The sequence below is a fragment of the Pyrus communis genome, chromosome 6, assembly GCF_963583255.1.
Source record: "Pyrus communis chromosome 6, drPyrComm1.1, whole genome shotgun sequence".
Taxonomy (NCBI): Eukaryota; Viridiplantae; Streptophyta; class Magnoliopsida; order Rosales; family Rosaceae; genus Pyrus; species Pyrus communis.
In genome coordinates, this window is record NC_084808.1 from 17,187,506 (window position 1) to 17,247,268 (window position 59,763).

Consider the following 59,763-nt stretch of genomic DNA (forward strand, 5'->3'; position numbering starts at 1 on the left):
TCCGAGTCTTCTGACTTGTGTGCTTCCCAAGTCCTCAATATATTCCTTTAGGCAATTTTTACTCGGGGTGAATCCAATTAGGAAAAAAGAAATTTGCACAAATATTACTTGACTTCTGTGTGTGCTTTTATCATAAGTTTCCAGATTTCTGTTAAGATAAAATAGTGAACTAATTAACCTAATATGCATATATCAGCTATAAAAAAAAATAAAAAAAATTCAAGATGGGTCCACGATCATTCTGATCCAAAAGTGGCATTGTCACTGCTTGTATTAGAGAGACTATACAAATGTAGTATGAAAAATGTGTTAAGAGTAAATATATGCCAGTAATTTAGATTTGATTTTGTATGAGAATCTATCATAGATCATAAATATCTGTGAATTAAGAAAGTTACGAAAAAAGTTTCATACTTCTACACATAAAACTTCTCTTTACATGTCTTCTTAAATTGCTCCAGATTTGGTTAACACAAAGATCAACAACTTTCCTATAATGCACCATGCACGTATCATTATAAAATCCAGACCACAATCTGAATTTTCAACATTCAACCTTCTCTCATCGCAATGACAGGAAAAAAGAAGTCTTCAAATCTCAATGCTAATAACATCAAGACCACATCCTACCACAATTTCATGCCAACGAAAGCCGAAGAGGATGAGGCAAGGGCCAACAATCGCGAGCATCAAGTAAGAAGAACTCGTGTGCAGATCAGAGAGCTTTCACCGCAGCCAATAATAATAGAATCAAGCGATCCGCAAAATCTAAGAATGCCATCACAAACAAAGGATTTTCTTCCTTCTTAGAAGTTGAAGAGTATGAGTATTGGTCTTTTCCCTGTTCAGCTAGTGGAGTTGGAATTTTATTTTTACTTTTATAGAATTTGAGTTTCATGGATATTGGAATGTTTTCTAGTTATTGAATAAAAGTACTGTTTTATGTTATGTGTTTATTTAATAATGAAACTTGATAAGAATTATCAATAAAAAGAAGTGAGTTTTTATTGACACTCTTAAAAAAATTATCCTATATATATTCTTATTACTTAATGAGAGGAGTGCTAGTTGATAATGTATTAGTGTTCTCTTAGAATTCTTAATTAGGGGAGTGCATTTTGACTATATTGAGTTGCGAATAACACCACCAAAAAGAATTATCCTATACATATACGCTAATATATTACTTACATAAATTGTTGGGAAACATTGTTTGTATAATGGCGTGTCCTTTTTTTTCCCTAAGTCTTGAAAGATGTTTGACAAGGTACTTATAACTTGATTGGTCAAGCGCATCAAGTAATAAGTAGGTAAGGGCCAACAATTGCAAACCTCTTAACTTTTTGATCCAACATACAAAGTTACGTTGAAGTGTCTTTTAACATGACTTTGTATTATTAAATTGAAATATTGTTATAGCGGTGAACTCGTTCTATAGAGGTAGCTTTCCTTGAGCCCAACAAAAGCCATTCAAACTCTTAGTCTCATCCTCACTTGTATAGTTTGTTGTTTAGTGAGATAATTGTAACTTAATTGGTCAGGAGTATAACCATTGCACCGTAGATATTGAGTATGATCTCCCCTTCTTGTTCGAATAATAAAAAAAGTCCCATAAGAAGTATGTAATAGTTGTATATAAATTGTTAGCTTTGTTATTCAATAAATTATAAGAAAAACTAATAAAAATGACTTGAAAATTTTGAGTTTTAAAGATAAAGACAAAATAAAAGGTAAAGTGAATAGTACTAGAATTAACTTTTTAATTAAAATAAACAGTATCGAAAACTTTTTGTTAAAATTCCCTAAATTATATGCCCCATTATACATGTTATTAAAAGTAAAAGTAAATGTAAGCAGTCGTGGATTCTCTTGGCAGAATTGAGTCTTCCTCATTAAATCACTGGGTCAATTCCTTAAATCATTCTTCTCCTTTTTCAGTGTAATTTGAGACAGTAATATTGTTTCTAATAATAATAAAAAAAAGTAAAAGTGATTAGCCTATTGTGAGGTTAAACTTACTTTCTATTCTTAGTGTAAATAATATCGTTTGTCAAAAAAAAAAAAAGTATTTTTTTTCCTATGATTATTTTAATTAAATTTATTTAATTATTTCAGTGTTATGGGATAAATCAAGATTATATCGCAAACTTGCCGATTAATCTGAGAACTAATAATTTTATATACAACAATATTTCACCTTAAAAACTAAACATTAAAACATATCAAATTTGCTATTAACTAGTTTTGAACCTAAGATCTCTCAAATTACAAGTGAAGAAAAATATTACTATGTTAAAGCACTAGTGGCATAACTATAAGAATGTAAAATGATATATATTTTATTAGGTCACATTTAGATAACTAAACGTCTTTCGATTTTGCAAGATGATCTTTTAGTAATAACTTAAAAGATGCTTGGTTCAAGTTACTAAAAATATTATAGAGCGAGCTTAGACAAGTAGTTTCTGTATGTGAGGGATATTAGGTTTGGGATAATAAAAATTCATATTTCAATGTTTTGATCCAATAAATAATGTCACGTTGAAGTCTTTTTCAACATAACATTATGTTATTAAATCGGAATGATACTATACTCGAACTCTTAGTCTCACCCTCACTTGTATAGTGTATTGTTTTAGTTGTTAAATACGTACCCTCATACGTGCAACTAATTCATTAACAAAAAAAATACTACTCTTACCACATTTGGACTAATAGAGGCGGGGTGCACTTGTATTTGCAGGCCCTAACTGTATTAGAGGTGGTACAAATATGACATGAACATTGTGACAAGTGTAAATATTTGCGAACAATTTAAATTCATTTTTGTATGAGAATCCTTCACAGATCATAAATATCTGGAGAATGCGAAAGTAACGAAAAGTTTTATACATTTACACACAAAACTTCCCTTTACATGTCTTCTTGAAATTGCTCCAGATTTGGTTAACATAAAGATTAACAACTTTTTTATAATGCACCATGCATCGTTATAAAATCCATCCCACGATCTGGATTTTCAACATTCAACCTTCTCTCGTCGCAATGACAGGAAATATGAAGAACCCTAATAACATCAAGACCACATCCTACTACAATTTCTTGCCAACGAAAGCTGAAGAGGATGAGGCAAGGGCCAACAATATCGAGGATCAAGTAAGAAGAACTCGTGTGAAAATCAGAGAGCTTTCACCGCAGCCAATAATATTATAATCAAGCGATCCGCATAACCAAAGAACGCCATCACTAACAAATGACCTTCTTCCTTCTCAGAAGTTGAAGAGTATGAGCGTTGGTCTTTTCCATGTTCAGCTAGGTATTTTTAGTTTTATAGAATTTGAGTTTCATGGATATTGGAACGTTTTCTGTTATATGAATAAAAGCACTATTTTATGTTATGTGTTTATATGTAATTAATGAAACCAGGCAATAATTATCAATAAAAAGAAGAGAGTTATTATTGTCACTCTTAAAAAAAAAAGGGTAAATTATCAATTTAGTTTTTGAATAATCACTGAAGTGAAAATTAAGTCCATAAACTATTTTTTTTCTTCAGAAAAATCAGTCCTTCAATTATAAAGATCGGCCAATTACATCACTAATATTATATTCAATTTTCCATTAATTTGAGTCACATTACTTGCATGTGATACAAATTGGAAGGTAGATTGATAATTTTTATAAAGAAATAGTGTATGAAGTTAACTTTGGAGGGTAAATTAAATGTTAGATTCGCAACATATATGAAATGTTATGGGTTTATATGCAAGAAAATGACGGTACACTTTAAAGTTTATCAAGTGGCTTCAATTGGCTAAATTAGCACTTCACCCTATAGAAAATTATCATATATGCTTATTACTTAATGTGAGGAGTGCTAGTTGACATCATAATTTCTTAGTATTCGAATCTCTTCGAATTCTTAATAAGAGGAGTGCAATTTCACTATTTTGAGTTGCCATAACACCACCCAAAAAGAATTATCTTATATACAGTAATTAGATAAATTTTTGGGAGAAATTGTTTGTATGATGGTGTGTTCTTTTTCTTTCCTCATTCCTGGAAGATGTTTGACGAGTTACTTGTAACTTAATTGGTCACGGATATCAAATTATCAGCAGGCAAGGGCCAACAATAGCGAACATGTTTTGATCCAATATACAAAGTCATGTTGAAGTGTCTTTCAACATGACATTGTACTATAAATTGAGATGTTATTATAGCAGTGGATTCGTTCTATATTGGCAGCATTCCTTGAGCCCAACGAAAGCCATCCGAACTGTTAGTCTCATCCTCACTTGTACAGTGTATTGTTTTTATTGTTAAATATGTACCAAGTAATGCTATTTTTACCATCTAAATATTCAATTCCGTCACTTAGTACTTTGATCTAGTGACATTCCTCCTCACTTGTAAGTGATAGTTCTTAAGTTTGATTTTCGCCAATTACGAATTTGAACCATATTATTGCTAGTTCATTATGAGGTTAAGCTCAACCCTCACTCTTAATGTAGCACCTGAGACCAATAGTCACATTAATTTAATTTGTCTTAATAGTTTTTTTTTTTGGAAGATGATGAAACCTTATTGTTCACGTTTACTATCCTTGCTATTGCCACCTTTTCCCTCTCCTCTCTCCACCGTCATCTTGCTCTTCCGGCAACTGATGGTGCATTATTCTTTTTTGTCTCTAAATTCAAGTTTTCAATTGCAAAGCGTTTAATTACGCCTTCTAGCCAAAGTTTGGATTTCTTTGCGTTTTTAATCTCATCGGCATTGAAGATACATATATAGGAAAAAAATATGAGAAGTGTTATTGGTACTCCAAAAATCTCATTATACACTCCTCGCAAGTGTATTTTTCTTTCTAAATATATAAAGTTTGAAGTGTAGAATGTGAAATTTGGAGTGCCAATAACAATTCCCAAAAATATTGTATACAACATTTCTCTTCTACTTCTGGAATTTTACTAAAGGAAGAAGATTGATTACAAATACCAATCATAGACAACAACTCTTTTTTTCAATCCTTCGTGGAATTGTAGTTTGTAACATTTTCTAATCCTCAAGGAATTAATTTTTTATAATTCTCAAGGAATGAAAATTTTCCTGACATATTGCAAAAGCTTTTGGCTTGGACTTTCAGCTATCATATGTTTGATCGCCAAAAACCATATCAGGTGGAGTCTGCGACCACGATGACAAGGAAGGATTAAAATTATTGAGATTTAAGCATAAAAGGAAAAAAAAAAAAAAAAAGATGTATTAGAACTCGTGTAGTCCTCTCGAAATTGTAGCCGCCTTTGTAATTTGGTTTTTTTCTTTTTTTTCATTAATAAAATAATGTTCAGTGTATTTTTCATTTGTTCGTCCATTTTGAGTACTCTAATTTTCAACTAAGAGGACACGCATTTAACACAACAAACTCTCTCAAAGATACATGCTATCAAACTTTCTCAACATCTTCCTTTGTAATATCGAACTATTTTGTTGAGAATATCAATCTCATATCGAGGAAACGAATGACCTTGCATGTACTTATAATCAATTGAACTACTTCTATCAATTGATTTTACCTTGGAATCCCAACTTTCTTCACATCCATATTACCTTCAACTGAATTTCAAAAATTATTATGCGGTGCAAATCTTGAAGATTATTGATTCTGATGGACTTTTGCTTGCTCCAATATTCATATTGGCGCGATATCCTATGGTCGAATTCTCCTTTTTAAGGAGGGTAGAATCGTCATTATAGTTTGATATTTCGTTGATAACATCTTACTTAGCAAGACCATCCCTAACTCTAAGTGGGAGATGTTATTATTTGGCAGAATCATCATTTAGGGGCAAACATAACCACTATTAAGATAATCAATTGACATTAAAAACTGAACTAGAAGCCCAAAATACAAGTTATTTGAGTCCAAAAAGGCCCATATGAGAGGCCTAACAAAAGTGGTCGAGTATCCTATGATATGTGGAGTATTAGGTATTTTTATCCTTTATTTTGGGGAAAATTTGAAATAGGTCTAATTTTTAGTATTTTTTACTTTTGAAATAAGTCTAATTTTTAGTTACTTTAGACCCATATCAAAACCCCCCCCCCCCCCTTTTTTTTTTATCATCACCGAGGGAGGAAGTTTTTATTTTAGGAACTAATGAAAAAAAGTTTGAAAGTTTTGAGTTTTAATCAAAATGACAAAAATGTGTTGTAAGTGAATAGTATCAGAAGTTATTTTTTTAGAGTAAAAATGTCATTTTCGTTAAAAGTGAATTGGGAGTGTTTCGTTAAATTTTTATTTTATTTTTAATAACCGATATTATATACATTAAGAGATGGACTAAGCTTCATAATAAACGAGCAATAATGTGGTTCAAGTTCGTCTTTGACGAGAATCGAATGTAAGATCTCTTAGTTACCAGTGAAGGAGAATGTCACTAAACCGTACCATAGTACTAAGTGGCAACTAAGGGAGGACGGTTGAGATATCTAAACAATTATGTTTATTTAAAAATATTTACGTTTATATACTTGCGGTCCAATGAGTCATTGCTATATTAAGCGTAGTATTGGTCTGATGCGCAGTTTTCTTATTGTGTTCCGAGTCTTCTGACTTCTGTTTGTGCTTCCCAAGTCCTCAATGTATTCCTTTAGGCTATTTTTACTTGGGGTGAATCCAATTAGGAAAAAAGAAATTTGCACAAATATTACTTGACTTCTGTGTGTGCTTTTATCATAAGTTTCCAGATTTCTGTTAAGATAAAATAATGAACTAATTAACCTAATATGCATATATCAGCTATAAAAAAAATTCAAGACGGGTCCACGATCATTCTGATCCAAAAGTGGCATTGTCACTGCTTGTATTAGAAAGACTGTACAAATGTAGTATGAAAAATGTGTTAAGAGTAAATATATGTCAGTAATTTAGATTTGATTTTGTACGAGAATCTATCATAGATCATAAATATCTGTGAATTAAGAAAGTTACGAAAAAAGTTTCATACTTCTACACATAAAACTTCCCTTTACATGTCTTCTTAAATTGCTCCAGATTTGGTTAACATAAAGATCAACAACTTTCTTATAATGCACCATGCACGTATCATTATAAAATCCAGACCACAATCTGAATTTTCAACATTCAACCTTCTCTCATCGCAATGACAGGAAAAAAGAAGTCTTCAAATCTCAATGCTAATAACATCAAGACCACATCCTACCACAATTTCATGCCAACGAAAACCGAAGAGGATGAGGCAAGGGCCAACAATCGCGAGCATCAAGTAAGAAGAACTCGTGTCCAGATCAGAGAGCTTTCACCGCAGCCAATAATAATAGAATCAAGCGATCCGCAAAATCTAAGAATGCCATCACAAACAAAGGATTTTCTTCCTTCTTAGAAGTTGAAGAGTATGAGTGTTGGTCTTTTCCCTGTTCAGCTAGTGGAGTTGGAATTTTATTTTTACTTTTATATAATTTGAGAGTTTCATGGATATTGGAATGTTTTTTAGTTTTTGAATAAAATTACTGTTTTATGTTATGTGTTTATTTAATAATGAAACTTGATAAGAATTATCAATAAAAAAAGAAGTGATTTTTTATTGACACTTTACTTATAAATAAACACATAACTTTTTTTGGAAGTTGATGAAACCTTATTGCTCATCGGCATTGAAGATACATACATAGAAAAAAAAATACGGAAAGTGTTATTGGCACTCCAAAAATCTCATTTTACACTCCTCACAAGTGTATTTTTCTTTCTAAATATATAAATTTTGGAGTGTAGAATGTGAAATTTGGAGTGCCAATAACAATTTCTAAAAATATTGTATACAACATTTCTCTTCTACTTCTGGAATTTTACTAAAGGAAGAAGATTGATTACAAATACCAATCATAGACAACAACTCTTTTTTTCAATCCTTCGTGGAATTGTAGTTTGTAACATTTTCTAATCCTCAAGGAATGAAAATTTTCCTGACATATTGCAAAAGCTTTTGGCTTGGACTTTCAGCTATCATATGTTTGATCGCCAAAAACCATATCGGGTGGAGTCTGCGACCACGATGACAAGGAAGGATTAAAATTATTGAGATTTAAGCATAAAAGGAAAAAAAAAAAAATTACAACTGCATTGTACACCTAAGTTGCCACATATGATGACACTTTAAATGTGATATAATAAGATGGTAAAAATAATAATATTATATGTAACTCATTTTATTTTTATTTAACAAACATTTTGCACGAAATAATTAAAATTATTAATATGAACAAACTTATGAATCAATCCTATCAAATTTAAATCTCAAAAACTAAATTGAGAAGTTACGATAATCATAAGATTTATTTGGACCGAAAAAGTCGGAATTTTTCTGTTTTGATTTGTTATCTTGTTGTTGCCACCTTTCCAGTATCCGTATATGTACCTCTTACATTTTCTTTTCCTTAAATTTTGAAACAGTCCCTCCCTCCTCCAAAGCCGTAGATTAGGCAAACCCGCGCATCTCTCTCGCTTCTCCCCCTTTCTCTCTCTCTCTCTCTCTAAAATTCTCTCCACTCGCTTCTGCCTTCTGGGCTGTGGCTGCCTGTTCTAGTTTTTGGTTAATCCTCTCCGAAATATCATCTGCAAAGGAAAAACCAAACAAAAACAATAGAACAACCCATTAGCCCCAAACCTCCCAAAACACTCCAAAAACGTTGTCTTTCTGTATTGTTAAATTTCTGATCCTTTTACTTTTTTTTTCTCCAACGAACGACTTTGTCTTTCTTCGATTCTCTAGTGTGTTCAAGGTCAACCTTTTCATCTGTCTCTATAAATTATTCATCTTTTGGGGTCGATTGGGACTTTTTGCATGCGTGAAATTCTTCTGGTGCTTGTCCGTGGGTTTGATTTGTACCTGAAGACTTTGTTTGTTTGAATTTTTTCTATCCAGCTGTGGAAATTGAGTCGTTTTCTTAGAGTTTATTGCCATTCTTTTGTTTGATTAATTTTTTGGAAAAAAAAAAAAAAAAGAGTGTTTGGTGACGAGGTACTTCGGATTTTGAAGATTGTTTTGTTTGTTTTAATTTATGTGGAATATAAAAGAAAGGGAGCTGGTGTTGATTTTTCTCATTGGTGCATAGTTACCAACATTGGAGGCAATTGGGTTGTTGTGATTGAGTTTCAACTGGATCAGATATTTCTATTTCGTTTGTTGAATTTAAGGATATCTGTGCCGGGGAAATCGATTTGTTAACCCGAGAAGGCTTTTTGAATTTATCTGTTTTGAGCATTTGTCATTGATGGGATTCATCCAAATCTGGCAAACAAGATGACGGCGAAAAATTTTAAGCTTTGTTGATCATGTCTCTCTAAGACAGCAGTTTAACACAGATTTGTTTCCGGGATTTGCTTGTTTTCTTTTTATTGTTTTTGGTTGTTTCGATTACCGTTTGGCAGTTGGTGTTCCGTGTTTTGGTTGTTCTGCATTGATTGTTAGTAATGGATTCAAGGACAAGTGAGAATGTTGAAGTTGCAGATGTACCAAACATGGTGGATCACCAGAAAGGTAATATGAATTCAAAACTTAGGAGTGCAGGGAGTATGAGTTTCAAAGAGGTGGAACCAAAAATTAATGGTACAGGAAGTATTAGTAGCAAAGAGATGATCTTCCGAGCAGATAAAATTGATTTGAAGAACTTAGATATACAGCTTGAGAAACATTTGAGCCGGGTTTGGTCTAGAAACATTGAGAGTACCAGGCCTAAGGAAGAATGGGAGATTGATTTAGCTAAATTGGAAATAAGATATATTGTAGCTCGAGGGACCTATGGTACCGTATTCAGGGGCACCTATGATGATCAAGATGTTGCAGGTTATCACTAATAATCCATTTCCATTGTAATTTTGATTTGTTCGGTCTCGTAGGATATTGTATTTTGATTTTGATTGCAATTGAGTTGCCAACTTCTTGTTGAATGCATATTCTCTATGTATCTTGGATGTTAATTTGGGATCTCGTCACTAGTTTCATTTTGGATTCGAATATAACGATAATGATGTAATATTAGCATTTGAATAATGGTGTGTTATGTTAAAGCACTAATTTGGAATATATCTCGTTTTTCGGCATAACTGATTGCATGTTCCATGTTCACATTTGAGGCGTGATATATAAGTGTTATATATTATTCATGGTATCTCGTAGATATTCACCTTATCTGTTCTTGACGTAGTGATGTACTAGAAGGTTGTGATTGACGACCATTCATAATTCTGATATGACTGCAGCAACTCTCAAATATTATGAATTGAATTTACAGTTTTTGGCTTCTGTTACTGAAAGTACCATTGTATGTATAGTTAATTCTTTACTGATGTTTATCGGATTTTCTTTCTAGATGTGAATATGTGCATAAATCGTGTTGTTTCACTCTGTTTCCACTAAATATTTATCAGTCATATAAGTAGGTGTTGAACCTCATATCTGTTATCTTGGATGATTCCGACAATGTAAACTTAGGGGTACAACTTCGTATTTGAATGATCTCAACTGGTAATAGTTTATAATGAATGTGTTAATTAGTATAATGTTAGACAAGCCCTTGAATATAGTAGTTCAAAAGAAAAAGAAAACTTGTGGATGCCAGTAAATTAATAATGGATATATTATTTTGGTTATTTAAAAACGGGTAGGATGGAAGAGCTTAATTTGTGTAGAGCTAAATGTCATACTTTTGGGATTTTCTATTCTGGCATGAGAACTTTCTGTATAGTTCTAAAATCTGCAAAGTATTGTGTCTATGAACTATTGATATTGGGATTTGTTTGGTGTTGTCTTTATCTGGAATTCAGTGGAGTTTCAGTCATTTTTCATGGTGGTCTCCTAGCATTATGAATGAATATTGGCATTTTGACATTATAACAACATGCGATTTAAATTTGGACTAGTAAACTGATGGCAAATAAGAGCAACAAAATTATTTGCCTTTTTGTTTGCATGCATACCGAATTCTAATTGCAACCACATGCTATATATTATAGTGAAGCTGTTGGACTGGGGGGAGGATGGCTATGCCACAGGTGCTGAAACTGCTGCTCTGCGGGCATCATTTCAAAAAGAAGTTGCTGTCTGGCACAAGCTTGACCATCCTAATGTTACCAAAGTACAAACCCGCCTTTCTTTTTATCTTGTATCCAGTTTTGAAATCTGCATTTTAATATTAAAGAAATTGTCGGCTGTGGAGTGATTATTTTCATCTTGTGCTGGTGATCTTGATAGTTATTTTAGTAAATGATTCGGTAAAATAGTAGTGTCCTAGTTCCTTAATGTGGTTCTTTGTTTGTCATAATCCTTTGGGTTTTAACGATACTCCCCTCTCCTCCCTCCCTTCTTTTATCACAGTTCATTGGAGCTTCAATGGGAACTTCAGATCTTAAAATTCCTACAAAAGGCTCTTCAAGTGATGGTGTAGATTCACATCCTGCTAGAGCGTGTTGTGTTGTTGTGGAATATCTCGCTGGTGGGACACTAAAGCAATTCTTGATAAGAAACAGGCAAAAGAAACTTGCCTTTAAGGTTGTGATCCAACTTGCTTTGGACCTCTCTAGAGGGTGAGTTCGATTGTTCTCTACATTTCTGTGCTATATACTTTTCTAGTAAAATTCTTATTGATCTGGGTTTTTAACCATTCCCATTGCAGTCTTAGCTATCTGCATTCTCAAAAGATCGTACACCGTGATGTCAAAACAGAGAATATGCTACTTGATACTCGCATAAACCTTAAAATAGCTGATTTTGGTGTTGCTCGTGTTGAAGCTCAAAATCCAAGAGACATGACTGGTGAAACTGGTACCCTTGGATACATGGCTCCAGAGGTATTACTCCTAGTTAATATCTTCATATGTTTTTTTACTCTTAAAAGCTAACTCTTTGTTGTGCTCTATGAACTTGGAATATAAGAACAAAAAGAAAAGAGAAATACGACTAACCTCACTACAACACCAATAATTATGCTTCGTTTTTAAATGTATCTCTTTGTTTGCTAATGCACTTCAAAAATGGATGGAAATAACATGCGGCCTTCATGCATGAGCAAGCATGCGCTCTTCATGTGAGAAAAGCCTAAACCACCTGCCAAAACCTTACCCACATATTTTCTAAAGCGACCAAACTGCCATAAGCCTGTTGTGGGCAAATGCAAAGGTAACCAGGCTCAAGAAAATGGTATGGAGAAAAGCTCTGACATGGTCTTAACATCCGTATTGAAATGTTGGGGATTGCTTGTTGTAGCTCGTATTCACAGCGTTGAAGATAGTATTACAAGGCCACCTTCCTTTTACTTTTGCCCGGAGTAATCACCACTTATTTGTACTCACTCCTACTCCATCACACCTTATGACCCCTTACTCTTAACCCACCAAATTTGCAATTGAAGGCGATGAAGACGGAGACTCAAATGAGGATGTTTTTTTGAACATCCAAACTTGATTACAAAATCAGTCTTTCCCAATCACCTTCCTTGGCATTCTTGCAATGCCCAGGCATCAAGACTCAACAAGTAATACATTGAGGTCGAGTTTGATAACCTTTTATTGAGCACACTAGCAGCACCACTAAGCATTTAAGAACCAGTCATATGACCTTTTCTTGTTATTAAAGATAAGCTTGACTGATTATGTTGAAACAAGCTTTAGACGAAAGAGAAAGAAAGGGAAGGTGAGAGGGTTTAATTGAAGAGTTGTGGATCATAGGATCATAATTGTGGATCATACTGAAGTCTTTGTTGCTGATGGTACAGGTTGAGGAGTCCAGTTCCTTGCCTGGACCAATACTTGGCACATGAAGGGCCAACCTTTTAAGAAGGGTGTTAGAGAGTTGGATAGAGAGAGAATGCATTATGGCTATGATATCAAGAAAATGGGATGTGTGCTAGTTGAGGGGTATAATGCGAGTTTAGTAAAAAATGGTCTAACTATTAAGTGTAGAATTAGAAGTTATCATTTGAAACAAGCAAGGTTCTAAAAGGCGTCAGTCGGGCGGCGGACATGACCTAGCGCCTAGGCATTTTTTTAATTTTAATTAAATTTATCATATAACATATAAATAAATGTCTACTTCTACTTTAAAAAAAATACATAGTTGTATTAGGATACATAAATTTTGTATTGGGATACATAAATTATGAAATAGAATGACATATAGATTATAAAGTATTAGAACATATTGAAAACATGGGGAACAAACATATAATGAGTGTTCATCTAAGTGTTCAGCAAGTCTCTTACAATTCATTGAAAAAATAAAATGCAAAATGAAAGTTAACTATTTTTTGTCTAAGTGAGAGTCGCGCCCTATGCAGGTTTAGGTAGGCTAGGAGGGCGCTGGGAGGGTCTAGGTGCTTTTTCTTAATTTTCAAACGCCTATAGATTAATAGGGACGGTGGCCAGCCAATGCTAGGCATACATTTTTAGAACAGTGAGAATGAGCCTAAAGTTTATGGGGCTTAATTGCATTGTGTTCCTCCTTGATGAGGTGAAACTATCATTTGTGCTCTTAGTTGCTAAGAATATGTACATAATTTTTTTCCCTTTTTTATGTTGGACTTGAAATGAATGTCAATGAACAAAAATGAACTTATAATATTCTTTCCTCGCTTTACATTCTCATTGCATATCTGAACACGCAATTCAGTATAGTAGCTCATGTGGTAGCATGTAGGGTTTTCAGTGGTAAATCATTAAGCTGACAAGATATTTATGTAGGTTCTGGATGGCAAGCCTTATAATAGAAGATGTGATGTCTATAGCTTTGGCATATGCTTATGGGAAATTTATTGCTGCGACATGCCCTACCCAGATCTTAGCTTTGCTGATGTATCATCTGCAGTTGTTCGGCAGGTCAGTTTGTTCTCTAATAGATATAACTCTTTTACCTCATGTAAATACAAGGACATAGAGTTTGCTTTTCTGTTTGTTGTTTTAGTCTGAATGAACTTTGGTTGTCTTGGTAAAGATTTTAATTTTTGTGTCATGTTGATGATTTGACATCTACTTTTTATGGGCGTTTTATCGTGCATATTTTTTGGTTTTGTTATCAGAACCTACGACCAGAAATCCCCAAATGCTGTCCAAGTTCTTTGGCAAACATCATGCGCAAGTGCTGGGATGGAAATGCAGATAAACGTCCTGAAATGGGTGAGGTGGTGAAAATGTTGGAAGTAATTGATACAAGCAAAGGAGGCGGAATGATACCTGAAGACCGTTCTCCGGGCTGTTTCTGTTTTGCTCCCACTCGCGGGCCATGAGCTTATTACCCCTTATTTGTACCAGCCACCAAAGGAAATTGATTGGGCTGTTTTCTTGCCATAAAGATGATAAAAAGAAGGATGGTAATGTTTTCTCGGATATGCAGTTGCAGATTTTCCTATTAGCGTTGCAAACTTGTTTCTTTATTGAATGAACAAGGTTTATGAACTTTTCATCAATCTCTATTCCAGCTTGTGTTTGTGATGTGGTTCTGTTTTGATATTGGGACGTGCCATATCAAATGGTCCAAGGTGGTTACTGTTGAGAGCTTAAGGTGTTCGTGCATTTGAGAATAAATTGATCGAACTTGGGATCGAACGCGTGCTGTACAAGAAAAAAAAAAAAAGCCGAGGTAATCGTTGCTTAGGAACTAACCAGGATTGACTGGACGGATTATGGAGCTCCTCAAAAGCAAGTTGAACAGTTTATTAAAATGTATTTCGGGTTGGTTTTAAAGGAACTTAAAAAAGTGAGGAAATTTGAAAGATTTCGTTATGTATTTTAATTATTCATAAATTTCACTTTTCCTATTGAGATCTTGCGAGATTTCACTCAAAACTTACATATAATGTATGTGAATCATTGAAAACTTCATCAAACCTCATAGATTTATAAATCTATTAATCTTCAAAATCTCAAGTAAGTGCATTCTGTTTGTTGATTTACTCCTTAGTTGATTTTATTTTGGTCAAATACTTTCATAATTGATTGATAAGGAAGATATGTAGAGAATTTCGAAAACTAACCGTTTTATTTATGCAATTAAGACTTTTGGTCTTGTTTTCAAATTTTAAAGTAAGGTGGTTTGTAGCTCAATTAAAAGTATTTTCACGCTTTGACTCGCGAATAAAGACTATTCATCAATTTTCATCTAGTGTTTTTGACGAAAATGCCCTTATTTTCTTCTTCATATCCCGTTCTTTTTTCTGCTTGGAACAATTAAATTACCAAACTACCCATATTGTCCACGTGTTGACCATCATGGATGGCTCTACTTCGAGTACAAACTCCCCAATTCTGCTTTCATTTCAACCTCCTCATCTTCCCTCTCTCAGAAACCTCGACTTCTCCCTCCTCCTCTTTCCCGTCCAAATCCTCCTTCAAAATCAATCCCTAAACACTATACCTCCTTTGCCACCGGCACCTTCGACGACGGCACTGGCAATCAATTCTTCTCCTTTTCCTACTAGACATAGATATGGTTCGTATGCAAGTAATTTTTTGTGAATTTCTTAACCATTGTCCTAGTTTTTTTGCAAATTTTAAATACTCTGAATTGCTAAGGGCTTGTTTGGTATCTTATTTAATTTTTTTTTATAATTTCTCAAAACATTTCTTCAGAATTTTTTTTGAAAACAATTTTCTTTAAGACTCAAAAACTTGTTTGGTTTGCAATTTAAAAATTCTAAATTTTACAACTTAAACTGGACAAAGAGATCCAAAAAGAGGGGGTCTGAGAGAAAAAGAGGATAGAGGAGGAAAGAAAGTAAGAGATAATTGGAGGAAAGAGAAATAAGTAAGAGGATTGGAGGAGATAGAAAGGAAGAGGAGCCAAAAAAAGAACCGAGACAATTAAGAGAGCGGATTGGAGGAGAGACAAAAAAGGTTAAAAAAAAGAAAGAGAAAGGTGAGAGAGAGAATAAAGGAGACAAAGATTTGGAGTGAGAGAGGAGGAGGGGGAGAAAAGAAAGGAGTGAGTTTAAGTTTAAAAACTCTAAAAACTTACTTTTTTTGTTTTTAGAGAATAGACTATATTTTTGAATTAGTCTTGAGTTCAGTTTTTGAAAATAGTCTTACCAAACAAGTTTTTAAGGCCTATAACTTCAAAATTATTTTTGAGACCTTGGTTGCATGACATTTTGAGGTATATAATTTGCTTTACTATTGTTTTAGTTTCTTCAGTTAGATGGTTAATTTACACCAATGCTTTTGTTTCTGAGGGTGCAGTGTGCAGTGGGCACTACATGTCGTTTTGAGACCTTTTGCATTATGAGAAAGAGAAAGAGGCAGTGTTTTTGTTGCTTTACTTTTGTTTTAGTCAGTAGGTTCAGAAGGACGACGTAGGAATACAGCATACACACTCAAAACATGTGTATCTATCTTTTTTCTTTCTCAATTCTACCAAAATATCGTTAAAAGCGTAGATACATAAACAGTCCAAAAAATGTATGTACCAAGAGAAGAAATGTTGGATTGTCTGCAAAGCATTGGACCAAAGAGAGGAATATAATGTGTAAATACGCTTGGCTATTCAAATACGAACTTTTTTACTTGATTGCTAGAATGGGATTTACAATTAACATTAACCGAGTGTTGACCGGATGGCCTATGCAGGTTCAGTTAGACTTCACTCCCTTTCGTGAGTAACAGTCTAACCAAGTGCATAGGCGTGGGATGGGAGCTCAGCTTTCTCTATGGAATCATCGCTGCCACCCAACAAATGTAAGTGCTGAGCTTCCGATTACTGTTATTGGAGGGAGGTAAAGCTGCTATTTTTCTCTGCAAAGTGTTGTATTTTTTATTTGGGGTTCCATTGTTTTGTGTTTTTTTTTCTCTCTGTTGGGAATATTGGTATTATTGCTAGTTGTTGAATTGGAGTATTGGTAGCTTGAATTTTGCTTCAAATTGTAGTAATTGTCGTTCAAGTTTACATTTTCGTGTGAAATTGGAGAGAGTTTCGATTTTGGACGAGAGTTTAGAATATTTATGAGTGGGTTGTGTTGTGGGGTCTCCATGCTAGCAACTTATCCTACTCTACACTTTCAAAAATTGCAGGGTGGATTCTCTACTCTTGATTTCAAAGCCACAACAGTAGAAAGTATCTAGGAACACAGAAGAAATTTATCCTCTCAAACACAAAGTAAATTGGCAAGCTACACGGCAAGCAAATTACCATAAAACCGCAAAAAGTAAGCGCAAATCCAGCACAAATTCCACATGAAATTGGATGCTCTAATCAACATATCAGATTACAATCGGAAACAATCACTTCCACCACCACCGAAAACATGAGATTACAGGTTTTTGGAACTTGATGTGATTCATATATATGTGAGTAGGTGGAAGAGTTGAGGAAAAGAAAATGAAAATTTAGAATTATGTTTAGTGGAGATATTGTGTGGATTTATGAAGTAAAGAATGAAACTTGGATACTTATGCGTGTTTGATATCTTTGATAATGTATGGTTAGCGCCAATCTACCTAAAAGGTTTAAATAATACTACAGTAGTGTTGTATAGAAATGGTATTGTCATATGTGATTTTTGTGGCTAAAATTGTGGAAAGGGAAATCCCATTTGTTGATCAACAAACTTTTGTTCATTAAACGAATAATGTGAACATGTTTTGTTTGCATGATGAACCTAGACTCACTCCATGACAATTTGTTTTGTAATGGATCATGAGGAGGATCCCCACTTCACTTGTCTCCTGCAGGCTGCAGTATTGCTTTCTTGATTCCTGTAGGTACTGGTGGAAGTGGGACTTGGAACCAAATGTCCTTGTAATGCCTAAGGCACAAATGCACGGCTTGAGGCGGCCCGTCGATTCATTGAATTCGGTCACCACACAAATTGATCTGTTTAGTAAAAACTGGTTCCGTCATGAGTTGAACTGGTTCCCAAATATTGAACAGTTGGTAAATCCGAAACAAACCAAACCTTTTACTTTCGGATCGGACGTTATATGATTTTTTATTTTATTTTATAAAATACCCTTTTATCTTGATAATGTCGGCAATGCCACAAAAACTTGATAACAAGATAATCTCTATCTGATATGATATGACGTTCTTTAATTTGCCTAATCGATTATTATATGGATTCACCGTAACCTTTTGGGAGTAGTGGTGACACCACTTGCGCCAAGTTAAATCATTGTCATTCTCCATATACTGCAGCCTCTACCGCTCCACCTTCACCTTATCTATTACTTTCACCCATGAAGAATGTGGACGTTAAATGGACTGTATGCATGCATAGAAATTGGAAATAATATTGCCAAATTTTTTTCATGGTCCTTGTGGAGACATGTTATTTTCAATGTCATCCTCATGGTGAAAAAGTTGTTAATTAAACTTCCGTGATGAGGTATGTTAGCAATTGAGGTCTAAACCCAAACTTTTGTTGATATTTCAAAAACAAACTCACGTGACTATTACGTGAAGGGTCAAATTCGTCATTTCAATTTAAATTACATTATTGTACAAATATAATAGTGTAGAAGGCAAACAACTGTAGAAATTGCAGAAAGTTCAACTCCACCGATTGGATTGCCTTCAACGGCATGACCTCTGCAACATCATCTAACTCTACCGATAACCTTGGCGACCTTCTAGAAAGGCCCCAATGAACAAGAAGCAACATCGACAGATAAAAAAGCACCCTACCTTGCAAAAGATATAATGGAGAGGAGGGAGTTGATTTTATTTTGTGAGAAACTGGATTATTTGTCTATTTTGTGGAAGTCTTTTTTTCGGTGACTTTTTGTAATGATGAACCGTATTATATTTTGGAAGACATGCTTTTGTCTTTTTTTTTTTTTTTTTTTTTTTTGGACATATGCTTTTGTTGTTAGTGTGGAAAACATATTATGTTATGAGAAATGATGAAGTTGGTCTTTCGTTTGGAAAATGGTTGATGTCAGCTTATTTCCCTTTTTCACTTGTTTCAGTTGTCTTCGTGTACTGGAATTAAATGTCAACTTTTTAACTCACAAGAAGAACAAGCTTATGCCATAACTTCATGAATATCAAGCAATACTTAAGTCATACTAGATGTCCATGACATAAGATATAATTTAGATTGAAATGACAAATTTAACCCTTCATGTGATAGTCACGTGCATTTGTTTAACAGTTTGAGTTTGGACCTCAATTGCTAGCAGAGTTCACCATGAGGGTTTAATTAATAACATTTTCACCACAAGAATGACTTTGAAAGTGGCTTTTCACCACAGAGACTACAAAAAAAAATTGGCCAAATAATATTGTACCCGACCTCTTGAAACTTTTATTTTTAATTATTATAGAAAATTCGAAAAAATGGTTCCCAAATTTGTTTGTGCGCAAAATATAGAGGGAACAATTGACCAAAAATAATAGAGAAATGCTAAGGGAACTATCTTAAAAGTAAGGCTCTCTATGAACTTTCTGACATTTCATATTTTTGTCACACTGTTTTATAATGTTGTTATTATAATTGACAAATAATATATGAAGAGTTAATAAGGGTCACTTTAAGAGAGTGAGTTAATTAACAAAAATATAAGGCCATCTTCAACCGAAGGGGCTAGAGGGTCAGAGGGCCGAAAAACGTACGAAAACTGTCTTCAACCGAAGGTTAGGCCAGAGGGCTTGTGAGCCCCACGGAATCTGAAAAGGTCAAAAGGCCAACCGGCTGACCACTTTCAGCCAGCCAGCCAGCCCGCTGGCTAGCCCAATTTCAATTTTTTTTTTGTTTTTGTTCTTTTACTTAGCCCACCCCTTTTTTTTTCCCTTTTCCATTGCCAGCCCACTTTGGGGTTTAGGGTTTAGGTTTTTTTTTTTTGGACTTTTTTTTTTTAATTTCTAATTTTTTTCCTACACCATTTCTCACATATTTTTCACTATTCCATATTATCTTACCTCATTTTATTTTAATTCTTCACATTCCATACTATAGCCCTTTGACCCTCGGTTTGAGACGGTTTTTTGTGACAGAGCTAAAATGAGCTCTATGACCCTTTGGCCCTTGGTTGAAGATAGTAAAGAATATGGTCATGCATTGTTCATTAAAATATTAATTTCTTGAAAGGCCATAAGGTTAAAACGAACTTTCTGACCAGCCTTCGGTTATAGCCTAAGGTGACAACATTATTAATATTTTTCAAAAATATATTAAGGGAATATGTTAATTAACAAGTGAGTCCGAAATCCCAAATTCAACTTTCAGCTGGTGATTAGACCTTTGAATTTAGTGGACCGCTACTCGTTGTGGATATCAACAACAATTATGGAAAAAAGGGATATCAAATTTTAAAAGAAAGAAGCAAGGAAGTGGCAGTATTATTAATTTGAATAATTCGACAATAACATCACTTTATGTACGTTCCAATAAAAATGAGTATATTTATTAATAAGTAAATAATAATTTGATTATTATTTTTTATGTTATTTTCTTTATAAAATTTTGTTTATAAATTTAATTTTTCTAACATTATACATTGTTAGAGTTGTGTGATTTGGTACAAGTTAAAGGGACCATGTGCAAAATCTCAGAGTGCAAGTTAAAGGAATGATGTGCAAAATCACATATAAAAAAAGTACTACAATAATATGCAGTTTAAATTTTGTGCTTCATCACCTTCAAAAAAATAAAATGAAAACTAATGAAAAGTGTAAGATCCCACATTATTTAGGGGAGTGAATCCTGTAAGCCTTATATGTATATTCCCATCTCTCCCTAGCACGAGGCTTTTTGGGAGCTAGCTGGCTTTGGATTCCATCGGAACTCCGAAGTTAAGCGAGTTCGCGCGAGAGCAATCCCGTGATGGGTGATCCACTAGGAAGTTCTCGTGTGAGTTTTCAAAAACAAAACCGTGAGGGCGTGGTCGGGGCCCAAAACGGACCATATCGTACTACGGCGGAGTCGAGCCCAGGATGTGGTGGGGGCCCGGGCCTGGATGTATCAATTTGGTATCAGAGCCAATCCCTGGCTGGAAGTGTGCCGACGAGGATATCGGGCCTCTAAGGGGGTGGATTGTAAGATCCCACATCGTCCAGGAGAGTGGATCCTGTAAGCCTTGTATGTATATTCCCATCTCTCTCTAGCATGAGGCCTTTTGGGAGCTCACTGACTTGGAGTTCCATCAGAATTTCGAAGTTAAGCGAGTTTGCGTGAGAGCAATCTCATGATGGGTGACCCATTGAGAAGTTCTCGTGTGAGTTCCCAAAGACAAAACCGTGAAGGCGTGGTCGGGGCCCAAATTGGACAATATCGTGCTACGGCAGAGTCGAGCCCGAGATGTGGTGGGGGCTTGGGCCGGGATGTGACAAAAAAAGCTTGAAAACTTTGAGTTTTAATGATAAGAACAAAATAAAGGGTAAAGTGAATAGTACTAGAATTGACTTTTTAGTGTAAAAATGTAGTTTTTCATTAAAGTGAACAATACCGCAACTTTTCGTTAAAACTCCAAAAAAAAAAAAAAATTGTGCTGCATCTATACTCGTTTCCATATATGTCACGTTTATTATGACGTGCAAGATGATATAAATTAATTCCCAGTTTTGAGCTTGATCTGGATTAAGTTGTTTAGTGTTCGTCGAGTTAAATTTTGAAAACTCATAAAAGTAGGATTATTTTGATGGCCAGTTGATTTTTACTCTCTAGTTTTTATATTTTTATGCTTAAGATATGAAAAAAATGAGGGTAAGTTTTATTTAAACCTATGTAACCTATTTCTACACCCAACTTAAATTTTAAATGTTAATTGTTTATTTTACCTTATTGCATAATTACTATAAAGTAAAAAATAAAATTAATAATAAAACTCAAATTTATCAATAAACCCTAACACTATACTTAAACCCTACGATCATTCTTTGTTTATCCTACTTTATTTTGGCTAAAACCCTAATAGTTCTCATAGAGAAAAACAAGTTTTTGTTATGGATGGTGATTATAAAGTTTTGAATCCTCCAACCAATGTATGATTTTGAAGTTTTTTTTAGACAAACAGATTGATTTATTTCAATTTACAACTGCACACAATTGAAATACTTACGCAACTTCTCTCTAGAGCTTTTATCCTCTTTCCTCGTGCAATTTATATCCTAGTTTGTTCTTCGGTACCATGACAAAAACATATAACATTTCTTACCTTTATAAATTGCACAGGGTAAACAAATCCTTCCGAGAGTACCATGAGACATTGAGCAAGGGCTTCCTATGAGAATAATATTAGATTCAACATATACTCTTCAGATCACCATGGAACCTAATCAGATGATTCGCTTTCAAGACACAATGCATAACCTATATTCAACTATAAATCAAGCAAGGAGAGGAAATATATAATGATGTTAAGAAGAATGCTTTTGCGGAAGCCATTGAAGGGGTCAATTATAAGAGTTTGATGTCTATGCAGGATTTGTCTAAGAATCATGCCTAGAGAAGATTTCAAAATATTGTCAACATCTATAGAAATGTCAGTCTTGTTGTCAGCCATGGCTGAATTCACATCCTAATTCTCAGTGTCCATTTCCAAATGGCGTAAAGATAGAGTTAAAAATCAAATGGGTGTAAAAATAAATCCACATATTGAATTGGGTTTATAGGGGTATTTTAGGTATTAAATTGGGTTTAAAGAGATATTAATAGTTTAGTTAAAAATCAAATGGGTGCAAAGACTAAGTTGGATGTAAAAATATGTTACATGAGTTTAAATAAAGAAGATTGGAGAAATCATTGTGGAGAGATGTAGAAAAAATATATAAAAATAGCTAAAAACTAAAACCAAAATCAAAAGGTATTTGAATTTGTTTTCAGATTTTGTTTTCACCCATTGTTCTTTCATACCATAAAAGTGAAAACTAAAATCTAAAAAATCACAAACCATATACCAAAGACCAAAACCCGTGGTTATCAAACCGACATGCATCTTGATTCTAATTTTTTTCTTCTTCAAAAGAATGTAAACGTTATCAAACAAGTTTAAACGGAAAATAGTGAACAAATAAGTTTTTTATTTTTTTACTTTTTTATTTTTTATTTTGTCAAACGATAGATTTTGTGAGATTAGAGGTTAGATTAGTTACCGACAGGGTTCGAACCCATGCCGTTAGTAAGGACTCAAAACATTTCCACCACTGTGATAAGGACCACTTGCTAGACGAATAAGTTTTGGTTTTTTGTCTAAATAAAAACCAAAACTAGAAAATTAAAATTAAAAGGTAAAAATTGAAATGATTATCAAAGGAGAAGAAATATTTGAGAAATGTCAAGTATCGAATGGCCTAGAGCCTAGAAAACTTGTTCAGTTCAATCACATTCATACAAGACCCCATTATGGATCACAACTTTCATGCGCTCCAATGAAACACAATTACTTGCACATTAGATATTTGTTTGGTATAAATTTCAGACAGGAACCACATACGTGGTGTTAGTGCGTGCTTTATTCATATGAAATTTCAACACGAAATGTGACTTTGATGAGTTGGTGATAAGAACAAATGTTTACTTGTTTAGTTTTTGGGTTGTCCTTTAGTGACCCCCATACGTTTGGCCATATAGTGCCTATTCCTTATTTTGGGGAAATATCACAATGTATGGTTTAGCAAAAAAGAAAAATATCACAACGTACGTTAGAGTTGATTAATTAATGTGTTAATTAGACTATGTCTGGATTTAATTATTTTTTAGTGTAAATATATCGTTATAAAAAAAAAAAAATCATATATTACAAAATGTTCTTTGCTTGATTCATGTAAAGCGTGAATTTATGCCTTTGTTGATTACACCTTGTTAGTCCCTCAACGTAGATTTAAAATAACATATTGCTATTAGAATGCGAATTAAATCATTGAAAATTGGTTTGGCTCAAATCCGACTTTGGAAAATAAGTCTAACAAAACATATATTGCCATCAAAATGCAACTTAAATCCTTCGTAGTCAATTTTGGCTCAAATACGCAGTTGGAACAGTTTAACAAAAAAAATAAAAAAACTATTTTTTTCATTGGTATTTTGTTACCAATTTGATAATTATACATGATCTCATTCTTATTTTGTAAATCTTATTGTTTTAATTAAGGCAATCCACTCACATTGTTTTAATTAAGGAATACCAGAGAGTCACGGTTGTAAGGTCATATACCCAATAAAATAAAACAATGTAGAGATTAGAACGAATATGGAAAAAAAATTTATACACAAAAAATGTTTTTAAGCAACGTGAAGGGGGTATAATTGTAAATCCACATCATTGTCTTCCCTCTACAAAATGCATCAACTTGAGGAGGGTGGCCACATCCATTATTCAAGACGCCGCTTCAGTTACAAAAACAGAAAATACACAGAGACCTCCTGCTACCCCTACAACTACAGCACACCTATAGCACTATGGATTTAGGAAGCGAGGAAACGTCGTCGTTCCTGTCTGGTTTCCTGGAAAAGTGTGGTGGCTATGCTGTCCTTGACGGCGGTTTTGCTACAGAGCTTGAACGGCATGGAGCTGACCTCAACGACCCTCTTTGGAGCGCCAAATGCCTTATCACTTCCCCTCACCTTGTTAGAAGGGTACGTACGGTACTTCATCTGTTATTCGATCGGTTACGCTTGATTGTTATCTTTTTCTTTTATATTTTGCTTTAAAGACTTTCGATTTCCTTTTTTGTTTTGTTTTGACGATTTTCTTTGATTTATTTAATTTAAACTAAACATGTAAATTGTAGTTCATGCGAAAAATAAGTGCGAATTTTTTTTTCATAGTTTAATTAACACATAAAAGAAAAAAAATTGAAAAAAAATGGTCAAATTCATTTTAGGGAGTTTTAACGAAAAACCTACGTTACTGTTCATTTTAACGAAAAATCATATTTTTACAGTAAAAAATTAAACTTGGTACTATTCACTTTACCCTTTATTTTTTCCTTATCTTAAAACTCAAAATTTTCACATTAGTTTTTATTTCATTTTGTATATGCAAAATTCTTTGTCATTGCTTATTTTTTGTGTGTACATATTTTTGGGAGCATAAATGAAGTGAAATGTGTATTGTTGGTGATGTGTGTTTGATATATCAAGCCCTTTGTTATTTACTAAGAGCAAGAGGATATTTTGGTCTTCTGAATGCAAAATGACATTTTTTAAGATAAGTTAAAGTAATTTCTTGATGCTTAAAAATAATAAAATAGAGATTTAGTAAGTGAACCACATCAGCTTCTGACAGCAACGTGGCGAACCACAAAACATTTCAGCTCGTCTTCTGATGAACTCACGCCATGATTTTCAGGACTCCTGCACAACAATGAATAAAAAAAAACATTGGTCCATAAGGAAACCTATCAACTTTCTGTCTAAATAACAGTAGAGACATGGGCAGTTGATTAGACGGGCTAGACGGGTACCAGGAAGAATTAGGTGGATATCTAAGGAGTTTTAGACGTTATTTTTTAATTTTTTAATACTTAGAAGTTAATCGGAACAGTGATAAACCGTTTAACGTTACCTAAGCGAAATTTTTTAAAACACATCGTCATACTTTAATTAATTAGGTTCTTATTCTGGTATGGGAATTTTCAGAACAGCTCATCATACTTTAATTAATTAGGTTCTTATTCTGGCATTATACCTTAATTTTTAGTTTTTAGACCAAAACTTGAGTTTGTGTCATTACACCTTAGTTTATTGATTATGCACCAAAACTTATTCTCGTGTTAGCATCTTGGTTTTGTCATCATACTTCTCGTGGACTAACTTACCTTTAATAAGTTCGACGCTCTTCTGTTTCTACATCCCTCGTCATGTAATTGCGTAAGTTTGAGGAATCGTGTCATACTTTGGACACAGTCTCATATCATCACCGCGTCGTGTTTTAAACTTACACACTTGCTAAATACAACAAAGAAGACAAATTAAAACATAACCTCAATTGTTTGTTTTCCTCTTTTAACTTGGTTGGGAAAAAAATATAGGTACACTTGGACTACCTTGATGCCGGTGCAAACATCATACTAACAGCATCTTATCAGGTATTTAATTTTGTTCATCCTTCCCACCACATGATCTCAACGTATATAGGTTGTGTTTTTTTATTTTAGTTTTTTTTAAATTAATTAAAGTTTGAGGAGTTATAATTTATGTTTGATACAGGCCACCATTCAGGGCTTTGAGGCCAAAGGTTTCTCTAAGGAAGAAGCCAAAGATTTGCTCAGGAAAAGTGTTGAAATTGCAATTGAGGCGCGTGAAATTTACTATGATAAGTTTCAATCAAGACGTCCAGTTCTGGTTGCAGCATCTATCGGCAGCTATGGCGCTTACTTGGCTGATGGTTCCGAATATAGGTAACTAGTGAACTCATTTTCCACTCATTGACACAAATATATTACTAAGGTGACTAGTGATAACTTTCTGATCAATGGTAAATAATTAGAACTCTGCCTGCAGTTTCTTCATGTACATTGTTTATATGAGCATTACTGATCTTGATTTTAGTTCATTTTCTTTGGCTTGATTATTCTGTTTTCCTTCGCAGTGGGAACTATGGAGATGCGATAACTGTAGAAACATTGAAGGATTTCCACAGGGAAAGGGTACAGATTCTGGCCAATTCTGGTGCTGATCTGATCGCATTTGAGACGATTCCAAATAAGATAGAAGCAAAGGTAGTTGATATTTCCCTTGAGGCAATCGGACAAATTACTTTTATTTAGTTACAATTCATTGAATCAATTCATATTCTTTAGGCATCATGCCCCATTGCACTCTCATTTGCAATTTGTCCACAATATGTATGTGGATCTGTTGGTATCAGCAGTTCCAGTCTGGATTTTGGCTAAATATTCCTTGCTTAAATGTGATGCAGGCATATGCTGAGCTTCTTGATGAAGAAGGAATAGAAATTCCAGCCTGGTTTTCCTTCGCTTCGAAGGATGGAATCAATGTGGTCAGCGGGGATTCCATGTTAGAATGTGCCTCCATTGCAGATTCATGCAAGAACGTTGTTGCTGTTGGAATCAACTGCACACCTCCTAGATTTATCTACGGACTGGTTTCATCTATTCGGAATGTAAATCTTCGACCAAGTTATGAGTAATTTAAAATACTTAATTTGCCCATAAAACCATCTTATATAATGTTCCTTACCTATCTACCTGGCAGGTTACAAACAAACCAATAGTGATATACCCTAACAGTGGTGAGGCTTATGATGGTCAGACCAAGCAATGGGTGGTGAGTTTCCCTTCTATATATGTTGTTACTTTCCATTTTCTAACACTAACCCTCCTAAAATAAAATTTGTTTGCTTTGCTTTCAAATGGTATTGCATCAAGTAGATGACCATATATATGTCACGTAGGCATCAATACGACCATCTGAGGTTACTATTCACAAAAAATTACATATGTTGCTAGATCGTGAATTATCTGCAACATGAGTTACGTTAATTCTTGCTTGAACGCATAGTCCAAATTATAATCTTCCAACATAATCACTTGTCTGACAACATAAGTTTGACAATAGAACATTATGAAAAAGAAACACATGATTTTCAAAATATGAAACTTTAGATCTTAAACTGTTGATCCTTACTCGTTATCCCTCCCAAATAAAATATGTTTTTCTTTTCTTTCAAATTAATGGTATAATTTCTATTAAATTAATTAGCATGCATATGTCATAAATTAGGCAATAAGCATCAATCTAGAGTTGTGTTATGTGGAAAAAACTTATGTTGTCAAACTGAATTTGATGCTTGAAGACGTGGCCCAAGTTACAATCTAGGAACATGAGCACGTCCGACAATAGAACATTACGTACCCTACCTTTTACAACATCTACTGGCACCTAAAAACATCCTCGGAGCAAACGTTTGTTAAAAGTTATGAAATCTTGATGCTAAATTAATCCATGGATGTGATATGACAATGTTGATGTCTGTTGAAAAATTTTGAATGGAACTTTTCGATTGCAGAAATCGACTGGTGTGGTTGATGAAGAGTTTGCAGACATAGCCATAGACAAGTGGTGTGAGGCTGGGGCTTCTCTATTTGGAGGCTGCTGCAGGACTACTCCAAATACCATCAGAGCCATATCTAAAGCTCTCTCCAACAAGTCTTCTTCCATCGTTAACGATGATGCTTAACCGAGTTCTCATAAACTGGTGTAAATATTTCTAATCCGCGCTAAGAATAAAAACCTTTGTATCATTTTTCTTTGCTTCTTTTGCAACTCCGAGGAAGTAGTAAAAATATCACCATGGCGAGTCTGTTCCAGAATAAGTCAATAACAGTGCTTGTTATGGTGAGGTTTTTCCAAAATAACAGTGTTTATTAATTTCAAGGGTAGAATTTTGTGGCACTCTCTCTCTGAGGTTTTGGGTCCGTACTCTGTCGCATTCTTACATGTTCCGGAAATTATTTTATACCGGCGTCGGCTGTGGTTAGTAACTGTTTTAGTCTAAGGAACAATGAAATCTTGAAAAGAATGATACAAGACATCGTAATAAGAGATACAGAAATGTGATATGCACATATTACAACTAAGTTTCTCTATCATGGATCCAATGCAAATCGTAGGTGTCTCTTCCGTGTTGGTGAGAGTCCTCTTTCAGTGAGACCTTTTCCCACCGCTTGTGTGAGGCTGTCCCTTCCTTCTTCCGGCTTTCAGTTCAGCCGGCGGCCTTGCTCTGGCCAGGGTCGGTGGCAGTCACTTCTTTTTGTTTTTTTCCTTCCTTTCTTTCTATTACTGTCTTTCCCCCGCTCTCCTTTCCGACCTGCATGGTCTTTCCACCCCACACGCCGTTGATCCTGCTCAACTATCTTCTTCAGATCAACTCTTTTCTTTTCTCTATCCCATGTTCTCCCTCCATCTTCACATCCCTCATCCATTTTCTGCCATTCGGTATGCAATCACTTTTGACCGCGATTTTTTGGGGTCCATCGGGAAGGTGTGTAGAGTTTTGGTGTTCACACTGGCTTGGGTGTTCGCACTACCACCTTCTCTCGGCCTATCTTTGTTGGCAGTGTTGATTGTGGATATCTCACTGGTTTCTTTGATTTCTTCTACTTGGTGGATGCGATCGGAGAGGGATTCTTTGCTGGATGATGGAGTCTTCCTTCCATCCATCTTTGAGGCGTTGTTTGGTTCGATTTCTGGCGTCCGTTGGGTCGATGGTTCGTGCGGTTCGTGAGGTGTTGCAGCTGCTGTAATAGTAGAAGGCTAGGGTTTTTTTGGTTTGCTTCTGTTTTTGGGCCTAATCTCCTGCTCGAACGTATGTTGTTACGTTTGCTTTGTGTAATTGGTTTGGGCCATTGTTGTGTAATAGTTATGTTGGTAATAAAAGATTTTACCCTTTTGCTTTGTGTAATAGTTATGTTGGTTTGGGCCATTGTTGTGTAATAGTCAAGTTTGTGTTCAAAATATAAGACCGGGAACCGTTCGACACACACGCACGCATGCGAGACGGTATAAATTAAGTCAATTGGATAAGAGCGAAAGACCACTTCTTGTTGTCTCTTTGTGTGAAAAACGCGTCAGGAACAAAGAAATAGCAAACCTTAAGGGTCCTCACGTTTGACTTCACATTTGTATTTGCAGGCAGCAGGAAGCTGCTTCCTACAAGGAGATAAACTTCCACAGCGCTGCCCGAGCAGGGAGGCTCTCACACCATGTGGGACCAGTAAGATCTGGTGAGACCAAAATACCGAGTCTCGTGTTTTTGCGAGAGATGCACTATCGGGGTCAACCCCAATAAAGTTTTTCTCAACACGAACAGTTTCAGAAATGAGTACAATCCCCAACTCTCTGGCCGCTTAGTTATCTGGCCCTGCAGACAAACAAGATGGCTTGTCTGGCCAATCAAGCAGCTTCTTCCTCTTTTTCTATCTCAAATCCATACACTTATGATGTGTTTCTGAGTTTCAGAGGCGAGGACACGCGCAATAATTTTACAGGTCATTTGAACAGCGCTTTGCGTCAGAAGGGAATCAGTACCTTCATAGATGATGGGATCGGAAGAGGAGAAAACATATCAGCATCTCTTCTCAGAGCAATTGAAGATTCAAGGATTTCTATAGTCGTATTCTCTGAAAATTATGCCGAGTCCAAGTGGTGCTTGGATGAACTCGAGAAGATCCTTGAGTGTAAAAAATCAAAACAACAAATGGTTAGGCCAATTTTTTACAAGGTGGATCCGTCGGATGTACGAAACCAACGAGGATCTTATGGTGAGGCACTTGCTCAACATGAACGTAAATTCAAGGATGATATTGAGAAGGTGCACAGATGGAGGGAAGCTCTTTCAGAAGCAGCAAACTTGTCTGGGTGGCCTTTCTTGGATGGGTACGTTTATTACTAACCACTCCAGTGCCTGATTACTGGCCTTTTTGTATATTTTTGGATATTTCAGTTTTCCCTTTCGGTTTACCGTTTTATTATTTGTTTTACTAAAGAATTTCCTTTTGTTTGTTAAAAAATGAAAAAACTTTCGAATATATTCACCACTCATAAACCAATTTCATTATGGGGTGTGCGAAAATCGTCGCCCAAACATAAAATGGGATATTGTTTTATGGAAAAAATTTCGAACACAATTTTTTGGAGGACAAATTTAGGGACATTTAAAAGGAAGGTAGTAACATCACCAGTGAGGTAAAAAGGAGACAAAAAACGAAGGTTGAGGCTTACTAACACAATGAGACTGCGTCAAGTGGTCAACTAATTTTGGGGTAAAGTAGTGTGTTTTTCAATGTGTAGCGTTGATATATGAAATATTTTTTTTTATTTTTTTTTTTCAAATTGGCAGGCATGAATCTCAATTTATCCATATGATCGTTGAGGAGATTTCTGGTGAAGTGTTACACCAGACATGTTTGGATGTTGCTACATATCCAGTTGGACTAGAGTCTTGCATACAAGAAATGGAAAAGTTCTTAGATGTTGGGGGAGAAGGTGTTAGAATGGTAGGGATATGGGGGACTGGTGGAATAGGCAAGACAACAATTGCGAAAGCTGTTTATAATTCAATTGCCTCGAAGTTTGATGGTGGTTGTTTTTTGGCAAATGTTAGAGAAAATTCAATGACATGTGGAGACGTAGTCCAATTGCAAGAGACTCTTCTAGCTGAAATTCTAAGGGGCAAAGGGTTGAAGGTCTCTAGTGTTGATAGAGGAGTTGAGCTGATAAAGAAGAGGCTGGGCAATAAAAAGGTTCTCTTAATTCTGGATGATGTGGACCAATTGGAACAGTTAAACAAATTAGCTCGAGGGTCTGATTGGTTTGGATCAGGCAGTAGAATTATCATAACAACAAGAGATAAGCATTTGCTGACTGCTCATCAAGTTCATTTTGTATACGAGGTCAAGGTATTAGATGATCAAAAAGCTCTTGAGTTGTTCAGTTGGAATGCATTCAAAACAAGTCAACCCCCAAATGGTTATGTGGAACTCGCTAGATGTGCAGTACACTATGTTCAAGGCCTCCCATTGGCTCTGATAGTTTTGGGTTCTCATTTGTGTGGCAGAAGTGCAGATCAATGGCTAGGGACAATAGATAGTTACAAAAGAGCTTCTAACAAACAGATACATGAAGTACTTAAAATAAGTTATTCTGGATTGGAAGTTCTTGTGAAAGAAGTTTTCCTTGATATTGCATGTTTCTTTAAAGGGTATGATGTAGCCTACGTAACAGAAATTTTACAATGTTGTGACCTCAACCCTACGATTGGCATTCAACTACTTGTAGAAAAGGCTCTCATAACTATAGATGGAACTCGGATTCTGATGCATGACTTGCTAGAAGAAATGGGTAAAGAAATAGTTCGCCAAGAATCGCCAAATGAACCTGGAAAGCGTAGCAGATTGTGGTTCCACGAGGATGTTTATCGTGTGCTAACTGAAAATACTGTAAGTATAAATTTATATGTTGTGATATTCAATTGTACAAGCAAGGCCCATACCGATTATTACTTTCCTGTTATAATCTTAAGCAAAATATATATATTTTGAAAAAAACGTACATTTTACTGGATAAAGTATAACCAGGTTTCTTAACACATTTTTTTTCGTGCAACAGGGAACAAATACAGTCAAAGGAATTATGGTAAAGGTGCCTGAACCATATAATCAGATCTGCTTGAATGCTAAAAGCTTCTCAAAGATGAAAAATCTGAAATTCTTTCTGAACTGCGATGCCCTCTTTTCTGGCGACTTTGATTATCTCTCCAATGAGTTGAGGTGGCTTGATTGGCCTAAATGTTCGTTACGATCTTTGCCATCAAATTTTCATCCAAAGAAACTCTATAAGCTCGATACGCCCCGAAGCTGCATAACCCGACTATGGGAGGGATTCAAGGTACTTTGAAGTATTCATCCCCTATTTTTCTCAAACGTTTAGGCTGAAGATTTCTATAAAGGTTTATTTGATTATATCCTTCCTTTTATCTAACCCTTCTTTTTCTCATTGCGCAGGCCTTCCCAAATTTGAAACACATGAATTTTCAACGTTGTGAATTCTTAGAGAAAATCCCTGACTTAACCGGAATCCCAAACTTAGTTGCTCTGAATCTGGAGTACTGCACAAGTTTAGTTGAGGTTCATCCTTCCGTTGGATTCCTTGATAAACTTGTTGCGTTGAGACTTAGGAGCTGCTCTAACCTCGTGATATTTCCAAGAAGAATGAGCTTGAAATCTCTAGAAGTTATTGACCTTGGCAATTGCTTCAGGCTTGAGCATTTTCCAGTGATTGTGGGAATGATGGAAACCTTAAGATATATGAATCTAGAAGGCACTGCCATAAAAGAATTACACTCATCAATTGGGTATCTCATTGGGGTTGAAGAGTTGTATTTATCAAACTGCGAGTATCTTACAACTCTGCCATCCAGCATTTATGAGCTGCGAAACCTCAAGGTTCTTGAACTGCGCTGTTGCAAGAAGCTTCAAGAAATTCCAGAGCTTCCACCACACATACGTTGGCTGATTGCGAATGATGGTGAATCATTTGAAGGATTTTCGAAATTTCCTATTTATAAGATACAAACTCTGAATCAGGTCTCTCTCTCTCTCTCTCTCTCTCTGTGGTAAACAGGGGATTAGATATTAATTAACATAGGTAACATTGGTACTACTGTGGTACAGGCATCTTATGGTGAGGACTGTGCATCTTATGGTGAGGACTGTGCATACCCTGGGAGTATATGTGAATTTTCTTTTGAAATTCCTGCAACCGTCCAATTGGAGAAGGCGGGATTGGCGCTCTGTGCTGTTTTTGAATTAACACCACATGAATCTATTGCTTGGCGTTTTGGAGTTACTATATCTGTCAGTAACGCGTGCTTAAATCGTAATTATGAGTTTTCTTCTTGTTCGAGAGAGACAACGTCTACTCATCTGTGGATCAAGCATATTCCACTACGTACTGGGATTGAGGCACGGATCTTGGAAACCCAGGCTCGGTTTCGCCCTCATACGTGTAGAGTTCGATTTTACTTCAAGCGAGGCACACAACCAGTTTGGTTGAGAATCTGTAATGCTAGCTTAGTCATAGTATGCGACCAGGATGATTTCGACTACGGCATGGCTGTTGGCGACAATTATCAGCGAGAACAGAAAACCTCACTTTTTATGAAAATCGATAATATTAATGTCGGACATCATCAAGAAGCCATAGTTCTCATGAAACAGGATGATATCAATGTCCATCACGAGAAAGTATGTCCGCAGAAAAGGAAGAAATTTGAGGAACCAATGCATCCTCGAAAAAAGAAGCATGAGTAGTGACCATCCACTTCGACAATGACAACCTTTCTGTGGTAGTTTGTCCCTCTCAGAATGAAGGAAGCATGAGTAGTGACCATCCACTTCGACAATGACAACCTTTCTGTGGTAGTTTGTCCCTCTCAGAATGAAGGCCTTGTTGGATATGTATCAACAATCAAAGCTAAATATAGGGTAAATTACATTTTACCATCTTAAGTTTGAGATCTATTGCAACATCATACAACATCTTCAAAGCATTTCACTTTCATACCTCACGAACTATTTTATTTCAATATAATACATCCGTTACATTTTCCATCTATTGGTTCATTAAGAGTTGAAATGGCTGCCAAATTTGTGCCACATGGCAAAAAAATAATTTTTTATGCATTAAAAATATTATAATATTTACCCTATTAAAAAAAAAAAAAAAAAAACTAAAACCCAGAAACTTATTCCCCCCCCCCCCCCGACCCACCTCCCTCTCCTCCATTCTTTACCTCCCCTCCCATCCAAAAACCCACCCCATCCCACCCCTATCTTGGAGACTGCCGGCGAGTGTCTCTACAAATCGATCGGCGATAGGAAGAGGAAGAAGAAGAGAAAGGAGTGCATGAGATTAGGGTTAGGGTTTGAAGCTTCACAGAGAAGCTCATCTCCTAGAGAGAGAGAGAAAGAAGAAGAAGAGCGGAGGAAGAAGCAATAGAAATGGTGAGTGAGGAGAGGACTGAGAAGCGGACTTTTGGGAGGGGTGATGGGAGATGGGAGAAGGGTATGAGTTCGGGTGGGATTTTTGGGGGTGGGTGATGATGGATGGGAGAGGGAGGTGATGGGTGGGGAAGACAATTTCTGGGCTCTATTTATTTATTTATTTATTTTTAAATAGGATAAATATTATAATATTATAATGCATAAAAATATATTTATTTTTGCCACATAGCACAAATTTGACAGCCACGTCAGCTTTTAACGGATTAATGGATAGAAAATATAACGGATGTATTATATTGAAATAAAATAGTAATTGATGTATGAAAGTGAAATGTTTTAAAGATGTTGTATGATGTTGCAATAGACCTCAAACCTGAGGTGGTAAAATGTAATTTACCCATAATTAAATATATATGTATAGAAATAAACGAGCAAAAACGCCCGAGCTCCGCTGTAGGGAGTGACAGAAGTATGATATTGTACCATATGATTTATTTTGCTATTCCTATTCCTTTTTCACATCATGTGCAAAAAATGTAAACTCCAAGCAAGAGATTAACTTCGGTGCATAATTGTTAAAAATGAGTATAAATAAACTAACTTGTAATCACAGCAACAATCCATATTACAGATCAGAAATAAACACTGACTAAAAAGCGTTCATCCATGCTTACAAAAAGAAAGCACATAAACAGTTTGCAGTATAGCAAAGTCCATAGCCAACAAAAATAGGCATATTGTAGCATCATATATTTTAAGATATGCCATCCAACTTTCCGTTTAATAATATAATAACACGCAAAATTTCAAGATACAAAACTCTAACAATAGAAAGGACACAGTGAATGACGATAAACACGTTATATCGTAAAAGAAAACTACCTCAACATACCATCCATCCACCACAAATACCTCTAAAGAGTAGCCATCGGCCGCCAAGAAGACGTGCTTCACAGATGTAAAGTCCTAAATTCGTAGGGAAGGAAGAAAGCTACAGAAAAATGACATAAGTTAGAAAGATGCAACCATACTATGGTTCCACTTCTGCATTTATCTTGGATTCAACAACATAAACAACCGATATAATATGTATCAAATGTACTAAATAGTCTACTACCACCCTTAAATGCATTTTCCACTTATTTCAAAGTTTTATGGCTATGGATTTATAACTTTATATTATACAAAAGAAATTATAATGACAAAGAACTCTTCACATACAACGTCTTCTTTCAATTATATTTAATACCCAAGCCTACTGTATTGAGGTGCAATCATGTTAAGAGTCTAGACTCTAGAATTGACACAAAAACATCTGATGGAGAATCATAAAACATGAATGAGAATTCGAAGCTTCGAACCTGAATGAACTTCCTGCTTCATGGAATGCTGCATTACCATTTGCATAACACAACTCTTAATTACTTTTCGTAGATTCGACATCTCACGGTAGAGTTTCTCCATCTGCCCTCGCATGTTGCATTTGAATTCCATTTCCTGCAAGTTCAGTAGAGTTATGGAGTTAATTCTAACTGAACGTGGACAGACCAGCCAATCAACATTTGGTTAATTGTAATTGTAAGTCTAGTTCGGGTTTTTTTTGAGAAGAAGTAAGTCTAGTTCTGGTAATCAAGTAAAAAACTTCGTATTGAATAACCAGACATATTTACACATTATATTCCTCTCCTTGGTTTCCTACAAAATACATTTTAGGATTAATACCACAATGAAATACATGCAAACATCAATTACCATATATACATTATTTGCACAAAAACTGATTTCAGAACTATTCAATTCAACATTATAACAATATAGTTTCCATTAGGCGCACAATATCATCTAATAGCCCTTAACAATACATATGTAAAATAAAAAAAAGGATATACGTCACTGAAACAGTGTTTAGTGATTGTGCTAGGAGTAGACATTTTATACTTCTCTCTGTGGTTGAATTGAGAAAAAGAAAAGAAAAAAAAAACCCTAAAGTCCAGCAATCAAGAAATAGCACCATGACCATAGATTCATAATTAATCGCATGCAGAGGCGAGGAGGAATCGTTTGAGACCAATCTAGAGGCCGACTGTCGCTGGAATTGTTGAGAAACACATCGAAAAACTTGAACCCTATATCCAAGTTGTGGTTCACAACTAAATTTATAAATTTCACATAATCATGAGACATCATTACATTATTTAAATTCTTCAAGATAACGGGCTCATGTAATCATCAACTCACAGTTTTAATAATGAAACAGTCCTAACAATATTAAAGGCTTGAAAATGAAATATATAAAATTCAAAAGGAATCAAAACTATTAAAAATTCCAACTTTTCTCAACAACTATTTAGCAAAGGATCAAACATTCATTCCATGAAACAAATTTGAGAAAAAAAGACGAACTAAATTTAAGTTCGATAGAGGTGACAGTTGCTTACCCAGAAACCCAAACCAAATCCCCAAAAGTTCACGCACAAAAACCCTAGAAATTACCAGAATTAACGCTTCACTAGAATCATCCACAAAGCTACAACTTTGATCATCGTCACCGATTTCCATCACTGGATTCACATGATACGGGTGCATAATGTTCCAGCTATACAAGGTTGATAATAAGCATCTATATATGATCTTGACTTCCTCGAAACTTGAATTTAAGATATTTTGAGAGCATGTTTAAAGTGCTAGCAATTTCGACTGGACTTCATACTTCTTTATGGTTAGAAAAAATGTAGCAATAAATCTTAAATGATAGTGCATACGATTTCAGCGTAGATCGGTTCACCAGTTTCAGCAAAACAAGGCTCCAATAGCTTGACTGCACATACCTTCCGGTGTTATTTCTCTGACAGGTTGATCAAATGTGATGTTACCGTCTGACTGCTTCCTATCGCACTCATTAACAGATTCCATCTCTGTGTCCGGGGAAGAAGAGTCATCTGATGAAATAACATCCACCTGCTCATCCCAGGGAGCCGCCCTCTTCATAGTATCTGGACTGTAAACCTGCATACAACATCACTCACTCAGCATTCTCATGGATTACAAAACTAAAGAGCAAGCTGAAATAAAATAACCATCAGTTAATTTCTGCAGCACACAGCACCCACCACCATGAAGCATCATTTCGATAAATAAGCTACACGGAAGGTTTGCAGAGAGAACTATCAATATCATCGGGTTTTTTCGCTAATCTTCAAATACAAAGAGTAAAAAACAATGGCGTCCCGATGAAACTAGATGCATAACAATACCTGCTGCTAAATTCAAAATCATGGCTGCCCACGGGGTAACAACAACTGTCCCAAAAAATTTCCTATTCCCAATTCCCAAGGGCAAGAACTAAAACCTAAACAGATAAATTAGGACATGAATTATGGATAAAAGGCAGGCAATAAACTGGCAGTCTCTAAAGCTAATCTAATCTGGACTACCAAAATCATGAACAATCAATTTTCTATCCTTTCAATTTCTACATAGCACCCATTTCCTTCCTCCAAATGGGTCTTACAAATTTCCACTTGGTTCTATCAATTTTGTTAGAATTAACAATTCTGCGGAGCATTTTGGCAGTGAATTTCAGCGACCCATTTGCCTAATTAGTTTGCGATTATATGGTATTTTAAAAAAGTTCAAAAATTTAACTCACACATTCTCCACAAACACCTGATTCTTCAAAATTTTCCAAAAATGGAGAAGTGAATCACCCAATTTTCTTAATTAAAGAAAGAACAAAAAAAATCAGTTTTCTTTTTGGTCAAATTCGAAGACCGAATGAAGAAGTAAGTGAATTTTCTCAGAGGAGGGGTGAGAGAGAGGGAGAGAGACAGAGAGCGCGCAGCGGGGGACTGACCTCTAAACAGCAAAGCAGAAACGGATTTTTGTGGTGATGTCAACTGTTTTCAGTCAGTTTTACGAATTCGGTCTAATTAGCAATACGAAAGTACCGCAGAGGGGACTGAGGAGAGAGAGAGTTCCACTTTCGGCTCCATCTCTGACCCGTCCGTATGCTTAATCAGCATCTGGGCCGCCCCGCCCCGACCCTAATATATGTATGGGCAGACACTTAATGGAAACGACTTTCAATTTTTTTAAAGAAGATATTAACGAAAATTTTCAAGTACCGTTTGTTTTTATGCTATTATTTATTTTATTTTTTATTTTATCGTTATTGTTAAAATTTAAAAATTTTAAATTATTTTTATTATTATTATTATTTTTTTTTAACTCTTTTGAACGCTCGCTTTTATATAATTGTGCACTGTTGTTGCCTTCTTACGCGTGCTTTCCTCCTCTCTCAACTCTTTTCAACGCTTTCAAGCACTCTGAACGACAAAACCACCGCTTGCTCCTCCACCAGTTCACCCAGTCCACCGCCACCACTGCAACCTCTTCACCCAAATCCGACTAAGGGCGCCACAACAAACGTGTGAATCTTCCTGCACCACCGGTCTCCGCTATGTTTTCCAAAACCCGCTTGGCTGAAGGTAAGCGAATTTGGTGTTCTGGATTATATTGGAATTGAAATAGGTTTGGTTTCATTAACTTTTTGGGTTATTAAATATGTATGCTCTGATGTTTTTGTAATTTGAGTTTGGATTGGAATTTAATTTTGATTTACAAATTTCTGATAAAACCTCAACAAGAAATGTAGGAACGTGTATTTTTTTTTTTTTTTTTGGGTTTCTTTCTTCTGATTTTTTGGGTTTTCATCTGGGTTATTTTCTGAACATGCTCCATTTATTTTACGCTTGGTTTCGTATACCCTGCAGCAGTCAAATAAATAACCTTACAGAACCAGACGCCACTGAAATGGCGAGTGGCATATATGTTTATTTCTATGATTTCAAATCTGGGTTTTAGATATATTTCTTTGTTTTGGTTAATTACGGAATTTTGGCTCCCAATTTCTTAAAACTTTAGAATTTTTTTTGCTATTTAGTGTGAGAATATGGGCCCAAGATTGGATTCTTCCAATTTCTGGGCAGGGAAAACAGGTGACAGTAGAGAATTCCAACTTCTTTGTGGTGGAAATCATAGTTTCATTTTAGATTTTCTTTTGGGTTTATGAAATGAGTTGGAATGATGTCTCGTGATTATGTGAATGTTTTTAAATTTAGTTGTGAACCTAATAATCTAATCGTGGCTCATGATTATGTGAATATTAATAAATGTAGTTGTGAACCAGAACCTGGGTATCAACCAAGGACTGACTGCGGGAGGGTTCAAGTTTTCCGACGTGATTGTTAATTTCTGTAATTTAATCATTTTGAGTTCTTATTTTTTATAATTCTGTTTTTGTAGGAATTATTGTTAATTGTTATGTTGAATTTCAGGCATGAAGCTAGGAGAGGGTTTTCGTCTGCACCAATAAGTAAAAGATTCGATTTTTTCACTCTAGAGACTGTGGATGGCATCTGTGTAGCCATTATAGGGTTCATAAACGAGCAGAACACTATCTAAAATGGGATTCCTTCTGAGGTAGTACTCGATGTTTGCTAATATTGCTCTTCTTTACTGATTTCGGTTGACATTGTGAATGTAGTTTACTTTTGAATGTTTTTCGGTACAAATTTAGTTTCCAATTTTGGGTTTGCTTGGATATGAATATATGCATTTGAGAGATTTGGGGAATCACAAATCTTGGAGGTATTGAGTTTTGTGAACCGTCTTTTAATTCAGTTCATATTGGGATATTGATGCTGTGAACTGTCAATTAGTGGTAACTTAGTATATTAGCTATGAATATTGGCATTAAGTATAATTATGGAGAATGTGAAATTACCCTTTTGTTGCTGTGAACTAGGAATAACAAAAACAATTAGATTATATAAGATGATACTTGTGGCATTCCCCTCAGTGGAGCGCGGGTGTTTTTGCTAGTTTAATCTACACTAAAACCCAAAACACTCTGAAACACTGTTCATAAGCAGAGTGTTCTTCCTGTTTTACCCCTGCTAAGTTTGCATTATTACGTTTTTACATGGACAAAAATGCCCCGCACTCATCTCTTTCCTCCTGATTTCTTCCTGCCTGGCCGTTGTCTTGTTTTCCAATTAAAAATCTTGTGTGACTTCTCCTCACCAAGCAGCCACTCTGCTGCAGATCTTTCAAGTTGAAGTTCCTCTCCTTCAACCTTTGCATGTTGGGATTTCACATCAACAACATCTCCCCATAGCCTAGGAGCTTTGTTCGGATTCAAGCTTTCCGACGGTAATTGGACGATTCCTCCGACACACGCCATTAAGGTTAGTCTGAAACGATTCCTACCTTATTAACCTATTGCATGTCAAAATCGGCTTCAAATTTGTGATTTAATATAATTCGACTTTTGAAAAAATTTCATGATTTTGTCTAATCCAATTTAACGGTTAGAAATTTCGCCTGGGGATTGCAATTTCATCTGCTCCAAACAAGTAGATTCTTTTTATTCTGAATTTAGAAAATTATATTCGAATTTGTTTTACATCTGATTCAGTTGGATTTAGGGGTTGTGTTTTAGTTTTTGCTGGCCTAAGTTATATATAAAGAAAAAAGAGTGATTTTTTTTGTGTCGTTAAGAGTTCATCAGGATCATAGACACGAGTCTGATTTATCAAGTAAGATGGCGAGTCCTCTTGCATTCATATAATTACATTTGTGAGCTGCTTTTCTGGGTTTTTGTTGATTTTTGTTGTTTATTTGGTATATACAAGAAGAGTGGCACCGCCTCAAACATTATCAATCTCATAACACTTAGGCCAATCTAACCATTTATTTTGAGCACATCATAAAACATATGAAAACGGGGTTTTTCAAGTCAATTTTTTGTTGGCATGTTGTTGTTCATGTAAGTGTTGATTGATAAATGCGAGTGTTTTTGGCATTTTATGACAAAGAAGAAGAATAGTATGTATGCTATAACATTATGAGTCAGAGAACTGAGACATGTGAATTGTATGGAGGTAAGCAACAATTATGTGAATTTTATTTTATTTTTTTTGCTAAAAAGATTGTGTGACTTTTTGATATATTGTTCGTTACAAAACAAGGAAGAATAAGAAGAAAATGATATGATCTCATACTATTCGACTTTGTTACAAGCAATATTGTTTGTGAAATAGTTGTGTTAAGATATTGGAGAAAATTAAAAATATTTAAAATTAATTTTGAGTTGTTTCTCATTCTCCAGATGAAATCCGGATGTCAATTCTCAAGATCAATGGTGCCACAAAGTGGCATATGAAGCAATTCTCTTGTTAAAATTAAAATTCCTTCGGGACGCTTCAGTTTCCGCTTTAAGCCATCCGTCTACATATTCGAATCTCACCTACCAAGCACTGGCGCCTCCTTCAAAATGCTTCGAAGCTTCCAAAACCCCAATCTCTACTCCATTTCCAAAACCCACTTCAAACTCCTGCATTACTTCTTATCCAATCACTTATGCACCACAACCGAGCCGACCCAAGTACCCGAGTCACCTGACCTTCCGAATTGGGTTAAATTCTTGGACACCAAGCACCCAGAAGCTGCAAGTTCAGACGAAGATTTTGTCATCCCTTCACTTGCCAAGTGGGTTGAAGCCCCGATGCTCAAAGACCCCAGAAAAGCCGTCAAGCTCCCGATTGTCGAGATTGCGGATACCGACATAGACATAATTAGTAAAGTTTTGAAAAACCAGCACCCGTCACCAGAAAATGTAGCTCAAGTTCTAAGTGGGATTGTTTTGGATTTGTCAAACGGTTTGGTGGAACGGGTTTTGAGGAGGTTTAGCAATGAATGGGTTCCGGCTTTCGGGTTTTTCACTTGGGCAAAAACGCAAACAAGTTATAGGCATGCGCCAGAGGTGTACAATTTTATGGTTGACATCTTGGGGAAGGCCGAGAAGTTTGACATTATGTGGGATTTGGTCGTAGAAATGGACCAAATTGGAGAAAGGTATGTTAGTTTGGATACGATGAGTAAGGTGATGAGGAGGCTTGCTAGGGCTGGTAGGTACAAGGAGGCAATCGATGCATTTCGAGGAATCGAGCGATTTGGAGTGAGCAAAGATGTGTTGTCTTTGAACGTTCTGATGGGTGCATTGGTGAAGGAGCGAAGCGTTGAGCTTGCCCACGAAGTTTTCTTGGAGTTTAAGGAATCTATACCTTTGAATGTTAGTACTTTCAATGTTTTGATACATGGGTGGTGCAAATACAGGAACTTGGACATTGCTAGGAAGACAATGGAGGAGATGGAGAAGCACAACTTTAAACCCGATGTTTTCTCGTATACCTCTTTGATTGAAGCTTACTGTAACGACAAGGATTTTCGCAAAGTTGCCGAAGTTCTTGGCGAGATGAAGGACAAGGGTTGTGAGCCAAATGCCGTGACTTATACCATCATAATGCATGCTTTAGGGAAGGCAAGGGAGATAACTAAAGCTTTGGAGATTTACGAGAAGATGAAAATGAGTGGTTGTATTCCAGATACTTCATTTTATAGCTCGTTGATTTTCCTCCTTGGTAAAGCCGGTAGGCTCAAGGATGTTCAGGAAATAGTTGAGGACATGGAAAAGCAAGGTATAAAGCTGGACGTTTTGGCATATAATACCTTGATTAATATAGCGTCTACGCATTCACAGGAAGAGGTTGCTCTCAAATGGCTCAAGAAAATGGAGGAGGATTCGTGCAAGCCGGATCTCAAGACCTATGCTCCGCTGTTGAAGTTATTCTGCAGAAAGAAAAGGATGAGGGTGCTTTGCTTTTTGTTAGATCACATGTTTAAGAACGACATTGGCATTGAAGGTGGAACTTATGCACTCTTGGTACGCGGGCTGTGTATGAACGGTAAACTTGCAACCGCTTGCTCCTTCTTTGAGGAGATGGTATTGAAGGGTTTTGCTCCGAAGGACAGCACATACAGTATGTTGATAAAGGAATTGGAGGGGAAGAGTATGCAGAAAGAGAAGAAACATATTGAGACGTTGATGTTGCAGGCAAGAGGGCAAGAGATAATAGGCAACGATTCCGCAATGTCTAATGTTGAAGAGAGTAATGCACAAGGGCCATGTATTTGTGTGATGTAAGCAATTTAATGGCCCGGACGTGCCCTTAAGAGTTTAAGCGAACTTAACAGGTTGATCTGAGCCACTTAAAAGACAATGTATTCAGACTTTGTTTAGAGCTTAGGGGTAACAGAGATGTATTTATTCGGAGTAAGCAATTTAGAGCATTTTGTTGTGCAAAGTTTGTCTTGTGATTTTCTACTCAATTAATCTTAAAACCTTGTTTGGTGAGAATTTCCTTGTAATTTCCCCATAAAATTGAAAGAAAAAAAAGAATATAAAATTGGAGAGATCCGCTGTGAACTTGTATCCATCAATTTAATTGCCATTACTGTCATCCATGTTTGCCTACATAACAAGAATAATCTAATGATTTGAATAATCCAATGATTTGATTTCCTTTGCTACATAATTACAAAATTAAACTGCTTTTCAGGCTGTTAAAAATTAAAAAGTAGTGAACTTTTCTTCAAAGATTGGAGCTTAGTGATTTGTGTGAGAAGACGCATGAATGGTTCAACTGACCACCGAGGAGAAGGAATGGACACACCTAAAGACAATAAATCTCACAAGTACGGTCTGGCTTTCCGGGACAATAGTAAAGTTGAGGGAGTACGTGAGGCTAATCTCTTGCTTCTCGGCTTCTGCCATCCTAACCTCTCCAGAAAGTCTTCGATCAACCTACAATTTCGAAGTAGAACAGATTAGAGATTCCAAGCAATTGAAGACAGAAAAACCAATACCAGTTACAAGTGAACTCACATGCTGCAGATGGACTTCTGTGTAGATGCAAGCTCGCGGTCAGGAAATGATTCCTCCAATCGGAAACTCAACCAAACGTATAAATCCAAAACCTTCAATTTTGGCACCAACAGAAAACTTATCAGAAGCTCACCTCACAGAAAACTTATATCTTTTGGTTCCTAGTCTTACTATTGAACAAATAGTACATACGAGGATACCTTCAGGTAAAGTGAGAATTAAAATGATTACCACATCTGAATCTTACAGGCTACAATTTAGTAATTTCCATCGACTGGGGGTGAACATTCCACTGGTGAAATTTGGAAGTTAAAACCCCATTTGTCCCACAAAATTGGCAATCCAAACAAACTATATTACCTTGTGAATGGATTCAAGCTCCTTGAGTGCAGCTTCCGTTTTTGGTACCTTAAGTGATCCTGGTGTGAATATTTCCCGGAGCCGAACAATGCCCTTTTGTGCATAATTTTGTGCAAACTATAAAAGGACAGAATGGTTATCATGATTTCCGATAAAGAACAAACAATTCACAACACTCATGAACAGTATTACAATGTTACCTGCGTAAGACCCTGGGATGAAATTTCGTCATCCATGTCAACTGGGCTGCAAATCACAATGATGAATAAATCTGAATTCGAGAAAGGTACAGAAATCTACCAACCATGCATGGCGAACTAAATTTTACAAAGGCAAACTCGGGCAGAAGTTTTTACCTTATGCAGAAAAGGTACTTATCATGCAACCCAAGAGGCAATGCATCAATAACAGCAGCAACTTTCTGATCAAAGTGAAGGTGGAAGCAACAGAGGGAGAAAAAAAAATTACCAAACTCAGTTGTCGTACGTGATTTTCAAGAAGAAATATAGCATTGAGGTTGACAGGCATACCAATACTTCTTCACAGTCAGCAATAAAATAATTGTCTGATAATTTGGCATGCTCTAAAAAATGTTCCTGTCAACACGTAGGAGAAGAAAATGATATGTAAATATATATATATATATAAAACAAGAGGATTAAAATTCAGTTAAATAGACCGTCAAACAATCAAATTAATTCTTCATTAGATGATAATTTAAGTTTTGGTTGAAGTTGTCATAGACTCATAGCAAACACAAAATGAGCAGTTTTGGATTCAACTCGAAATGTATCACCTAAAAAGTTCAGATCCACTTAGATAGACCGCACTATTCTGAAATCATCTATATCTTTGGGTTCAACGAGCAGCCATAACCAAATTGCTATCGGTGTGAAGCACAACTGAAATTTAATCACATAATAGCTCTATAATTTCCCTTGTGCCTCACCCATGGCCACTGAGCCCCCGTGGGTTGTATGCAAGCATTTAAAGATAGAACATATGGCAATATAGAAATGATCAAATGAAACCAACCAGAATTTGGTAGAGGCCGCATTCTGGGTGTAAACGTGAATACATATACATAAGATCAAAGGTAGGAAATAATCCAGCACTCTGCAGTATAACAACAGCACCCGATTAGAAGACAAGTAACACCATACTTAACCACAAACTGACATCTAGAAGTGGATGCAATGAACATTTTCATTATAGTATAATCACCTCAAGAGTCGGAGATGGGGATTCTAGCGATGAATGAAGCAAGGACAAATCATCTGCATTTAAACAAGTCACTTCACCAACAGGAAATTTTGATCCATACCTGCCGGCTCTTCCTGCAATAAAAACCATGTCTGTCCTTATATACAGAATCCACCATTTCGAGGTAAGAGAATAACAAGTTACCATTTGCGCCAAATAACTATAGGTTAGTGCACATTACATAGTTTACGGCATAACACACAACAGCAACTTTATGAACTACAGATACACCTCAATGAAATGGAAAGCTATGATTTTAGTTCTTATTATTAGGCCAAGTTATCCTCCCATTTATGAAATATTTCTGGCGATAGCTAAGAGAGAGACAGTAAGGTGTTCGAGCAAATCAGGGATTCTTAAATGCAGGGGAAATGAATGATGCCCAGATCTCATGAGTTGACTTAAAAAGATAAGGATAGAGCAAAATAGCACTCAAGCTCCATTATCTCTTTTAATGACGATCTACTTGCAAATAGGCTCCTTGCACTAGCATCAGGGTAAAATTCGAATATCAGCTATATACTTAGAAGTCTAACGTATATGCAGCATAACTTAGCCAAAGAAAAGATTACCTGCAATTTGTTTGACCTCTGGTACAGTGAGCTCCCGCATCTCAAAACCATCAAATTTCATCATTGTTGAGAATATGATCCGTGAAATGTTCAGATTAAGACCCATCCCGATGGCATCACTAGCCACGAGAACATCAAACTCGCTGCTTGCATCATTAAACATCGTTGCCTGCAGTCCTAAAGGGTGTATTAACTCAGAAAATGTGGTGATCACAAAAGGTTGAAACTATAAATCAATAATCACGACCGCAAATCCACAACTCAGTAGAAATCTGCATTTACTTTTTCACACATGACAGTAAAAAACTTCTGACTAAAGGAAAACCAATTACAGCATGGCAAGATGAGCTGTATATACACAGGAAAGAACTATACCTGTCTCGTTCGAGTCTCCGGTGGAAGCGAACCATAAACAACCGAACAAAGATGCTTTCCCACAGTTTCAATTTCTTTCTAGCAATACGATAAACGATACAAATTCACTTTGAGAAGTTAGTACAAAATAATGTGGTCAACAGAAGTTGAAACAGCATCAGAACTAAAACATCAAAATGATTTCCTTTCTGCAAGACGAGAAATAAAATTGAATGTTAATATATCAGGGACGTGTGATCTGTTCAGACTCTCGGGTTGACACTCTGGAGAATAGAATGGTGCTTCATCAACCAATGACCATTTTGAACTCAAGATTGTCCTTTAAGTCCCAATTCTTTCAAGTGTCTCTCTTCCCAGCCCCATCTCCCATGTACCACAAAGTAGTGAATCTTCTCACTATCAAGATTCAGAAAAGCTTATTCTGAGACCAATTTTTCTCATCCAACCAACAAACATAAGCCATGCGTCTCGTACAAATATATCCAGTCAATCAGTCTTACAAAATCTATCCTTTAGGTTAACCCAGCCTGTTAGAAACTTGGATGTTACAACTTTTTCCCCCCTCCAGCAAAGATCTTATGTTATATCTGATCTAAGTTCTAGAAACTCTTCTTATCTACCTAAATATAGCTATGCATGAAGCATACCTAGAAAGTTTAAAAGCTCATACCATATTCATACCGTAAGAAAATGAACCTCTGGGAAAAATGTTGAAAAGATATCTTGATAAACATAAACCGCACACACATGCACCTATATATTTCATGGAATACCAAAACAAATACAAGAAACTGCCAATCACTACCTTTAATTTGTATATTTTATGGCGTGAAAAGGTTACAATGCAGTCGCCTGTCCTTATATTAGAAAAAGAGCCGAGAGGAACCTTCATTGGAACAAGAGGCGAAAGTCTCTCATAGAAGTGAACCTAAAGCAAAGCCAAAAACAAGAATACTATGAGGAACAAAGAGAATAACGTGAGACACAAAAAGCAGATCGGCATAGCAATACTGAACGCATAAGACTCATAAAAGCACTTAACCAATACAATATCATTCTAAAGTCAAAACATGAAAATTTCAGATAAATTAGTTATGTTCACCCTATACTTTGTTGAACAATCTAAGGAAAATATGTAGACATTCTCAAATTTCTCGGAATAACATTCAGATTCTTTTGTTCCCTTACTCTTATGCATACAACCGAATTTTAAAAGCGGAAACCAGAATCCAGAATAAATAATATTTGGGATCAGTAAATACAGTAGATGTATTACTGATATATTACTGAATCAAAGTGAAATGAACTTACATATGGATACCATTTGGGATCAGTAAATACTAAATGCATAAAACTTAATTAATAGTTCAAATGTATAAACTCCATGCACAAAGAAAAAAAATCAGTAACAGAGAATTATTTAGCATCCTTAGCACTCTAGTCCAAGAATAACTAAATTACTAAACAAGAAAAACCTTGAACCAATCTAGCTGCAAAATATCCTATTACCTCAACATGATCACCGGTCACTTTTAATATTTCCTGAATAAGAGGAACAGAAGCTGGATCTCCACAAAGGTGAAGTTCATCGGCAGATATTCCTAATAGAGCTCGTGTGAAGGAAAAGCCCCTTGTCTTACAACTCAACATCTGGTCCAAAAGAAGGAACATTAACTTATTAAAATACATAAAGCAATGTTCAGGACCATAGTATTTCGCTATGTGGCAGAATGCATGTTGACTTGCAACCATAAGAAAAATCAGCTATATCAACACAGACCTCTATTAGATGGTAGTATTTTGCTATGTTCAGGCCAATAGTATTTTTCACTAGTCCTTATACCTCAATAATTATGCATTTTCAGTTTTCCACCAAACATGACAATCTCAAATTGAACAACACAAACTGATCTTTAAAATCATTCTGATATATGGTAGGAAGCAAATCCCTAGAGTCCACATAAATAAAACCAACTTGCCTGAATCTCATCAACAACAGCACAATGGTAGCTGGAAGTTACATCAGCCATTTCAACTGTCACAGCCTTGTGTTTTGCACCATCAACCTCGTCTCTCTCTTGTCCTGTAATAAGATCACAAGGAACTTTTGCCTTGTTCAACCGTTTTGCAACCTCCCAAGCCAACAATCTCAGAGGACCACAGTATATTCCTGTAGGGAAGGAAAAAGACCGAACTATGTTCACGGGTGTGTTTGCATTATTATAGCAGTTTTCAATTGATAACTAGGTAAACTATATAATCAATACACTGCAAGTTTAACACTCACAACATACCAGATGGACTTGATTCCAGTCGCTTCAGAGCATTGTACGTCTTACCACTATTTGTGGGACCCATGTGCAGGATAACCTTGCGCTGCTTACTTCGAGCTTTTGGATACCAAGTATGAGGAGAACTGGAATATGACCATATTCAATTACAAGGATAAAACTAAAGGATGTTAGATATGCATGAAAGTAAATTTAACAATAAAAATAGAATACAAAGGGGAAATTGATTCATCGTTGGATCCTAAATTCTAAGCTTTGAGCTACAGCTGTATGTAAACTCAAGCATTGCCTCCATATATCCGCATAATGTACAAAATGACGGACCCAAAATTACAGAGATCCACTAAAAGTTGCGAACTCACATTATATAAAGTCCCAAAATTTTCATCCCGCATACTACAAACTACATTATTAAACAATGACATTTTAAAGTAGCCAAATTAACCAACAAAATCTAAAAGAAAAATATTTCTAAGGTGAAAACACAAAAGAAATAGAAAAAAGAGCAACTCATCTAGAAGAATAGAACACTACACAAGAGAATTGGAAATTGGTAGTTATACTTTGATTCTTAAAAGTCTTACATAATTTACAATTGCATATCCAAGGAAAAACTAGTTTCAATCTTCAATAGTTGTGGGAACAAATTTCTTACGTCAGGTCAGTAAAATCAAACTGCGTTGTACCACTGGAGCTGCTATACTGTTTTGTTTTATCAACAACATTAATCAAAGCCGCGACCTTCAATTCCAAGTGCAGACAAGAGGGCCGCACATTACCTGCTAGACCTGTGGAATTGGAACAATAAGAAACAACATGAAACATCAAATTAGTTGCTGTGACCGTCAGATGATCGACTCAAAAATAAGTCCATCCAGAACTTTAGCTAAAATAAGCAAATACCAAGAAGTCATAATATTCTGTACAGATACTATTGTAAAATCATGTTGGCTATAACAGCTACCGACATTGAAAAATTTGGATCACGAACATTTTAACAGCTATCTCTCTTTCTCTTCAACTCTCCCCACTCTTTTGGAGAGAAATAGAAGTATGGAAAATGAGAAAGTGAGGTTCTGACCTCATTTCTCTCAATCCAAACAAGGATTGCACACACCTCTATCAATGGTAAAAAGATAAAATCAGACTTAAAAGCAATATCTGAACCTATTAGTATAAGCCATACGATTGAACTTGATTTTAACATTTCACTTTCCCTCGTTGCTTAACAAAGTTGGTAAAGCAAAACCGCTTAAGTTTCCAGTACGTAACCCACACGAGAATTGGAGAATGGGGATACATATAAATGTTCCAATTTTCGCAGTAAATTCAAAACATTTGGAAGTATTGACATGTGAAACAAACTACAAATGGTAAATGATGTATTCCTCCTATTGCAAACTATGAAAGTATATTATTGGTACAATTAACATGATCAGATCACCAAGTCAAATGGTTTCATTAGCCTCATGAACGCAGGGGTTAGAAATTTCTCAAATTACTCGAATGAACCATAACGTTTAAAATTAGAACCTTCTTCTAGGCTAACATATCTCAATTCAGATTGAATGCTGAATGCAAAGTTCAATACTTGTGGTCAATTTAATCCCACTACAATCAAATTTCTTAACTTTCATTTATCCTAAAAGAAGAACATTTCAAAACCATGGAAAACAAGAGAAAACAACAACTTATAGCTTGCCTTTTCCCCACCATTTTCTCAGCCGCCAAACACCTTATATGTGCAAAACCAACAAACTGAAACAAAAAATAACAACATATTCCTGCAAAACAAAGGTGGGTTTGGAAGAACATACCCTGGAGAGTGCGAGAAACGCCCACAGATGAAATTCTTCGGGAGAGTATCAACGATGCCGCCATTGTTTCTGGGTTGAGAATTGAGATTCTTGCCAAAACAAAAGAAACTGATGCCAAAAACGCTTCTGTTTTTGCTGCTGTTGTTGCGTTTGTGAGAATTGTCAAACAAAAATTAGAAGAAAAGCAACAATAGAAAAGGTCATGATTTGGTTCTTGTCTCTCGAACACTCAAGGTGCCAAAGCTCGTATCTTCGGGTTCGCTGCCGGACTTGGTTGTACTCACAGAACCATCCGTTTTGGTCCTAAAGTTAGAAATTTGTATTAGAATTGACTATTAAATTACAAACGCTACGAACCCTCATTGTCATTGATGATGATTGGAATTCGGAAAAGATCTCTTTCTTCAAAACTTATTGATCAAGTGATCCAACCTTTAAAATTTGACCTAATAGTTAATAATTATTATACCTATTAAAAGTTTTTACTAACTTCTCTGTTTTTAACTATTGGATCAAAATGTTTAAAATCTGGATCACTTGATCCCTAGACTTTGGAGGAAGAGATCTCTTTCCCCCAATGATTAAGGGTTGAAATTCAAGCATCCTTTTGGACATCTAGGCTTAGGCACGGTTCGATTTTGATAACGAATTAAATGATCTATTTGGGTATAATTAAGAAGGTTATGCTTGTTTACAGCAATATTTTTTTAACTTTGAAAAATCAAATTTTTTACTCAATTTCTCAAAACTCAAGTCATATTGTGTCTCACTTATTTCTATTATCTAAATTCGTTAAAACTATTTACAAAGCACAAGTAGGATCCATTGTCATTAAGATGTGCATCACACTTCTTCAAAAAAAAAAAAAAGTTGTTAAGAGTTTTGTTTTTCTTATTTTGCAAGAGAGATATTTTTTTTTTACCAGCCATTCACATCGTTAGAGCCATTATGTGTATATCGTGTGCCTGCACTTTGCTTATAATATCACCCGTCTAATTTCAATCAAATGACATAAACAACCCCCGCAAATTCCCTCCCCAATTTTGCAAACGCACAAAGCCTTAAACTTCATACCTAACAATCCAACATGGCCAAAATGACAAAAGATATGAAGGGGCTTGGACATATTGGACACCCACTAAACGATCTTCTAAATGCACCCAATTGTTTAGTGTATCTAGAACTCAATATACGTGACGACTTGTAGCTCTAGTGGTGGTGAGCATTTGCCCAACTCCTACTCTAACCTCCCTTGTCCGTTGCAAAATAAATAGAACAAATCGGATGTTCTCGGAGTGACAATTGACGAGAGCATTATAAGGCGGGGAGCAGAACATTCCGGCCACCGGTCAATTTCTTTCTCTTCTTTTGATTTTTTCAATTAACGGACGAAGTACATTTAAGGGGAATTTGAAAATTTAAGAAGAATAAAAATTTTGGGGATTGAGGGGTAATGATCAAATCCTTGAGTGCACAAGGAAATCCCCGGAAAAAGGATGAACAAACTGGCCCATTACTTAGCTGAATGGTTTGTAGAGAGAGTCCACTTCATCTCCAGGTGGGCTCCAAGAGCACATTCCACCCCATTGGAAATGAGCTCATTTCTTTGGTTTTGCAGTATCTTTAGGTACTCCGGCCGGTATATCCTTAGTTAAGGGAAATGATTTTTGCACTTTCATATTTATTATGATTATTTTTCACTTAATTCTCATTTAAGACCATAAGTAAACTAGGAGGGGTAGAAGATAAAATTGCGTGCGCAAAAATCACTTTTCCTTCATTAATGTGCCTTTGGGTAAAACTTAGTCTCATGTGTTGTGCCGACCTGTGTTGTCGCAATTACAAGATCATCCTAGCGTTTCATGTTTCTACGTCAACCATAACAAATATTTAATTTTCTTTTAAATTGAAATATTTCTTTTTTGCCAAATTATACCATAATGAAATATGCCCCTCCTCTCTTCTCCATAGGACCATATATATAATTATATGTAGGGCTTTTGTCACAAATGGGTTTTTAAGTTTTGACAAGTCATCAGTTTGGTCATTTATGTTTTAAACTCATCAATTTCGTCATTTATGTTTGAGAAAACATATCAATTTTGTTAAAAATTACAGGAGAAATTAGGTTATCATCCTTCTTTTTGCTATTCCATTAATTAAAAACCTTATTCCTTTTCAATTTTTGATTAAGGTCCTTACGTTTTAATAAACGTCATTAATTATTTTAATAATAATTTTTTTTTTTATTTCTAAATATATTAATTTAGTTTTAGAAATGTTACATTTGATATATTTATATTTATGGCTAAATTTTTTATCATATATTTTTATTTTTAATTTGTTCCCATTTTTAATTTGCAACCTTTTTTTAATTTGTATGAATTTTCTTTTCAATTTTAATTTGTACCCATATATTAATTTCTTTTTCGTGCCCATATTTTTTTTAAAATTATTTGTATTTGTACCCGTATTTTTAAATTTATTTGTACCCATTTTTAATTTTACTAAATGTACCCATGCTAATTATATGTATTTATGTTATGTTTTAAACTATATCAGTAGTTATTTTTTAAAATATGTTAATAATTATGTGGGTACATTATTTTCTTGCTATAATTTTGTGAAGAACAATATTTCTCTAATATTTAATTTTAAGTATTTATTATATTTTAAAAATATTATTTGAATTTGTTTAAATTTCATGCATAATTTCTGAGAAATTAAATGCATAAATGCATGAGTTAAATATTTTAATTGATCTTAAGGACCTCGATCAAAATATTTAAACAAATAAGATTCTAGTCTAATAATTAAGTTGATTAGGAACCGGGAACCAAAATGATCCAAAATTATATTACCTTGCTTACGTGACATATATATGGGACCCCGATAATCAATCACATTACACCATGTGTATTGTGTGAAAAATTAATTTTGAATGGCTTTTTAAATTTTGAAAAGCCAATTAAAGAAAACTGAAATAAAAACCAAGGCTCCGTGGCCAGCCAATTTCCTCACCTATTTTCACTTCCTCTCTGTTATCTCCTTCCCTACTGTCTTCCAATTTGTTTAAATCTTATTATAAACAACCAAAGCCCAGCAGCTAGTATTTTTTTTCATTTAAGTTTGTTTAAATCTCATTATTTTCATTTTTTCAAATTTTAATATCAAGGTCCAAATTGGATTGACCCTTCATTCGAAGAGAAGGGGATGGCAGAGCCGAAGTGACAGAGATGAGGGGTGGGGAATTTAAATCACTTTTAAAAATTAATATTTTATATAACACATGTGGCTTATTGTAACTGGTTATGGGGTTTTCATGTATGTGCTAGGTAAGCAAATTAACATAATTTTTAACATAATCTAACAGCAATGACGAAAATTGTGACAACCCGTTCCAAATTTTACGTTTTTATTTTATTTTAAAAGCATAAATTTACGAAAATGCTCTAGAGGCAAAGATTTTGACTTACGTTGACCATCGTCTAGAGAGACGTATGACTTATTCTTTTAGCATATTCTCGTAGTACTCGTTGGTGTGAACGCATAGACGAAAGCCGTTTGCAAGTCCGGATTATAACGGTATAGCTATGGACGTTTGAAAATGATTATTTAAAGTTTAGTTATAAATTATTTGAATTCCCACCTTGTGGGAAAGTTGCCAATCAGATTTTAGGCACAAATAGGAAGGACTAATCAAGTATAAGGTCAAGGAACCAATTAGAATTAGAGAGAGGGTGAGACCCAATCAGAAAAGAAAGGAAAAAAAAAAAAAAAAAAAAGGGAAAGCTTCTCGTGCACCCGTGCCCAACCCTGTGTGACCACCCATTTTCCAAGGCCGATTCCGGCCAACTCCGATGGTGTTTTTCGACGCCACCATCACCATCTTGAAGCTCTCATTCCCCTCTACAAAACTCACCCAAGAACCACCTTGATTAACCATGGTATATGGCGGTTGGAGGCCACGAAGGTCGACGAAAATCAACAGTGCTCCGTACACTCTTTTCAATTTTCCAGCAAATAGGCAAAGCGATGGCCGATGCCACCACTTGGGCTTTGTAGCCCATCATCCCAGGAGCAAAACCCAACCAACCTTGACCTCGTTGGACCACTGTAGAAGACGAGTCGACACCGGGAAGTTTTAAGCACCCGCCGGCTTTGTGAGAAAAATTGACCATCTTCCGTCCACTTTTGGACTTCATGGCAGGTATGAAAGTTGCTCCACTCACTGAGATCTTCATTTCTGTGAAGTTTGAGAATTTTTAGAAATAGTTGGATTTTTCGGCGAGTCGGGGTGTCCGACCGCCACCCACGGTGGTGCGTACGGCGGCGCTTGGCCAGTGGGCAGCCAATACTATTTTTAGGCTATGTCGAATGTCTTGAATTCAGTTTTGATATTTGAATGACGTAGGGTGATCGTTGGAACCTAAATTCATTACAATACGTTACTTGATAAAAATGTGAATCGACGATCCGACCGTTAGATCGTCACCAAAATTGGATACATTATAATACCTAATATTTAAAGATCATAGGAATTTATGGATCAGGAATCCGACATACGGATCTTCCCGAATTGGATTTGTAAGTTAGTAAAATAAATGTTCACGGCCACTTGTTTTGGGCAATTGGCGGAGATCCGACCGTTGGATCGTAATGAAATTTTAATATGTTATTCTAGAAGCATATTGTGGATCTTTGGGAGTTGTGGATTGGAAATCTGATATGCGGATCTTCCGGGTCAAGTTATACAGGGTGTAGACCCTACCGTTGATCTTTGATCGACGATGGACTTGTGGTCAATGGGTCTCGAATTATTTTAGAATGTCCTTGAGGATGTGTTTTACGTGAATTACGTATGCTATTGATAAGAGTTCTGAGATGTGATTCGATAATTGGTCACAGGTGCCAATCATTCGGGATGCCTCGATGCGTGCGCTAGGAATCATAGCGTGGACTCCAGATGAGTGGATCTTTTCCTTTTATTGTACATATGATTGATAGTTCCATCTACACTTTTAAATTAATTAGGTATATTACCTTCATATAATTATTGTGAATGATTAAAGTACTAATATGAACTACGAATGGCTTAATCCCTGTTTAGGGTACGTAGGCAGTCTAACGAGACGTTAGATGCAGCCATAATATATTTGAGACAAAAGCCTTATTTGGAAAATTGAGTAATGCGAAGGAAATTGGTAAAGGCAAGTTTTAGTTTTGTGAATTAGTTAGTTAAATTAGTGTTAATTGGGTTTGTCACGGATAATTATCCCTGAAAATAAGTAGTTCGGGAGTAGGGCGTTATTGATTGTACATTTTACACCGTATTGTATATAATTGAAAATACTACGACATGGTTGAGTATTAGATTGCATCATGGTATATCCATATGTATATTACTTGCACATAATTATTGGGAATGCTTTCAAGTGCAAAGGTGAACGTAGGACACCCAGGTAAGTTCAGGTGAGTTTATGGTATTAGTTGAATCGATGGAGTTATAGCATGACTACATTTATGTGTTAGGCAACTCTGATATTGTCGTACTGGTTGCCATGAATTATACATGTTATATTGAAATGCATTGAGATCTCATAAACCTGCACCCTAGTGTTAGTGCTCCCGCCCGTGGCCAGGGCACAATCCTTCACGTGATGTTCACCTCTCGCACCTTACGCTCACCTTGGACTTAAGGTAGGTGCATAGGCTTGTTGTACAGACCACTATAGGTGGTTCTGACTTGTAGGTGACCCGCGATTATTCGCCCAGTCTTCACGTGATCATAGCACTTGAGCGTACTTATTTACACCCAGTCCTGTCGTACAGACCACTAGAGGTGGTTCCGACTCCTGTGCAGGGATGTTTGATGAGCTATAGATTAAGTCGTATAGGTCACTATAGGTGACTCCCGACTTGTATGCTAGTATTGATTGATGAGATATGGATACCTGCACCCCGGTGTTAGTGCTCCCGCCCGTGGCCAGGGCACAGTTCTTCACGTGATGTTCACCTCCCTCACCTTACGCTTACCTTGGACTCAAGGTAGGTGCACAGGCCTGTAGTACAAACCACTATAGGTGGTTCCGACTTGTAGGTGACCCGCGATTATTCGCACAGTCTTCACGTGATCGTAACACTTGAGCGTACTTATTTACACCCAGTCCTGTCGTACAGACGACTAAAGATGGTTCCGACTCGTGTGCAGGGATGATTGATGAGATATGGATAAGTCGTACAGGTCACTAGAGGTGACTCTCGACTTATATGCTAGCATTGATTGATGAGATATGAGTACAGTCGTACAGGTCACGTTAGGTGATTCCGGCTGATGTATCATTTTATATTGATTAAGTTCATTTGGCCTACTTGTTAATGCATTGTAGAGTCTATGGACATGGCATACCCGTGGTTTTGGCCATTTTTAAGCATGGGTGGATATATATATATATATATATATATATATATATATATATATGTGTGTGTGTGTGTGTGGGGGGGGGGGGGTACTGTCCTATAGAAAATGATAAGTGAATTACAGTGAGGGGTTATTACTGTTAGAAAGGTAATAGTTTTGGAAAGCTTGGTTTTACTGCTTACTCACACTTTCTGTTTTGTACCCCTTCAGGTTTTAACTGCTGAGTTTGTATTGAAGAGGATATATGGCTAATCTTAGTATTGGTGGCTACTTTTAATGGTATGATTCTTACCCACACTACTGTACTTTACTTATGCTCTGACATCGCGTGTGAAATGGGTTCGCTCCCACTCGTAGTGCACTCTGGTATTTAGCCACTTTTAGGTTCAAATTTATTCACATTTTATACACTATCACACTTTATAGCTTCATCACCTTTCAGGTGTCGGCCAACACAACTTGATTTGGGGTCCTAGTGGACATTCCGGGTCGGGGTGTGTCAAAAATGATGTGCTTCTCCAAAGATGAATGATGGAATTGATGAGTTCAAAACATAAATCACCTAAGTGATAACTTGTCAAAATATAAAAAATTATTTGTGATAAAAATTCATATTAAATCTAATGGCTAAGAAGGAATGTAATGTTTTGATAAATATTTTTACACCCCTTCTTAGCCATTAGATTTAATAATATTCAATAGTCTTGATTAAGAGTATTGTCGAAAATTTTAAACCTTAAGTGACATGGATTATAATTAATAAATAAACATATTAAATGAAAAAGAATCAACTAATAGAATAAAACTCAAAAGAAAAAAAAAATCAAAACAACGTTGAAATCCAGGAATAGGGACTGGCCAAGAACATAAGGAGGAGAGAAAATTCATTGTCTTCACTACATGTTGATTTGATTTGATTGATACAAAATTAAGAAACACACAAAGCGTATCAAACTATCACTTAATCTTTTGGATCATTTTATTTGGTAAACAAAACTAAACCCGAAATCCTAATTCTTCATTCCTGGTATCTTTGAGTGGTAAATTAGATTGTGGAATCCCGCATTGGCCAAGCGTGATAACAATATGAACTAGTGGTAAACATATCTCCCGGTAAATCGTAATAACACATGGGTTTCTAGAGTAAAGAGATCAGGAAGCTTTTTTTTACCAAAGATCAGAAAAAAAAATAAAAGACCAGGAGAAGATCCATATGCGGCAGAGCAATTGAGGTCTCTTACCCTCCCCCTAACTTTGAAATTCGAACGCTTACGGTTCTTGCTTTTTTTTTTCTTTTTTTTTTTCCAATTTTTATTATTTTTAGTTTTATTTATTATTTATAGTATATGCCCACACACAAAATTTGTGAATTTTTTTACTTTGGTTGTTAAAACTAAAGGAGAGAGGAAGAGAGTGAGGAGAGTGAGGAGAGAGGGAGAGAGGTTTTTTTTTTTTTTTTTTTTTTTTTTTTTTTTTTTTTTTAAATTAGAGAGGATAAAATTACATGTAGATGAGATTAAAAAAAAGCAAAATTTTGTTTTGTGAAATTACGTTACTGTCCTTAACTTTTTTATCGTGTTAGAAGACAAATATGTCTTTTCATCATCTTTTGATTGACAAATAAAGTTTCATTAATGTAGTTTTAAATAATATTAATTATAAACTGCGTCATTTAATGTTGAAAAGCCTTCACATTGCTCTTAATCAAGATCTTTGGATGTTATGAAATCTAATGGCTAAAGAGAAGTGTAAAAATATTTGTCCATTGATCTTATCCCTATATATATATATATATTTCAATTTCATGACCTAAACGCAAAACCTACCGTATACCAATCTATTAACGCTGGGCTGAGTCATAATGAATGGATTTGGATATCATCCAGATTCAAATGGTGAGGATCCTAGGGATCTGCATATCTTAGCCATTCATCGTACATCGTATGGTCAAAATTATTTGAATATTTTTATTTAAAATTAAACACAAATAGTACCTAACAAAAACTGACCGTACGATGAACGATTAGGGATCCACAAAGAAGATTCGGAGAGGATCCTCATCCACATTGAATGCTCATGTTAGGGAGCTCATGCGATGACAATTGAAATGGTCAGAACCTCATGATTTGATATGCATTGTGGAGGAGGAAGAGATGACTACCACAAATGTCAATTTTATGTTCAAATTTACCCAACATTATTAATACTAATGGATTAGTCCAATTTCGTCATACTATTTTGAGGCTTAAACTAAATGCGATATTTCTCTGGTTAGGTGTGCGATTTGAAGCCTAAGTTGAAATCGCACACTAAACCAAGCTATATGGTACCTATTTTTCTTAATTCGTTACGTTGTGTCACATATGTGTCTTTGATAACATTATTTTTAGAGGAAAAATGCTTCAAAC

At 35.6% G+C, this 59,763-nt stretch overlaps 5 protein-coding genes and 1 long non-coding RNA gene across 8 annotated transcripts; 4 read left to right on the forward strand and 2 right to left on the reverse strand.

Annotated features, from left to right (window-relative positions):
- Positions 1-8,488: 8,488 nt before the first annotated feature.
- On the forward strand, positions 8,489-14,923 carry LOC137737089 (serine/threonine-protein kinase 52-like). Of its 2 annotated transcripts, XR_011068816.1 has the most exons (7): positions 8,489-9,866; positions 11,036-11,157; positions 11,397-11,605; positions 11,695-11,869; positions 13,757-13,891; positions 14,092-14,382; positions 14,491-14,923. XR_011068816.1 is itself a non-coding variant. In XM_068476453.1 (6 exons), exons 1-6 carry the CDS (start codon positions 9,494-9,496, stop codon positions 14,296-14,298), a joined length of 1,221 nt encoding a protein of 406 aa, XP_068332554.1. In that variant the 5' UTR covers positions 8,489-9,493; the 3' UTR covers positions 14,299-14,494. The 2 variants fall into 2 exon arrangements, 1 of the variants encoding a protein (XP_068332554.1); XM_068476453.1 differs by having other exon boundaries at positions 14,092-14,494.
- A 9,364-nt stretch (positions 14,924-24,287) lies between these two features.
- LOC137736900 (homocysteine S-methyltransferase 3-like) lies at positions 24,288-28,360 on the forward strand. Its single transcript, XM_068476215.1, has 7 exons — positions 24,288-24,576; positions 25,974-26,030; positions 26,152-26,342; positions 26,534-26,663; positions 26,864-27,067; positions 27,160-27,231; positions 27,974-28,360. The coding sequence occupies exons 1-7, from the start codon at positions 24,400-24,402 to the stop codon at positions 28,142-28,144; spliced, it is 1,002 nt and encodes a 333-aa protein (XP_068332316.1). The 5' UTR covers positions 24,288-24,399; the 3' UTR covers positions 28,145-28,360.
- A 1,189-nt stretch (positions 28,361-29,549) lies between these two features.
- Positions 29,550-34,082, forward strand: LOC137736899 (disease resistance protein RPV1-like). Its single transcript, XM_068476214.1, has 5 exons — positions 29,550-30,342; positions 30,806-31,904; positions 32,074-32,352; positions 32,469-33,050; positions 33,138-34,082. The coding sequence occupies exons 1-5, from the start codon at positions 29,843-29,845 to the stop codon at positions 33,774-33,776; spliced, it is 3,099 nt and encodes a 1,032-aa protein (XP_068332315.1). The 5' UTR covers positions 29,550-29,842; the 3' UTR covers positions 33,777-34,082.
- A 964-nt stretch (positions 34,083-35,046) lies between these two features.
- LOC137736487 (uncharacterized) lies at positions 35,047-38,385 on the reverse strand. Its single transcript, XR_011068754.1, has 4 exons — positions 38,323-38,385; positions 37,298-37,475; positions 35,831-35,966; positions 35,047-35,460 (listed from the first exon to the last, which is right to left on the reverse strand). It is a non-coding gene; the product is annotated as an uncharacterized lncRNA (long non-coding RNA).
- Positions 38,386-38,744: 359 nt separating this feature from the next.
- Positions 38,745-43,659, forward strand: LOC137737215 (pentatricopeptide repeat-containing protein At3g22670, mitochondrial). Of its 2 annotated transcripts, none has more exons than XM_068476637.1 (4): positions 38,745-38,956; positions 39,806-39,950; positions 40,575-40,717; positions 41,641-43,659. In XM_068476637.1, exon 4 carries the CDS (start codon positions 41,806-41,808, stop codon positions 43,513-43,515), a length of 1,710 nt encoding a protein of 569 aa, XP_068332738.1. In that variant the 5' UTR covers positions 38,745-38,956; positions 39,806-39,950; positions 40,575-40,717; positions 41,641-41,805; the 3' UTR covers positions 43,516-43,659. The 2 variants fall into 2 exon arrangements, with proteins under 2 accessions (XP_068332738.1, XP_068332739.1); XM_068476638.1 differs by lacking the exon at positions 38,745-38,956 and adding an exon at positions 38,966-39,724.
- Positions 43,660-43,784: 125 nt separating this feature from the next.
- LOC137737214 (DExH-box ATP-dependent RNA helicase DExH16, mitochondrial-like) lies at positions 43,785-51,265 on the reverse strand. Its single transcript, XM_068476636.1, has 16 exons — positions 50,935-51,265; positions 49,773-49,905; positions 49,121-49,242; positions 48,806-48,996; positions 48,336-48,476; positions 47,632-47,754; positions 46,827-46,904; positions 46,452-46,620; positions 45,841-45,953; positions 45,652-45,732; positions 45,147-45,212; positions 44,973-45,037; positions 44,817-44,862; positions 44,617-44,733; positions 44,257-44,348; positions 43,785-44,175 (listed from the first exon to the last, which is right to left on the reverse strand). The coding sequence occupies exons 1-16, from the start codon at positions 50,996-50,998 to the stop codon at positions 44,061-44,063; spliced, it is 1,716 nt and encodes a 571-aa protein (XP_068332737.1). The 5' UTR covers positions 50,999-51,265; the 3' UTR covers positions 43,785-44,060.
- Positions 51,266-59,763: the final 8,498 nt, after the last annotated feature.

What these genes read in the sequence shown, in the direction of transcription:
- LOC137736900 (XM_068476215.1), top strand. Translation starts at nt 24,400, where the DNA reads ATGGATTTAGGAAGCGAGGAAACGTCGTCGTTCCTGTCTGGTTTCCTG. An exon ending in CCCCTCACCTTGTTAGAAGG is followed by an intron (nt 24,577 to 25,973) that starts GTACGTACGGTA and finishes AAAAAAATATAG; the next exon opens with GTACACTTGGACTACCTTGA. An exon ending in GCTGATGGTTCCGAATATAG is followed by an intron (nt 26,343 to 26,533) that starts GTAACTAGTGAA and finishes TTTCCTTCGCAG; the next exon opens with TGGGAACTATGGAGATGCGA.
- LOC137737215 (XM_068476637.1), top strand. Translation starts at nt 41,806, where the DNA reads ATGCTTCGAAGCTTCCAAAACCCCAATCTCTACTCCATTTCCAAAACC.
- LOC137737089 (XM_068476453.1), top strand. Translation starts at nt 9,494, where the DNA reads ATGGATTCAAGGACAAGTGAGAATGTTGAAGTTGCAGATGTACCAAAC. An exon ending in ACCATCCTAATGTTACCAAA is followed by an intron (nt 11,158 to 11,396) that starts GTACAAACCCGC and finishes CTTTTATCACAG; the next exon opens with TTCATTGGAGCTTCAATGGG. An exon ending in GCTTTGGACCTCTCTAGAGG is followed by an intron (nt 11,606 to 11,694) that starts GTGAGTTCGATT and finishes TTCCCATTGCAG; the next exon opens with TCTTAGCTATCTGCATTCTC.
- LOC137737214 (XM_068476636.1), bottom strand. Translation starts at nt 50,998, where the DNA reads ATGGCGGCATCGTTGATACTCTCCCGAAGAATTTCATCTGTGGGCGTT. An exon ending in ATAAAATATACAAATTAAAG is followed by an intron (nt 46,905 to 47,631) that starts GTAGTGATTGGC and finishes TCGTATTGCTAG; the next exon opens with AAAGAAATTGAAACTGTGGG. An exon ending in CATCCCAGGGTCTTACGCAG is followed by an intron (nt 44,734 to 44,816) that starts GTAACATTGTAA and finishes GTCCTTTTATAG; the next exon opens with TTTGCACAAAATTATGCACA.
- LOC137736899 (XM_068476214.1), top strand. Translation starts at nt 29,843, where the DNA reads ATGGCTTGTCTGGCCAATCAAGCAGCTTCTTCCTCTTTTTCTATCTCA. An exon ending in GGGTGGCCTTTCTTGGATGG is followed by an intron (nt 30,343 to 30,805) that starts GTACGTTTATTA and finishes TCAAATTGGCAG; the next exon opens with GCATGAATCTCAATTTATCC. An exon ending in GTGTGCTAACTGAAAATACT is followed by an intron (nt 31,905 to 32,073) that starts GTAAGTATAAAT and finishes TTCGTGCAACAG; the next exon opens with GGAACAAATACAGTCAAAGG.